Source organism: Sardina pilchardus, chromosome 13 (genome assembly GCF_963854185.1).
Source record: "Sardina pilchardus chromosome 13, fSarPil1.1, whole genome shotgun sequence".
Lineage (NCBI taxonomy): Eukaryota > Metazoa > Chordata > Actinopteri > Clupeiformes > Clupeidae > Sardina > Sardina pilchardus.
In genome coordinates, this window is record NC_085006.1 from 27,994,972 (window position 1) to 28,067,060 (window position 72,089).

General features: G+C 42.7%; 2 protein-coding genes across 2 annotated transcripts; one reads left to right on the plus strand and one right to left on the minus strand.

Annotated features, from left to right (window-relative positions):
- Nucleotides 1–21,164: 21,164 nt before the first annotated feature.
- gipr (gastric inhibitory polypeptide receptor) lies at nucleotides 21,165–47,596 on the plus strand. The gene is made up of 15 exons (XM_062552023.1): nucleotides 21,165–21,218; nucleotides 21,858–21,926; nucleotides 22,373–22,469; nucleotides 24,003–24,110; nucleotides 24,470–24,591; nucleotides 31,067–31,173; nucleotides 34,987–35,140; nucleotides 37,792–37,951; nucleotides 39,522–39,582; nucleotides 40,110–40,179; nucleotides 43,034–43,122; nucleotides 44,899–45,037; nucleotides 45,296–45,337; nucleotides 47,195–47,371; nucleotides 47,459–47,596. Exons 1-15 carry the CDS (start codon nucleotides 21,165–21,167, stop codon nucleotides 47,594–47,596), a joined length of 1,587 nt encoding a protein of 528 aa, XP_062408007.1.
- A 13,495-nt stretch (nucleotides 47,597–61,091) lies between these two features.
- On the minus strand, nucleotides 61,092–64,803 carry LOC134099104 (uncharacterized). Its single transcript, XM_062551845.1, has one exon. The coding sequence runs from the start codon at nucleotides 64,764–64,766 to the stop codon at nucleotides 61,107–61,109; it is 3,660 nt and encodes a 1,219-aa protein (XP_062407829.1). The 5' UTR covers nucleotides 64,767–64,803; the 3' UTR covers nucleotides 61,092–61,106.
- Between the last annotated feature and the right edge of the window lie 7,286 nt (nucleotides 64,804–72,089).

The window sequence follows — 72,089 nt, forward strand, 5'->3', positions numbered from 1 at the left end:
GGCTCGTGTCCTTTTCTGTTTCTGCTGTAAGTGTCAGGGCTGATGGTGTTTCTGTTACCCTGCATCAGCATGCCATTGAGCGGTAGTCTGGGATTTGCTAGCATCACTATGATAATTACATGTAGATCTATTCTCAGGGACCATGCACATGTACAGAATACAAAGCTGTGCTGTAGCGCCTTGGATTAAAGCATCTGTGTAATGAAAAAGAATTCAGAATTTAGCCAGAGGGGCTTGTACAAGGAACTCATGATGACATCATGAAGTTGAGTCCGTATGCATATTTAATATTTTATTTTTCCAAAGATGCATAAACATGCTGAATAGATTTATGTGCATAATCATGCTGGAATTTAGTGCTCACCGCCCAATAGTAAAATAAGATGAGAAATATATCCCTTTGGGAGTTACTATAGACTGACTGTATATATGGAAGAGTTTGGGGTTGATCCCCTTCAGCCTGACCTCGCCAAGAGACCCATGCAGTTGGCTTCATCAGAATTCACTGGTCCTCCATTATTTAAACATAAGAGTTTTGCCCAATACAAAGGTTCAGAGTTGAACCTCATGTTTCTGAAAGGGTGGATTTGCATTCGGTCCCTGTGAGCTGCAATATGCTGGTGCGTTATTCATCTTCTGTGCCGCACCGGTGACCTTTTGCAGGGGGCTAAATGAGGACATTTACAGTAATTAGCAGGAGAGGATGATTATGTGCACTACTTGAATTAATAGTAAACAGAGGGCACATAAAGTATAGCTTATGTAATGGATATTAGTCATAATATTTTAAACTGTGTGGATAATTATCCTCGTTTCAAAACTTTTGCATTCATTGAAAAGACATTGAACAAGTCGAGGAGGGCTGAGAACCAAAGGGGCGTAAGTGACATTTTGGTCAAAATTGAGTTATATATATCACCTGAAAGCTCTTTTCGAGAGCTCTCTTAGCTGACAAAATTATAGAAGTAAATATTTATAAATATATAGTTATTGAACAAAAACCAAAGGTCTTTAACTGTGTATATATAGAAGCAGTTGGATTTGTTTTGGCTCTCCTGTAGAGTTGGTGAAATGTCACTTACGCCCCTTTGGTTCTCAGCCCTCGAAGTAGTTTTAATCACTGAAGTGGACCCTGGCTATCTAACCTGTGAGCTCGACCCCCTAACTGTGTTGGTTTATAGAATTGCACTAGAAGAGAGCAGACTCTAGAGAGGAAAGCCCCATCAGATCATCTAGGCCAGATTCACACCAGAGCTGTCCATCAAACTGACAGGATATTTGAAGAGATCAGAGTTCATTAATCATTATCCTTAATTATCCACATGAAGATTCTCTGGCGATCCTCCAAGAGTTCCCTCGTGTTCTCTGATCTCTGCAGGGCAGGGCAGGCCAGGGCAGACTGAGGATCCCAGATAAATCAATCCAAGTTCTTTTGCACCTTTACTCTCTTTCCCTCATTCATGGTGCAGAGAATGTCTGCACAGCGGAGTAGCTTGCTCCAGAGATTCATCAAACGATAAAGCTGACATGCTCTTCTTCAGGCATCCTTCATTTGTCACGGATTTGGATTTACTGTCACAATCAGGCCGCTAGTTAAGTCTCCCGTCCTCTCAGTTAGCAGTAGGGATGTGATGTGCTCTGGCCATGCTGGCTTCATTAGCTGAGCTAGTTAAGTCTCCCGTCCTCTCAGTTAGCAGTAGGGATGTGATGTGCTCTGGCCATGCTGGCTTCTTTAGCTGAGCTAGTTAAGTCTCCCGTCCTCTCAGTTAGCAGTAGGGATGTGATGTGCTCTGGCCATGTATTAGCTGAGCTAGTTAAGTCTCCCGTCCTCTCAGTTAGCAGTAGGGATGTGACGTGATCTGGCCATGCTGGCCTCATTAGCTCAGGACACACAGCGGTGGGCGTGCAGGTCTCTCCCCTCACACACCGAATATAAATGTGAATTTCATTACTCGCATATGATGGCTTGTAGTGGTTTCTAATTAACCTGCTTGGCTACAGTACAGACATTAGTTAATGAGGGAGATACAGTATGACAGCTGTGTGTGGACATCAACAGAGGTGGCAGGGGGCAGAGCAGCAGCCCGTAGTTGGAGCACAAGTGCCTCTAAGTGGTTCCACCCACTCAGAAAGCTTTTACTGCCGCACAAATCAAAGTGAAGTGAAGTTCACTCTCTGTGTACTGATTAAATTATATCATACTTATTGACAGGTTAAGGTTTCATTTGAGAATCAATGAACGTATTCAGTAACATGATTACATTTAATGATGTATTTCGCAGTAGTGTTTTCATGATGTTTTTATGAAATGGTTGCATTTAATGATATTTTTTTAGTGCTTCATTTTCTTGATTTTAAATATGGTGGTTTTTTTAATGATGATCTATTATTTATATGTTTTCTTGACGTATTATGATATTAACATTGCATGATGCATCACATGCATTATAGTGAAGATATATCTGTGTTCGACCTCAACATAAGCTGTGGAATGCTCCTGGCTGCGGGGAACCCAGGCTTGCTGACCTGACCAGCAGCAGAGCCCCGCAGTACATGCTACCCAGCCATGCCCAGTGGGGGGGCTATCTGAGCACCGTATGCACCAGACTGATATGGCCAGTGTGCATATCAGACGTTAACGAGTGCTGGCTTTTTTGCCCCCTCCTACTGTGAATAATTGCCATCAAGCGCTCCAGACATCGGCACCAATACGTGTGCGGCGCACTTCGCTTTCAACATTTGATTATGTTAGATTCCATCATATTTATTTATTTTATTAGTATTTTATTAGTGTTCAGAATCTCACAAAATTGAAAATGTTCATATTCTATGACAGACAAATCAACTTATTCTCTTACTTATTCAAGTATATAAAACAATCAAACAAACAAGCATACAAATGGACTAACAAAACAATACCTTAGTAACAAAACGATAACTAAAACAGGGTCTACTTTATTGATCTTCAATAAAGTAAAGAAATACAGTCAGGAGGACATTTATCCCATTGTTTCAATAGAACTCCGCACACCAGTGTCACACTTTGCTGCTGCCGCCGTGTGCGTCTGTTTTTCTCAGCGCGGCTCCATAAAACCTGTTGTTTTTCCCAGGCTTGCCTGTTAAACAAGTTGCTGCTGATGTGCACGGTGAGTGATGACACTGTTGCCAGTGCCTGTTGCGTAGCGCTTCACTCTCTGTCTTGAGGAGGCCTTGATTATAAAGCATCACACGTCTCATCAAATCCAGCAAAACCTTCCTCCTAATCCTCAAGTTAGCTGACCCTTGTGTGGGCTCAGTGATCTTGCTCAGTGTTTTGCTAGGCAAGGCATGACAATTTTATATATGTGGTGCATTTCGTACACAGGGGTAATTCAATGTGCATCACATGAATAAAAGCAAAGAATGATAGAAAATAAAAGCTTTAAAAGGCCATAGTTTGACGAAAGTTAAAAAAGTGAAGTGCATGATATAGAATGATGAAAAACTTGAGGTAGAATAATTATGACAGATTCAAAACATGCTCTGTAAATGAAAGCCAAAAAGACAGAAAGTGACCCAGGCCAGATGTGCTGTATGTGTAACCATATGTATATCTAACTAAATATCTATAGTATATCTATATTCAAAGTATGGAAGGAAGGTGTGCTTGATTGGCTGCTGAGCTCAAATGCCGACAGCCTTTCTCTATGATAAAGGAGTACAGCTTTAAGGCCTCCCCGACCAAAACACACAGATATGTGTGTTGGCCTCAAAACCATAAACTGTGTGTGTCGTGTTTCTAGAAGCGATACGATGCTACCTCGGCTGCTCGTGTGGGTTTCTAGAAGCGATGCGATGCTACCTCGGCTGCTCGTGTGGGTTTCTAGAAGCGGTGCGATGCTACCTCGGCTGCTCGTGTGGGTTTCTAGAAGCGATGCGATGCTACCTCGGCTGCTCGTGTGGGTTGTTTGTGAGGCAGCATGTGTCCTAAGCTACACTGTAATCTCTTCGTCTGGCTTCCTGGAATGCTCCTGGCTGTGACGAACCCAGGCTTGCTTACCAGCAGGAGAGCCATACAGTACATGCTACCCAGCCATGCCCAGTGGGGGGGCTATCTGAGCACCGAATGCACCAGACTGATATGGTCAGTATGCATATCAGACATTAAGGGATGCTGGCTTTTTTGCCCAAAGCAACTTTCAGCATACAGTAGGTAGATAAGGGACTTTTAAGGCATGTTTTTCAGAGGATACGTGTGTGTGTGTGTGTGTGTGTGTGTGTGTGTGTGTGTGTGTGTGTGTGTGTGTGTGCGTGTGTGTGCAACGCCCTTGTGAGGGTGTGTCTTTCATGTAAAAGCAGAAGGAGCCATGCGACAGGCACTGCATTTCTGATACACGTGACAACACCTGAAGGAGCAGTGTGTAGGATTAAGGTGATTTCCCAGCAGATATGGAATATCGTGTTCAATAACCTGTGACTGAATCCTTGTTGTTTGTTGTTGGATTAGTATGAGTTGTTTGTGTCTGACACACAGCAAGTAAGTTCTCTTCCACAGGTATTTGCAAATTAGTAAAGCATTCGTCTGATGTCCTTGTATTTCTCTGAGGTGGTAGTTGTCTGTTTTCTGAAAATCATAGGCCCCACACACACACACACACACACACACACACACACACATATGCACACACACAAACAAACAGACAGACAGACAGACAGACACACACACACACACACACACACACACACACACACACACACACACACATACCTTTGAGTCATGTTTTTGCTTTTGATCTAGCCGTTGGCTTTTGATCTAGCCATTTTAATAAGCATACCAAATGCACTCTCTATGTCTTCAAAGCACATGATGCTTGATTTAGGCTACATTACTGAATTTGCTCCCCTGTGGGCTAGATTTGGAACACAATAATGTAGTAGTTATTGATTGCATGATATGATTAATACCTAAAGGGCATCTTATCTAGAAAGGGCATCTCTTGCGCTCCACCGTAGCCCCTAGCTAGGCTACCCACAGGATAGGGCAGCAGGCCCTGGGTCACTTCAAACGACTGACCCCGGGGAAGGCCTGGAGCTCACACAGATAACTTGTAAAAGTATTTACTAGGGAGACTCTGAGGAAGATGCTGTGTGTGTGTGTGTGTGTGTGTGTGTGTGTGTGTGTGTGTGTGTGTGTGTGTGTGTGTGTGTGTGTGTGTGTGTGTGTGTGTGTTTACCATTAGTCGTTTGCACCTACAGTAGAAGCTACTCCAAAAAGGCTATTATATGTGTGTGCTCCATAGTCCTTCTGTGAGCTCAGTCATTTGAAGTGGTCTGTTGTAATTGATTATTCTGTCATTTCTGTTTATGAAAAAGCAAATATGCCTCTTGCTGATTAGTCCCACTTGATCCATTTTTTTTTTAATAAAGTTTCAAGAATGCGTTGCACACTACAGAGAACAGACATTTGATGGTGGAAACATTATGGGATGTTTCTTGACATTTAGAAAGCCGTGACAGATCCGAGACGGGCACAACAGGTCAAACAACATGACAGCTGTCAGTCAACAACCTGTCTGACAAATAGCATGAGTGAGCAGCATTGCATTGTCAGAACATCTCAGTATCTGGTGAAAGCATGTAATGAACTACTTTCATTCTCCTTGAAATGACCTTGAAGTGGCTTGGGCCCTTCTGTAACAAATGAGCAACCATATGGGAAGACAATCAATATCATGCCTACGTGAGGAAGATGAAAGTAGACTAAGTGAGTATACTTATACTTACTTAACTTACTATACGTCTGCTGTCAGTCAGAAATAACTTAGTAGTTATTATAGTAGAGAGTAGTTATTTAAATAGACCATGATCAGCTGTCGCTGCAGAGTAGTCTCCTCCCTCGTTTGTCTGGATGGAGTGAGGCCTGCCCTACAGTACACATACATTTGATGTTTTGTTGCCTCCACCAACTGCCAAGTGCTGTGAGAGAGCAGTCAGTACGTCTAAATCAGGAATGATCGATGTAGGATCAGAGGGCTTAGCATTTGCGCTGTCTTCCATGTGGGAGGAAGTCCTTCTAAATGGAACCTCTCTTTTAAGACCGCTTCTTGTTGTTGGTGGAAGATTTTGTACTGAACACACACTAAGCTGCAAAGCGTAAGATGTCTGGTGCAGTGGCGTTGGGAACATTGAAGCTAGGTGGGAGCGCGCCCACTCATATAGTTTTGACATCTGAGTCTTTTGAAAACAACACACAGACACACACACACACACACACACACACACACACACACACACGTATCTCACTCGGACATAAAGCTCATGTGGGAACCGTCCATGTCGTGCCTCTACCCGGGTAAATATGTCCGGGTAACTTCTAGAAGTCATGTGGGAAAGGGGCTATAGACATGCAAACACATACATTGTAATTGTGCCCACTCAAAAGTTTGGCTTGCACAACGCCCCTGGTTTGCAGCGGAATTGTTGTTCCACAAACACCTCTCGTGTGCTCTCATAAAACATCTTTTCGTTCAGGCTTTAAGAAATTTGGTATGGGAGCACTTTAGCCAAACTGTCTCCATGTGATCGGAGCAGAGAATGGGGGGGGGGGGGCGGGGTGTAGGGGGGCTCGGAAGCACCTGGGCTCAGTAATCGGTGATAAAAGGTTCAACATGGTCTGGCTCTGTGTTGATATCAATAAATAAGGAAGCAGGCGCAGAGAAAGGTGAAGGGTATTTCTGCCTAATTACATCCCGAAAGCCTCTTAAATTCCTATGATAAATGTTCTTTTTATCACTTTAGAATGATTAGTTTTAAGAATACTTAGGGAGCTAAACTGTGTCTGATGATTTGACAGCTAAATATAGATCCCATAAAGAAACCGTTTCCTGGACTCTGAAGTGTCAATACTCTCTGGCTATAATACATCAAATGTCTAAACAGGATCACCACTCGGGCAATTATGTCCTGTCCTCATAGCCTAGAAAGAGAGAACTCTTGAAGTGGTCTAATGGTAGTCAGCAGGAAATATTATACATTTATATCAGGTGAGGGCTGGCAATCCAGTTCCTCACGTTTGAGAGCTTTTAGAGAGCTGTGTAAATACGCCAGGCTATTATGCTCTACAGCTGCTAATGGCCTTCTTATACGCACAGGCTGAGGGCTTGAATTTCACCTTCCTCACAGATATTGACTGGGAGGAGGCTCACTGACCTGGGTCAAGAGCCTGGATCGAGGCGCTATGCCTTTGGGTGTTATTGTCTTATCAAGGCAGAAATAATGCATTGATGCAGTGCCATTTAGACCTCAGCCTGTTGCTGTAGCATATCTCTCTCTACCAAACCTCCACACAGTCCTTTGTGAGTAAATATAGATCTCTGTTTTGACAGTTTCCTTTTCTGCTTCTGTCACTGAAAGGTTTTCATAGAAGTATTGGCAGCCTACCAGGAAGGTTGACACCAAAGTGTATGTTTTTTCCCCCTTTTCACAACACTTTCAGGGTTGAAAAGTAGGTCTCTGCTCGACATTTCTGAAACCCCTGGGGAAAGCAACTCCTCCTTAATCCTCCCTGGAAGCCTATTCCCCAGTTAAGGCCTGAGCTCTGCCACCAGCCCTCAGACATTCCTGCAGACACACGCACAGCATCAGTACACCGCTGTAGAAGATTCCGAGGTTGAATTGTTCCCAGCCTGTTAGAGGTATTGTGGCCACCCTTTGAAGTCCATCCCACCGCTTCTCAGGAGCTGCTCATCATTTTCAGCAGCCTCCCTGCCGTGGCCAGAGCTCAATATCCTGTGTGATCTCCAAACCGGCCAACATCAGGACCACTTTACACACCGGCTTTGTTAAAGCATCCCTAAACTTACCTTACTGAGTGATTGTGATAGGTAGGGGTGCAACGGATCATCATTGATCCGTGATCCGTTCGGATCAGTATCTTCGGTTCGGCACACACATGATCCGCGGATTGATTTATAATAATTATTAATAATAGTGTCCGTGTGTTCTTTTGAAGTAACATGCGTGTCCACAATGCATGCTTCTAGTCCCTCCCTGTTCTGCTCCCCTAGCCTGCCTGCGCGTCTTTTCTGCTCTCACACACGTTGTTAGCGGTCACGCCATAACCAGCAATATATGGCTGCTAGTTTAAGTGCTGATGTGGCTGCATAGCAGCAACACAATAATAGCCTAATATCAAGTTCGTTTGTGCACACTTACATCTCAAGTTTGTTGCGCCTATGCCTATGCGCCTATACCTATGCTATGATATTTAGGCTTAGCCTACTGTTGGGTTCAATGTCAGCAATAAGCTACGCAACATTGGCTAACTTGTACATCTGGAGATAGCTTGCTCACTAAAATCATAAAGGAGCATTGCAAGACACTCATCTCTTTTATGATCCCAGAAAGATTTTCTTCGACTTGTTAGTTTTATTAACATGTATTTTATCTAATGAAATATCCTTGTCATCATGCACTATATCCAACTTATTTTCTCAAGAATAAAATCGTGAGACTGAAGCCTAATTACCGTCACGTATTTCTTAAAGCGACAGGGACTCAATTACACACACACCTCCTATGCGCACTCCTCCACACCACATTAAAGATAGCTAAATCAGTAGGCCTACACAAATGACTAAACATTTGTAGCTACTAGGAATTATGCAGATTGTGTGTGGAGGGTCAAGCAGAATCTTGGATGGCCACTGGTGTGAATGATCACACAATATTCAATATAAGGTGATTAAACACCAAATCAACTAAAATTGTAAAAGCATCGAAAAAGTCATTATTGACTTAGTATCGGTATCGAAACAATCATTTTGGTATCGTGACAACACTAGCCTACTTTAAACACATGCTGAAAGTGCTTGAGCCACGTTACAACATCCCGTCAAAGACAAAACTATGTTTATTTGTCTTGTCTTGTCTTTTTTTTTTTTTTTTGCTGATCCGAAAAATGATCCGATCCGTCACTCTTGATCCGAGGAACGATCCGAACCGTGACTTTTTCGATCCGTTGCACCCCTAGTGATAGGCTAATAATAATAATAATAATAATAATAATAATAATCTTTATTTGTATAGCACCATTCATACACATAAAATGGCTCAAAGTGCTTTACGTAAGGGATAATCAACGACGCGCCGTGCGTTTCTAGGAAAATAATGCACATTCGAAGTGGTAATAAGGACCCGACGCCGCACTTTGATAAGTGCATTATTTTCCTAGAAATGCATGGCAGAGACGCAATAACAGAGAAGAAAATAATAATCATAGTAATAGTGCACTTTGAGGCTCACGTTGCAAGTTGCTGCAGTAGTATCCCGGGTTCAGAGAGTACAAGTCCTGCCTATATTTGATCCAACCAGCCAGGTAGATCAGATAATTAGTGATATCACCTGTGTTAAGTGCACAGATAGAAAGAATATATGTGACCTTTCAAAGCGAAATCAGTCGTTTTGCGCACAACGTTATTTTGAGAAAATCAACAATAGCAAACTTCCGGGTTGAAATGTTGAATTTCACGTTTTCGCATAATTAGACTGTATACAGTCTACCGTTTCATATCGGGAACGCATTTCACGGAAAAACATATGTTTTGACTGTTAAACCCGGCGAAGATTCAACACATTTGCTGTCATTCCCGTTGTGCACGCGCCACTTAAAAAGGTGATTTCTCCTCTTCTGGCATATCGTGACAGGAGAACCATGTCAACTTTGGATGCTGTTATCTTAGCGATAGTTTGTGTAATACCCTCAATATACATATCGTTGGAAAGCTTAGTTTATTGCCATTCACGTGAGCACAATAACTTAATTTAGTAAATTTTACCGAAACGATTGGTTCCGCTTTACAGGGTCACATATGGCAGGACTTTTACTCTGGAACCAGGAATGTCCGCCTCTGATGGTGTCGAATGCTGCACCTAAATCAAGAGGAATAAGGATTGAGACTTTGTTTAAGTCAGTAGCAAGTCTGAGACCATTGTTTGCTGCTCGAGAAGGTGTTGCACATCTGTTGTTCATTAGCCATAGCTTAACACCTCGTGAGGAGGATAAGCCAGCCTTGTGGCTAATTACAGGAGCCTGTATCCATCGAGGACGCCTTGTACTGTGCCAAGCTTGTCCTTGCCACAAGGTCAAATAAAATGTTTTTTAAACAAACCCATTGGGCAAAAATGAAATGGTTCAATTTCAACAAATATTTTTTTTTCCCATGAATTCCATTTTTATTTACTTTTCACAGCCCCTCAGTCCGTTCTTCGACGTCAGACTGCGGAGGCAGCCAAGCGTGCCTGGTGCCTGTCAGCCAGCGGGCTCAGAGCCAGGAGACGGGCTCCGAGCAGTAAGCACCTCGAGCTCGCCCAGGAATTATCACGCATCATTTCACTGCATTAATAATACAGGATTAGGGCTGGCAGCGCTGCCAGGGTGTGGCGTGTGTGAGGGTGATGAGACTGAGTGCCCAGTTGCATGCCCTGTGTGGGAAAAGGAGGTTTTTTTGATATTGTTACGGATACGGGTGGGTTCTAGACCCCGCCCTGTTGTGTGGCTTGCCTACGCTCTCTCCCTCTCTCTCCCCTTGTGCTCTTCTGGAGCAGGTGACGGTGATGAGGTGCACCTGATGGGCTCCTGTGTCTCCGACAGTCACTCTCTGCTTCCTCCTCCCGGCGTTTGGTTTCCTTTGTTAGAACCCCTAGACTGATTCTTGCATGACACCTTTGGTTACTTCCATCATACTGACTCACACTACATCACTTTATATATCTTTATATATCTTTATCTTTATCATGCCCGTGCTAGTTCTGTAGTGCTGGAAATACTGTCTCCACGGCTGTAGAATATTGTCTCCATGTCTTAGTTGATGTATTTTCACCGGAGTTCTACTTTAAAGACAGAGAGTTGTCGGGCATAGAAAAGTAAGAATCTCATTTAGCCACAGCTGAATGGTGCAAAGGTCAGATAGTTCAGTGTGAGTCTAACATGTAGACGGCAAAGAATGTGTGGCTCTCCACTCATCTGCAAAGCAATTGGATATACTATGATCAAGAATCTGTGTGCCCATGGCTTTAATTTATCAAACGCTTCAGTGAAGGCTGTGTAGATTGATAGGGAGCAGTCAAGGTTGAGTCTCGGGAATGGACAGCCTCAATCTGTATCGACACATCGCATCTTCACTACAAAGTGTCTTTTTAAAATGATCAGCTTGAATGTAGTTACATGCACTTCATCTTAACTTTACATGAAACATCCTTTCATTTGCGGTACAAAAGAGTCTCACTGTTGGACACTGGACTTGCACAGTCAAAGAGGTTACCAATGAAGGAACTTTGAGAGTGCAAATACATGATGTCATGAATACATAAAACATTCATCTATTCAACTAGAGCGTGAACACACACGCACACTCACACACACATACACACACACAAATGCTCTCTCTCTCACACACACACACACACACAAAAAGCAAGATTACTCAAATTCTTGTACTCACACGTAAGATCAAGCTCAAAGCAGCTGTGATTTATGTAATTTAGCAACATTAAGTCTGTTCACATGTTGTCCGAGGGTCAGATATCTCTTGTGTTACATAACTAGACATTTGCAGGGCTTTGGATGGACCTGTTACGGTCTCACGTGTTTAGAGGGCCAAATTGAACTGTTTGTTGTGACTGCTACACGTGAGAAAGAAAAACATACAATCCTTTAGTAAACATTTATCATGCAGGCGCAGGATCAAAGAAACCGCTTCCACAAGAGGCAAAGAAAAACACAACAAAATTGGCACACAGATACACACTGATTTGAGCAAATCTTTTGTTTTCCTTCAAAATTTGATGTGAATGGAAACGCCAAGTATTTACTTCCATCATCCATACATCATTGGGGCAGCCGTGGTGTACTGGTTAGGGCTTGGACTTGGGGGGGGGTATTCGGTTTAAAAAATACCCGGCTACGTGTGTACATAGCCTAAGATGGATGGAAGTCAGAGGCAGCTTTACTGCATCTTCCGTGTTTCTCGCCACATACCTACAGTACAGTAGACTCAGTGGGTTCAGAGGCCATTATGTATTCATCAATGTCATGCCAATGATGAAAAATTTACTGGTTCTGCTGAACGCTGCGGTCTTTGACTGGAAGAGACAAGATGTTCCTTTCAAGCCCAGCACCCCATGACTTGAGTCATGCTGAAGTGGGTCAACAGGCCTCCAGATCATCATCTTCCAATGAGAGGAAGTCAAGGCAATGTCATTGCTAATCCTACCCCCTACCCCCTACACACACACACACACACACACACACACACACACACACACACACACGTAAAGTAAAGTGCAGCTGTTTCTCGGCCCTCATTAGGCCGAGGGCTTCTGGTGTCCATGTGAAGTCTCTCTGTGAAGATATATGGAGCGCTCGCCTGTATTACAGACACATTTTCAAGGGGGCAATGGACTGGCTAATACAAAGTTGGGATCAGTTGGATGATCCTCTAAATAAATTCTGTAGGATGCAGTTGGAGAGTTTGGCTAATTGGCCAGGACTTTATTTGCTTCAGGCATCATTTACAAGATCAAAGTTACTTTGTCACCACTGGCTAATGGAAGTGAATTGGTTATTAGCAGTACAGAGAGGCTGTGACATCTTGCAGCGCTCAGTTCTTTACTCTCCTGTGTCCAATGTCTGTGGGTTTCCAGTGGACCAAACTCTAGAACTAGAGAAGCACTCAAGGGAGTGCAAACCTCCACGAAGCGAAAACATAACCGCCTCCTGGATCCAGACAGTCATACGGATCCGGATACGGATCCTTCCTTGGGTCATTTCAGACCTTCCCTGAAAATTTCATCAAAATCCATCCATAACTTGTATTATCTTGCGAACAGACAAACAAACAAACAAGCAAGCAAACAAACCCGACGAAAACATAACCTCCTTGGCTGAGGTAACAACAGTATTGGTTACCATAGCGGATGATATGTCTGTCTCTCACCATATGAGTGCCGTCCAGATGCACACTTTTTCGAGCAGATAATTAGCATCCAACTCATCCAACTCATTTGCATCTTAAACACATTCCTGGATATTCGACTAAACAAAATACAAATCATTGTACTTTTCTGTCAGTTGTCATGCAAATTAAAAATGGACACTCTCCTAATTAATGGATCAGGTGGAACCAGCCGTGGGTTTGAATGTATTATTGGCTGGCAGAGCAAAAACGTCTCATGAAAATGAATGAACAAAAGTATTTTTCCATTTTTTTACATGAATAAAAATGTATCTTTTAGGCGGTACAGTGGAGCGACTGGCTACAGATCCTGTACCCCAATAGAGGCTCGCCGGCCTTGCAGTCCACCCCGGGTCATTTCCTAATCCCACCCCATATCTCACCCACTCTCTCCTGTCCATCCTATGAAAAAATGCCCCAAAAATACTTTAAAGAAATGTATCTTTTAATTGAACAGTTTTACAAATATACATTTGGTATCTTTTTTATTTTCATTATATTGTGATTAGTCTGTTTAGTTCATCAGCAGTTTCCACAGTGGTTTTTGGTCCAAAGTGGCGTCATTCAATCCCTTAAGTTTCCTTAAGCAACCATGTGTTGAATCAAGATTTGCCAGACATTTCTCTGATCAAAGACTCATCTGGAGTGTGTTGTTTTTGTAGCCCGTCTTGGATCTTGAGACTGAGATAAAGGGCTTGTTTGATTGGCTGCTCGATAGAAGGATATCCTGTGGATATCCTGTGTCCCATTGAAAGGACGGTTGGAGAGTGAAGGAATTGAAATCAGATTGGAATCACTTTGTCCACAAATGATCAACATCTGCAGGAGTTAGACTTGATAAGAGCTGTGGATATACGTATGTAGAGTGTATTATCCACCAAAGATAAACTCACACACCCTCACATACAAACACACACATGCACACACCCACACACACTCATACATGCACACACATATACTGTACACACACTTATACACACGTGCACACACACCCTGGCATGCAAACACTCACACAAATGCACACAAACCATACACACACGTGCACACACACCCACACACATCCACACTCTCTCTCTCTCTCTCTCTCTCTTTCACACGCACACACACACACACCCAAACACATGCACACACTCCACTCTAACAGCCAAGTTATGTGACGCTGGATAAATTGGAAACCAAATGTCAACTTTGAAGGAGAGAACCCGTCACGCAGGACAAAGAACTCACAGCACTTTATTTCAGTTACCCTTCCGCACACACACACACACACACACACACACACACACACACACACACACACACACACACACACACACACACACACACACACACACACACACACACACATACACCACACACACACACACACACCACACACAAACACACATACACAGATCTGTCTCTGTCTTTTTCTCACTCTCTCTCTCTCTCACACACACACTCAGAGATCTCTCTCTCTCTCTCTCTCCCTCACACACACACACACAGATCTCTTTCTCTCTCTCTCTCTCTCTCTCTCTCTCTCACACACACACACACGCACTCTCCAAAACACACACACTTCACTAATCACTCTAACAACCAATTGCAACTTTAGTAATGTAGGGGTTATACACCAATTCCACTCACCTTGTACTGTAAGTTTAGAGTTTACATGGTGGGAATGTGGTGTAGTTGGGTTGGGTTGGCAGTAACCTGAGGGCCCATTACACAACACTGATTTTTTTGCAACTGATGAATTTATGTTATCGGTTTTGCCTTGCGTTTGCATAATGCCGAAGTGGTATTTTTTTAAAACCGCCGGTTATCTTTGCCAATTTTATGATGACATAGCCCTACCCCCCCCAACTCAGCCACCGCACACTACCTGACACTCTCCTTGTGAAGTGGTGAGTTTGATTTCCAGCTGCCACCATTAGCCTATTATGCCTCTGAGCAAGGTATTTACAGTAACCCTGAGTTGCTCTAGAGTCTGGCCCTGGAATTCATTGGGAATAAATCACCAATCTGTAAGCTCTGGGTAGAAGTGTCATCCAAATGAATCAATAAAATCAAGAGTATTTGTTTGGTTCTGGTTGAGAATTGCGTTACAGTCACTGGCCTCTCATGGCTGGAGAGTCATGACTTTATGCAGTGGAACAGCACATCCACAAGCACAGAGAAGCTCCATGTCATCTGAACGTCCCTGCTGACGAGCGCAGAAACACCATCTTTTACTCCACCACATGGTTTAGCGAGACACTTTAGATGAAATCCCTCTTTAATAATAGAACAGGAACTCCTGCATACATAATTTATCAGAAAAAGTTGCTGACCAAATGTACTTTTTCTTTATTTGGAAGACCCCAAAGATGCCAGTGTTATTCAGTCTGTGCTGAGAGATTTCTGCAAGAGGCTGCTGAGTTGACCTCCATTTAACCTGTGTGACTGAGCTTTGAGCCTCCAGCCAGAGAATATTAAAAACTGATCTAATTAAGCACCAGAAGTCTGGCTGGTTTAATTCAACATGTGCAGTTATTCATTAAAGAAACACGCCAACATTTTGGGGGAAATTATCTTATTTGAGTTAGAGTCAGATAACAGGACACATACTGTTCTGCTTTCTGTACACACAACCCAGTGTGGCATCAGCACTGTTAGCCTAGCTTAGCATAATTCACTGTAAGCACTAAGTGGGTTACACAAGTTAGCCTATAGCTCCCAATGACTCCAAAATGAGTCTTGTGAACTTGTGTATTTGCCCTGTGTCTAAATGATGTAGAATGAGACACAGCATATTTCTAAGTAAGCAGATACATACTGTACTTGGAACCAAATATCATAGAGCGCTAGACAGTGTCAGTGCGAGCGTTTCCTGGGAAACAGTGCTGCTTGGTGTAATAATCATGTCACCGTAGCGGCGCGGTCGCCATCATGAGAATGTACTGTACTGTTCCGAGTATTGTATGGACTAGAGTTAGAGGATGGAAAGAAATTGAGAAGCATGATTTATTTTGCTGTACATCTAGTTTAACGAGTGCCTATGTGAAGCAGCTTTCAGTGCAGGAATAGTATGCAGTCTATCAGTTAGTGCACTCTGCAGACCTTTATAATGTATGAAGCAGTTTTTATTCTGTTAGCACTGATTATTGTGGTGTTTAAAACCTCCTCTGCATTGCAGCTTGAGTGTTACTCCTCATTTTGTTAGTCACTTTGGATAAAGCATATGCTAAATTGATACATGTACATTTACAAAGGACATATTACAGCAATATAGGCTACACTTCACCACCAACACCAACCAGGTCAAACGTCTTTGACCTGAGACCCGGTCATGGCAGAGAGCCAAATGGCAGACACCATGCTCAATGAATGGCCCACATCTCACCCCTCTTCCTAGATAGTCTTTATTGTCCTATAAGGATATTCTTCTTCACACATCAATATTCCATAAAAGAGACAGCAGCATTTCATGTTCACATCACATACACACATCACAGATTGCACATTACACATTACATATTACATATTACACATCACACATAACATCTAGCATATAGCATACATTCCTCATGAAATAGTCTGTCAGTGTTGTGCACATACAGTACAGTAGTAGACATTCCACGTTCCGCATCTTTATTCTCACAGTCACAGCAGGATGCACGGAAAGTAGCCATCTGGCTCAGACTTCCACTTGTGTTTTGTTTAGCTGTTTGTTGTCATTGTTGTTGTTTGTTTGTTTGTTTGGGTGAAAGCGCATAATTTCCACTGCTCTTTGTTGGACTTCTCTCATAGAATAGCTCATCGCTCATGCAGTCAGAACATGTTCTGTAATAGAGTCATTGTATGTCCTTCAGACGCCCTTCAGTGACTGCTCATTGGTCGAGCCGCAGTGTGCCTCTGTGGATGCCATACTGATGGGGAATCTCCAGGGTGCTGTAAATCAATGTGCGTGAGTCGCATGTTGTTGGCTAACAAGAGGGAAGACGTCCCTGAGCTTAGCTCTCATTAATGTAATGACTTCAATACATTACACAATACAGTAATACACTTCAGACCACATTAGGAGTTGCTGCCGAGCGCCAATGAGCCGGAGTTGATCGATTGGACTGAACAGAATTCCAGTGTGTTGAATTGAAATGTGTAACAGCATTCCAGAGTCTTTGTGTGGGAGACAGTTTCCATGCAGGCAGATAAATGGACGCCTCTGGGTCTCCCTGATGCATGGCCACTTTCTGTAGTCTAGCCTAGCCGCCTGCCATATACCGTATGTGCTGCCGTAGCTTTGAGCCATTGTACATGCGTGACTGCTTGACTCAATTTATTATCAGTCCAGTCCAGATTTTTGGTGAAATGTCATGTGTGACAGGATCGCTCTTCTGATCTGCTTTCTAGATCAAAGATGTGTCCCCAAGCAGTCATCATAGAGGCAGGTGCTGCCCGGTGGGGAGGAATATTGGGCATCTCATTTTAATAGAAATGTTTTGTTATCTGCACATTCTGTATAGCCACTGGCGCATCAGTAAATGACATGCAACAACTTGCAGTCAGTATGCAAGCGATACTTTTGCAATGTGATGCTTGGAGGCATTGTAATCTGAGGATGCTTTTTGATATGTTTCAATTTACATGATGTTTGCTCTGAAGATGTATTTCTCCCAGGCATATGACTGGCGTTGTTGTGGGTACCTTGAAAGCACTTGATGATCTTGCCTGATGATTGATGTCAGGGATATGTGGAGTGGGATGGTGGGTGGATATTTCAGAGATATGAGCACAAATGAAAAGATCTAAAGTGAAAACGATTTTTACATATTCATATATATTCTAATCTCCATAATTATTCAGCAGTTTATTTCACCTTTGCCATGCGGCCTTTAGAGTGGTAGCGTTTAAGGAATGCGTAATAGCAGTGTGTTTGGATAGGCCGCCCACTGAGACTTACTGTAGCAGATCGTTCAACTGTATGTGAAATTATTGGTGAATAATTACTACCCATGGCCATAACCAAATTCAACCCTGACCATGATCATCATTTCAAGGGCATATAACCCCCCCCACACACACACACACACACACACACACACCACCACCAACAACAACAACAACAGCAACAACAACAACAACAGCGACAACAACGACACCAACAACAACAACATCAACAACAACATTTAGTAATAAATAGTAAAAAGTACATTACTCTTCAGGTCATTTCAGTAACAGGCTTGCATAAACCTAACATTCCATAATTAAAATAAGTGAAAATAGCACGAAAAGGAGAAGGCAGTGTTACAAAAGTAGACAAAAGGCCGACATCCACGGCTGAAGTGCCCTTGAGCAAGGCACCTAACCCCTCACTGCTCCCTGAGCGCCGCTGTTGAGCTCCGGGTTAGTGTGTTTTTCACTAATTCAAAAGAGTATACTGTAATTACTTACTCATACAACATATGCTACAATGTAAACAGGAGGATAAAATAACGAATCCACATGACTAATAAGAACAGTAAAATGTACTAAAGATGCTAAAGCAAAGGATCGAGGATATAAGCATGAGGCGCTTGCAGTGATGGGGCAGGCACTGACCCTGTGATTCAGGATGAGGTGTGTGTCAAGATGGGGCAGGCACTGACCCTGTGATTCAGGATGAGGTGTGTGTCAAGATGGTGGGTCTATCCAAGAATCCTTGTTTGTAGCAGGAGCCTGTGAGTCACGGCTCACAACTGGCGGTCACTCCTTCCCTGGCCATGTTGCTTCTGTTCGATGGCCTTTGCACTGCGGCAGCAGGTGGACCAGACCCTCTCTGGTCACCTCTGATCCTTGCACATGCTCTGATGGTGCCCCTCCCCAGCCTACCGCAGTGCTGTTCTAATGGCTACCGCAGTGCTGTTCTAATGGCTACCGCAGTGCTGTTCTAATGGCTACAGCAGAATGCCGGATGGTGAAGCACCCACACATGGCCCACAGCATCGTCCAGAGCATGGACCTGAATGAGCACCCGGTGTTCGGTCAGCCTCAACAAGGCACTGGTCAGTCTGCTGTTTGCTGCTGCCCCTTTATGGCTTTCGGATGCGTAGCAGCTTGCCTTGCATTCAGTTCTACTCATTAGTGGCTCCAAGAGACCATCATATTGTATGGACAGACACCAAGGTACCTGAATCTCAGGTTTAAGCCTCAACTCAGATCGTAGCGGGTGTTCGTTTGGAGAGCGAGATGTCTGCCATTGTTGTTACTTTGCCACACTGTAGCCTTTCACATTACATTCCCATTCTTTCTAAAAAATCCAGTGACAGTGGGTGGGTGTCTTGTCTTCTTCTGACACAGCATTTAGGTTGTTCACTTTTTCTTGTACACGTTGCCTCTATTCAGATAGGACAGTGACAGGAAGTCAGTCGGAGAGAGAGACGGAAAGTAAAAAACTGCACACAATGTGGAGACGTTTTGACACCCCGCATCTGTTGTGTTTGCCTCCTTTGCCTCCTTTTTGGTTTAGGTATTAATAAATGATTGTTGACATTTGTTTGCATTATTGCCTAACTCCTTTGTGCTGTTGGCTGCTTGTACATATAATGGAGAATAAGTGTGTGTGTGTGTGTGTGTGTGTGTGTGTGTGTGTGTGTGTATACACTGTATGTGTGATATGTATACATACTGTACATATGATGTTTAGATAGGCATTTGGCACAGGTTGGTTCTATATATACATTCCACTGATACGTTGAATTGATTAAGTGAAGTCGACTTCATTTTAAGAATAGATTGGAGTTATTCAACAGTCCTTTCCAGTTGAGATAAATGGATTCCTAATAAAGTTCGAAAATAATTAAACATCATAGGAAATAAATACAATTTTAAATAAAAAATAAAATTGAAAGCAAGATTACGCAATATATAAAATGCTAAAAGGTTTACTAGAATAACCAAATGAAATGTGGTTTCAAATGAGGTCCCTCAGCAGGAGGGTAGACGACCATAAGGCCCTCTTGAGTCTTGATTAGCTACACACACTTATGTGTGTCAGTGTGGGCATACTGTACTGTACGTTGAGACTACCCAGGAAAATGACATAGAAATAACAGCTACAGGGTTTACAGCTCCATCATATCAGTAGAGATTATTATAATCACAAGACATAATTATGTACTTCACATTGAAGATGCATCCATCAATAATGCCATTCTTCCAGAGATATCTTTTTAAAACTACTCAACGATAGGGTAATTGTGCCAACACAAGGCTTATACATATTTTTACTATGATTTAAAAAACGACATGCTGCGACGTGTTTTACTGCATCTAAAAAAGGCACCCTGAGTTTTTTCACCTCCAGGCTTTCAAATTCAGTTGTCCCCTATCGAACAACGCAACTGACCGACTCACAATCAATTTCCACCTACCATGGTTTTAGAACTCGCTACTTTGGAATACTCAACGCTGAGGGGGTGAAAAAAAGCTTGTCAGTGGAAAGTTGCCTAAAGCGTTTTTTTGTTGTTGTTGTTGTTGGGGTTTTTTTCCCAGTTCTGTGTGTTTGCGGCTGTATAAATATTCCACTTGAGCTCACCAGGTTTCATCCTGCTCAATATTGTTTCTGATATTGTTGACACAGTATGTTTAATATAATCTCTGATCTTCTTGTATATATGATTTACCCGAGCCTCTGCATCTCAGACAGCTTTGATGCTATATTTACAGATTAGCCATCATGGACCTCTGAAGTTCGCCTACAAAAAAGCTGCCATCTTTGAGATCCAATATCTTGTGATTTTTCCTATGAGAAAATAACATGTTGTTTTTGAATTATACACCTGTTAAACTGACGACGTGGATGAAGAAGTCTGAAATGCAGACGTTTTGCTCTACACGCTATTGCCCTCTGCCTTCAAGTGGTTCTTGTGGATCTTCGGTGCGTTAAGGCGGCTGCCGCGGCACACTTAGATTTGTGCTAACCCAGAGCCAACTTGCAATGCTACTTGCCATAGGTAGTTAGCTTCAATTAACACCCGGATCTCCTTATATGGACAAAGACGGCAGATATTGTTGTGTGTAATGCTCCAGTCATACAGCAGTCGTGCTGTAGTCGATGTTTTTAGTGTGTTTGTAATGTTTTTTGTGACTGTGTGTCGTGTTTCCCTTCAGCGTGATGGGGTCGCTGGTGTGGGCGTCTGAGGGGAGCCCAACCCTGATTGGCCAGGCCCGATGACGGACACTGGGATCTTTGAGATGACCGTCCCCACTCCGACGTCGGCACTGGTCTGAGTGATGAAGATCACGACCAACACTGACCTCTTCGTCTTCCTCACTCTGTCTGTGCTCTGCAGAATTAAGGTGGGCGCGATCACCACTCATGCCACGGTCACTTGGGCTCACTGTGACTGCTCCGGATGTCTGAGTCTAATCCACTAAGATGACATGAGTTTTCCACCTCTCTGTGCTCTGGTGGTGAAGCTGGGTTGTTTTGTTGGCTGACAGAGTTTTGTTGTGTGAGCTGTTTCAAAGGTTATTTGGCTCACTTCCCCGACGGTTTTGACACTTCACTGAACCGTAAACACTAAGATCACAGTGCCTGAAATAGCAGTGTGTGTGTGTGCGTGCGCGCGCACACATGAGAGTGTGTGTGTGTGTGTGTGTGTGTGTGTGCATGTGGATACAAAAACAATGTGTGTGTGTTTGTGTGTGTGTGTGTGTGTGCATGAGTTTGTGTATGAGTGCACATAAGTGTGTGTGTGAATGTGGATGCAAAAACAGTGTGTGTGTGTGTGTGTGTGTGTGTGTGTGTGTGTGTGTGTGTGTGTGTGTGCGCATGGGCACTGGTCGTTTCTTCACCCTGCTGTAATTATACTCCTTCTGAGTTTATAGATTCCAATTAAATTGTGTCCTAATTTGCTGCAGCATCACCTCATCACTGCCCAGGTCCTGATCGGGTTTAACGTGCCCATAAAGGCCTTCAGAGGTGACTGTGTGATTCATTACGCCCGAGCTCACCGGGTCACATCTGAAACAATGTGCTCGTAGTGCAGTGACCCAGCCAGGGCCACGTCTGAGCCAAATGCAGCCCGGATACGGTCGCCACAGCATCGTTTGTGGGCTTGTGGTCATAAACGTGTATGTGTATCTGTATCTGTATGTGTGTGTGCGTGTGTGGTTGTGGGCTTGTGGTCCTACATGTGTATGTGTGTGTTTGTACTGTATGTAGTGTGTGTGTGTGTGTCTGTGTGTGGGCTTGTGGTCATAAAAATGTGTGTGTCTATGTGTTTATGTGTGTGTGTGTGTGTGTGTGTGTGTGTGTGTGTACATTTGTGTGTGTGGGGGCTTGTGGACATAAATGTGTATGTGTGTGTGTGTGTGTGTGTGTGTGTGTGTGGGCCTGTGGTCATGTCTTGTGGTTTGTGGTCTGTGGTTTGCAGTCAGCGTGTGGGAAGACTGTGAAGGACACAGTGCATGAATGGAACCTCTACAGGAACGAATGCCTGCTCAAGATCAGCACCGACCCCAAGCCATCAGGTAACACCTGCGTACACACACACACACACACACACACACACACACACACACTCACACACATGTGCGCACGCACATACACACATGCACACACACACAAACACACACACACCCACACACACATGCGTGCGCACATACACACACATACACACACACACACACACACACACACACACACACACATACAGTACACACACACACACACACAAATTCAAGATATTAGAAAAATAATACAGAATATAAATCAAAATGTTAAGAATAATCTATTTTTAACACTGTCACACAATCAAAAAAGGATTCCAAAGGAATGGCTCATTGTATAAATGTTGTGCACAGATGTGGAGAGAAGGGAACATGACAGGGAGGTGTTGACAGCCAACTTTTCCCGCGTAATGCAGTGATCCAAAGTGATGTAATACGTCTGTAGCACGCTCCGAGCTTATTTCCCACATCCCGCTCACTAATCCCCTTCATCGCACCTTATCCCCCAGCCTTCAGGCTCTTACTAACACATTAATAAAAGCCTAATCTGCCCACACATGGAAGAATGTAACCCTTGGGCCAGCCTTTGGTTCGGCTTAGCGCGTGTGCTAGCTACATGCAAATGTCCGACTGTCGTGTAGCATTGAACACTCTCTCTGCCCGCAATGAATCCGTTAATTATGCCGTTATATTGTATGATATTTCTCTTTCAGTATAGCTCATTCAAAATAGGAAAACCAGAAAGAAAATACATCTGCTTAAAACGTTGTGCCGCACAATGCATTGCCCAGCACTGTGTCCTGTTACAGTACATCCAGTGATGACATTCCAATCGAAAATACAAGTCAACAAACAGATTTTGTTGCTAAGGCTCGCTCACTGTCACAAGCAGTTAGTGACACGGTGATAGATGGTGGCGACATCTATTCACATTCTGCTCACATTTCTGTCTGTGCGGAAATAGAATATGGCATTACGTTTTGAGATGTATTGCTTTAAAATTGTTGGCTGGGTGAACCCTGCCTGAACTTCCGGGGAATTTGAATTTCGCCCGGCAGCTCAGGCTGGAAACCAGCAGATCTATCTCCTCTGTTTACTGCCAGAACCTTTGGCTCCAATCAGAAACAGCCATACTTTAGTCCTCGCACGCTATTGGCCGGTGACGTGACGATAGCAAAACTTAAGCGACGTGAGTCATTTGAACGATGCCCATTGATCACGCCTCTTGTGCAGTAGAAACAAAGCGCAGCCTCCCCAGACTAATGTTCAATCTTAAAAGATTGAGCTTAGTATGAGTCTAGTGAAAACTACACTATTAAAGTTGTCTAGCATATCTAGTATCTCATGAATGCAAAGGAGAATATATCATTACGTTTTGACTTGAGATGAATTGCTTCAAAGTTGTCTTGTATATCTAGTAGCTCATGAATGCAAAGGAGATCATTTCTCTCAGTGTGGATGTGTTGCTGTTTCCACATTCTTACTCTTACTTATTCGTTCTTACTTTCTCCCTCTCTCCCCTCTATGCTCTCGTCTGCGTCTCTGCTCGGACAGGTCTGGTGTGTGGCCGGATGTTCGACATGTACGCGTGCTGGGCAGATGGTCTGCCCAACACCACCGTCAAAGTGCCCTGCCCCTGGTACCTCCCCTGGCATGACCAAGGTACGTTGTTTGTTACCTAGGTATACCTACAGTAGGTAACAAACAGGAATAGTCAGGAAGCTCACATATTCTCACAAGAAAATGAATATGTCACTTGTCTGTGCCGTGTGTGGTTTTTTGTAGGAAAAGCATCTCTTTGCTTGTCTAGGTTATCATTTGTGCATATTCCATCCTTTCAATCACTAATTTCTTGCCTAGGCTATTATTTATGCATCTTCCATCACCAATCTTTCTATTATTTCCATTTTCTGTTCTTCTCTCTCTCTCTCTCTCTCTCTCTCTCTCTCTCTCTCTCTCTCTCTCTCTCTCTCTCTCTCTCTCCATTCGGTCACTGTGTTCCATGTGTTCTTCTGTCCCAGTGCGGAACGGCTATGTGTTGAGGGAGTGTGGTGCAGATGGACAGTGGGCCACCAATAACACCAGCCGCACCTGGAGGGACCACTCCCAGTGCAATGACGACGGCAGCCAACAGAGGGCGCAGGTACGGAACAAAAATGGGAGAAATACAGTATCTACTGTATCTATAAAATACAGGAACGTATAGTTGGTGTGTTTGTGTGTTAGCCGCAGATCTGTTGAACTGTCTGTCCCGTTGATTTCACACTTGACAGGTGTCTTGCTACGGGCATGACTAAGTGCAGTGCCAAGTTTGACATTGTTTGGATGTAGCCTAATGCCAAAGATACTGTTAAATATATTGGTAATAGCATGCACGTTGGCTTTCTCCGTTCTACTGTAGCCACTCCCCCGTCGGTGTGTATGTGTGTTATTTGCATATCTGTCGAAACTGTAAGTTCGATTGTTTTCAAACTTGCCAGGTGTCTTGCTATGGGCACGAGTAAGTTTGACATTGTTTGGATAAGAAATGCAAAATATATTGTTAGATATATCGGTAAAAGAAGGCTTTCACAGGTCACTCACACAGCACTAGAGGATAGAGGATAGAGGATAAGCCAGGCTTTGGCAGACCTGAAACTGTGGGTGAAAAGTTAAGCGAGTGCAAGATGTATGAATGTTTACTATATCTGACCTCAACAATAAAGACTCCCTGGATAGAATGCGGTTTGTTTGCTTAAAGGAGTCATAGAACGCATTTTTTGACCATTACAAATTGATCTTTGAGCCTAAATAATGTCATATGTAAATTTGTGGGGCTGAAAACGCCCCAGGAGCACTGCTAGATCGCCTAATACAAGGTCATAAATAAGCCTTGCAATGAAACAGTTTGTTTTTCCCGCCCACTCAGCAAGTTCATGAATATTCAAATGAGATGCGCGCTGATTGGTCTATTGGCCGATATGTCCTGAAAGTTGATTGGCTCAATCCACCGGTCTGAAGCTAGAGCAAAGTGAAACTACGTTTACTGCTGGTAAATAAAGCCAAAGTCTTTGATAAAGCTATCAACAATGGATTTAATAAGGAATACAGCCGTACATGTATAAACCGAGTCAGAAGAAGGTTCTGACGAAGATGAAGTGCAGCAGATTCCCCAACAGAATGAATGTGTTAGATTGGTAAGTTTTATCAGTACATTTCTTAGTATTAACTCTCCAAAGTTAGCTGTAATAACGCTAGCATTACAACGTCTCTGCCATAGACCACATATCTAGATACTAGCATCGTAAGAGCAGTTTAACAAGAATTATTAATCGAAGGTATGCAAATGAGAGGGGGTGTATCTAAAGGGGGATGGGCGCCTATTACGTGTTATCTGAGCTCTGTTCAGATTGGAGCATTTCAACACGGCTGTTTCTATTTCCCAATTTGCATACGAAAGCAGGCGGGGGACGCGGTAAAGTCTTTGGTGTTGTCCTTTGGACACTGCTCGCAACCTAAATTCAACAGGAACAAGGTGAATGTGGTTTTGAATTCTAGGACTCCTTTAAAATGATTCTGCAGATTTTGCATTCTGCAGAGTGCTGTGCTTCAGTGAGATCCACTTATCTCTCCGCGACAGTCAGCCCATGGTTCAGCACATGAAAGCATGGCTTCCTCAGCCTTTTCTCTGGTTAAAAGGGGGGGCATTCTGCACAGTTTGGACAACAAATAGGAGATATTGTTTAGAAATAGATCGATCTTTAAAGAGAAAGTGACAAAGAGAGGAAGAAAGAGAAAGTTAGAGAAAGGGAGAGAGAGAGAATTGATGCTCAAGGGGACATTTTTGAAAGCAATTCAGCAGTGTTCCATAAAGTAAATGTAACTCTTCAATTTCACATCAATTTCAGCTGTTTGGGATCCACATGATTTGATTTTTCTTTTCCTTTTTCTTTTTCTTTTTCCGTCTGAAAACAGACCAGCAGCTTATTCATCACAAAACTGTTTAGGCCTACTCACCTTGGAGAGGGAGGGGAGGATAATAGAAGCATGTCAAAATAGTGCAGTAAAAGAAAGGCTTTCAGAAGCCAATAACACACGTTAAAAGCACCACCAATCACTGGTGGCACGGAGATGTAGCTGGTGATTATAATAATATAAAAAATGTGTCTCTAAGTTGAACTCTTTCATCTTGAATGAAAGAAATACAGGTAGATAGATAGATAGATAGATAGATAGATAGATAGATAGACTGCTTTTATTCATTTCCAAAGGGACAAAAGAGCTCATGTTGAAGGAGAAAAATCACCATCACATTGGCCAATCATGTGACCTCTGCGTCCATGTGTCAGTCAGACTGTGCTTGGTATTTAGAGGGTGTAGAGTCAGGGGTGCAGCCCCTCTGGTGGAGAGATGTTCGATCTCTGTCACTGGATTAAGGCTCAGGGGGCCGGGGGGTCAGGAAGTCCATATCTCCATGGCCAGAGGCAAGGAAGTCATTTCGTCCTTGAGTGAGAGGCTTTTCAGTCAGTGTTTTTTTCCCTTTCATCTTTTAGATATGTTATTCATGAATAATGATTTAAGGTTTTGTTTATTTTTGTATTGAATATCCTTAACACAGCATGCTGTGTTTCATGTATACTTTTTCAAGCTGTTTTTTCAAGCTCATTTGTTGATATATTCATAGTCAAGTGAACTACAAGGTTTGTGTACTTTTAGACCAAAACACCTTACTGCTGTTTTAAGTAATAATCATTTAAAGGGAAACTATTGCCGGTTTCGCTTTCGTTTTTCTTTTTCGTCGTTTTACGCTTGCAGATTTCTCTAAAGTATTAGCGTGTATATTTTACAACACTCCTCAATCAGTCAGTCTGTCTTTTCATGAGCATGATCATGAGGCTGGAGACTTTCTCTTTTTCAGTGCCACCGTCCCATGCGTGGTTTTTCCGCTCAGAAGCGCAAGGGGGAAGCGAGACAGCCGTCATGCAACCCAAAATAAGTCAAATAACCATTCCAATGACTCCGAAGCTGATTAGTTAAGGCAAATTAAGCTTAAGAAACGTGCACAATTCACCTTTAATGCCACATCATCAGCACATCAGGGTCGGTTCTAGCCTACTACATTTGGGTCGGCTGGTAGAAATTTTGGGTGGGCAACAGAGCAAAGCGGTCAGATTTGATCAAAACTGACAAGTTAACCACAAAACACAAACATAAACAAATGGTGCTAAAGAGCAGCTGCAGCCAACAGCAAGAGACGGGCAGTATTTCTGTTTTGTCATTTGAAGAAAATTATGCTTCGCATTTGTATCAAATATGTGTATTTTTGTAGTAGCTGCTTTAGCTGGTGGCTGCTCAGGACAGGAGGTAGAGGAGTCGTCCAGCGACTGGGAGGTTGCCAGTTCCAGCCCAACTCCTCCTGGTGCTGTTGAGGTGGCCCTGAGCAAGACCCCAGTGCTCCCGATGAGCATGGTTGCGTTGCTTTGCAATCTCCATTACGTCATTACATTTGGCTGACGCTTTTTAACCAAAGCGACTGACAACATGGTAAAAACATTTAGGCTTCTAAATGCACTACTAACAACAAATAAATACCACAATAAGTGCATCCATCAATGAGTGTAATAAGTGCATCAATGAGTGTAATAAGTGCATCGATGAGTGCAATTGGCTGTAGAAGTGCTATGAGAGGAGATGTTCTCTCAAGAGCTGGGTTTTCAGACATTTTTTGAAGATGACGAGGGATGTCCCTACTCTAGTAGGAACAGATAGTGCATTCCACTTTCCTCCACCATCAGTGTACAGGTGAATGGGAGGTGTGACTTTGTAAAGTGCTTTGGGTGCTCAGAGGAGATTATTATTATTATTATTATTATTTTAAAAGCGCTATAAATGCAGTCCATTTGCCATTTCCATCACTATAGGGCTTTCTGAGCATAGGTCTAAAATACCTCCATTTCAAAGGCTCTATGGCTGTTGACGTGGCTTTTACAAAGTAATTGCCCAATACCCACTAAACAGCCACTGTTTGTGAGGAAATTGAATTTGATTGCAAATTCAGGTTGATTGATTCATACATTAAAACGACCCGTGTGAGCAGGCATACGAGTATACAGGTGCGCACATTCACTTCCATAAGGACCTGTTTCCATTGGAAGTCCTCACGAGACACACTTGTCATTGCAGTGTGTAGCAGCATAGTGTGTCTCTGACAGGAAGCAGCTGTGACTTAAGTGTCCACAGTAGCGGTGCAATCTCCTGTTATTGCTCGAGCTCCAGAGACAAGCGAGAATCATCGAGCCCTTCATGTATGGAGAAGTAAAGGTGATAAGTGGTTATGAGGGATTTCATGAATATAGATGCAGTCATTACTGGGGCATTTTCAGCTTTTCCTTATAGCTCTTGATCATCTCTCTCTCTCTCTCTCTGTCTCTCTTTCTCTCTCTCTCTCTCTCCTCTCTCTCTGTCTCTCTCTCTGTGTGCATGTGTGTGTCTGTTTTAAAATCATTTGTCATGCTGTGCCATTTCCTGTCTCTCATTCCGCTGCCGTTAAGTCTTTCCACTCTTGTCCTCCCTTATTTCCTTATTTCATCCATCCATTGTTCTTCTCATTTCTTCTGTCTTTTCTTCTGCACTTCTCTCTCTCTCTCATCTCTCCATTCTCTTTCTTCCCCTCTGTCTCTCTCTTTAATCTTTCTTCTCTTTCTTTCAATGAGTCATCAAAGATCCTTGATTAAACTCTCTGGTGTGTGTCCCCCCCCTCTCTCTCTCTCTCTCTCTCTCCCTCTCTCTCTCTTTCTCTCTCTCTCTCTCTCTCTCTCTCTCTATCTGTCTCCTTCCACCTGCTAATGCATGTCTTTGTGAGCAGAGGCAGTGTTGTGAGCGTGGGTTTAATGGACTATGAGAGATATGGCCCGCTGGCTTTACACAGACAGAGAGCCCATTCACACCAGCTCCAGTCGCTCCTAACCGCTTTTGTTCCAGCCCACAGATCAATGGTCTTCTTTTGATCGGAGGGTTGATGTCAAGCGTTGGGGGAACTGTAATACAGAGTGCAAACTGAACCCTCCCAGGCCTCCAACAGAGAGTGCCCTGGGCTGTGAAACATGTGTTACTGCATTTTGGATCATTAAAATGATAATAAGTGCATGTCAATTGTGTGTAGTGTTAGTGCACTGATGAGTCATCTCAATGCTAGCCACCCATTAGATTTGTTGTTTTAGCAATTATATTATGATGACCATTAACCTCTCATTATCTTTGTTAGAATTCTACCAAAAATCTCGATACAAGTACCGTTGGCTGCTTTTCCACTGCATACAGTACTGTGCAAAAGTGCTAGCCACCCATTTAGATTTGTTGTTTTAGCAATATTATGATGGCCATGTTTTTATTTTTCATTGTCTTTGTTAGAATTCTACCAAAAAGATTGAAATGTGTATTTCTGGCTCAGGTTCTACTCTTGCGCATCCATTCATTCCACCTGAGAATATAACGAAGAGGGTCACTGAATGATGTTCAGTACTTTTCAAGTGTCTCCTCCACTGTGTACCCTGCCAAAATGCTCTTGACACCGCAGTGTCAGTTTTGGGATGAGTCACTGTCACGTCAGCGGCTGATCTCGAGATCCCCATCGTAGCTGTATCTGCCAGCAGCTTCTGGCAGCCTATAGGTACATGTACAGTGTGCCCATTGGTGGAGAAAAACAGCTCCATCAAGAGCCCCTTGGGTGATTGGTCATCATCATTTTGTTGTTTTCATACATATTTATCTATTTTCTATCGGCTAATACAAGCTCTCAAGGCTGCTCACTTATTTCTATTGTGTATCCTACTATGTACTTGTTATCTTACTGTATGTTACTTTACTATCCCATTTAACACGTTTATCTTTGGGAACTTGGGGATTTGAGTGTGGCCAGGTATAGGAGAGCTTTTGTGTGTGTGAGTGTATGTGTGATTTGTTTCTCTGTATTGTGTTTAGTATGTTTAAGGACCCCCTCGAAAATGAGATGAATCATCTCAAGGGGCTTATCCTTACAAATAAACATAAACATAAACATCCACTGCTAATGAATCAAATGGTAGCTGGAGACTGAATTGGACTGGTATCAGAACAAAAACTGCATTTCATGTGTATTTAAATAGATTACTTTGAAGATATGTTCTGTGCTCTCTGGCCATATTCTAATTTAGAAAGCGAGAAATAAACAATATGGTCCTAATAGCATTGCTTAATCTACAACACTGTATGTAAGGCGCCTGAGACTTTTGATGTTTAGATCAACTGAAATATCATTAAATGGTTTTTCAAAGAAGGCTATTTTGGACCATGTAGAAAAAACGTTATGTTTGTATGTTTATTTCCCTTGCTGTTCTGTAGTGGTAGCTCAGGAGGTAGAGGAGTCGTTCAGTAATTGGAAGGTTGCTGGTTTGAGCCTGTCTCTTCCTGACCTTGTCAAACTGTCCTTACAGTAAGCGAGACACTGAACCCCAAACTACTCCCGATGTGCTGGTTAGCTGTCGTGCAATGACAGCCTCCATGGGCAGAGTGTGAGTCATTCCTCTGTGACGTGATTTGTGTGGTCAGGGGAGTGGAGGAACGTTTTGTAAATGCTGTCCATTTCCTGTGTGTGTCCACAGGAGAACCAGATGATGGTGCTGGCCTACTTCAGGGTGATGTACACGGTGGGCTACTCCCTCTCTCTGGCCAGCCTCTCGCTCGCTCTCATCATCCTCCTCATCTTCAGGTGAGCTCTGCCACCCACTGGACTGTGAGTCTAGAGTACTTCCGATCACAGTCAATAACATCTAACTGATACTATTTACTGATAGAGAGGGTTTTTTTTCCCTAGGACAAGCAGAATGACCCAATTGGCAATGTTCAAAAGTATATAAATTGACAAATGATGGCATATGACCAAGATATAACGTATACAAATATTTTTTTCAACATTTGTATTATTTCAGAAGTGCAGAGGTGGAAAAATCTAGCTTCAGAAAGTAAAAGTCCAACCACGTACTGGATATACCTGTACACTTAACACAGGTGATCTCACCAATTAGCTGCTCTCCCTGGCTGAAGAGAGTGCTAATTAGAATAAGCTGGTGGAAGTGAATGGTTGGCACAGATATGTGCTAGGACTTTTACTTTCTGAAACTGGACTTTTTCCACCTCCACAGAAGTGTGTTTTCTTGTAGTTGAAAATTAACTGACATAATTAGCTGAGTCAGGTCAGGTGTTAGGTGACTGCAGAAGGCCCTATAATTGCACACAAAGTAAGTGACAAAACAGTCATGCATCCGGATCCTGCTCTGGATTGTTACTAGAGGACTGAAATATACAGGAGGACTGAGGACTGAAATTGAAGTAAATTGGACTAGCACTTTTTTAAAGTTGGAGTGGACACACACACACACACACACACACACACACACACACACACACACACACACACACACACACACAAAATAAATGAACGAGCAGATGCACCCTGGTTCTCCTTCAGCGAGGGGTGAAAACACTTTGTCTCCTGATGGATTGGCGAAAACTTGTTGATGTATTTTCTGGGAACTGTTTGCACAATCTGTTGATTGACACCCGGGGCGTCCAGCGAGAGAAGAGTGTCACTAATGGAATTCCACTGCATTGTGACCCTGAGAGTGTTAGGCTGCATTAGGCAGTCAGCACCACTCCTGTGGGTGGGACCTCTGAGTTTTTCAGTTGATAACTCCCATTGGTCTTGCCTGGGTGTGAGTGTCACACAGCCTGGAGTATCCACGGCAGAGACAAGCTATCGCCTCAGAAGACCATTACTATTGTACTGCGAAAAGAAAAAGCCTGAGTGATGACAAGAGGCAGTCAACTGAGACTGATGGGGATGGAGAGAGAGAGAGCAGAGATGGGAGGAAAGAGTGAAAAAGGGATGCGGAGAGGAATTGTTTAGATGACAAAACACTAAGACGGTGTCAAGAGCTCGGTGAAAATAGAAGTGTGTGTGACGTTTCTGCTTCATCAACGTGAGAAATGAGGAACTGTGTCAACCAGATTAAACGCAGCGTCATCCAGCTAGGACATATTCTCAGTCAACCAGATTAAGCACAGCTTCATCCAGATAAGACATATTGTCAGAGGCAGTCCTGTGAGCTATTCTCTCTGTAAACTAAGACTCTCAAAAACCTCTACAAAACAAACCCAGTAAAAAGAGCCTACAAAGACATTAACATGCCTTTTTGATATGATTAATAGGCTACTGTTCTGCCACACATTGAAATCCACGTCAAATGAACAGGACCAATTCCAGAGTCCCACTGACCATCACACCATGTGCTTTTTTTTGGGGGGGGGGGGGGGGGGGGGGCTTTTTTGCCTTTATTTGTATAGGACAGTGAAGGGTGAGACAGGAAGTAAGTGGGAGAGAGAGATGGGGTGGGATCGGGAAATGACCGCAGGCCGGACTTGAACCTGGGTCCCCGCGGCATTTGGACCCGTATGTGGTATGAGCGCTGTAGCCTGCTGCGCCACAGCGCTCCCACCATGTGCTTTTTTACCAAGTGCAGTACAGTGTGTCCATGTGGGGAAATGCTGGGTCCTACTGATTACTGGAGACACCTACAGAAGTGCTGCTAAGGTCACAGGTTACAGGCACCCTACTAAGGTTACAGGTCGCAGGCCCACTGCTGAGGTTACAGGACACAGCACTGTATCACATCTGATGTTGTGAGTCCTTTGTGTTTGATGTCCAGCATGATGGTTAATAATGACCGTTAGCCGTTTATAAGATTAGCCTTCCCTAATGAATGTGTTCCCTATGGCAGCCCTTCAACGCATCCACTAATTCAGACCGACTCAAGGAGGAGTTCAGCTCTCCACACGGTTCCAGTGTCATTAGTTCTCTCCAGATACCCAGGGGGCAAAACACCCATTTGTTAGGAAATCAGACATGGGCTGCTGTTAAATGTTAAAATCATAACATCATATAAAAATGAAATCTATGATGTCTGAGGAGCACAACCTAGCCAACCCGGTCAACAAGCTGCTGGAAACTTCTAAGCAATGCTACCTCAAATGAATAAGAAGAGAGTCAAAAGGAGTTTGGAGAAAATGCCTTGACTGTACAAGATGTCCACAGCTATGGACATAATGGGTGCAATGGAGGTCAATAGCCTAGTAATAGTGTGCTGCGGAGCGAGAGTGGCCCTGTTTTTCATTATTGTTGGTACACTGTGACTCCTGACTCCTGATGGCAATCAATAAGAACAGACAGTTCAGAAGACCATTATCTTCCAAGTGCACATGTGTGTGTGTGTGTGTGTGAGTGTAATTACATAGCTGTAGCTGTGTTTAAAGCTCTCCTCCGACCTGTTGCTCCTCTGAAGCCCCTCATGGTGGCTGAGAACCAGCAGGTTTCATTAACTCGATAGCGAAGATGTCAGCGCTACTCTCAAGACCAGGCGTGCGCAGGCAATCAGATGGTCAATTATCTCACTGGACAGAAGCACGGCTGAAGTCAATGAAAGGGAATTTTCAACCATCCCTCTGGAGGTATTGAGGAGCATTCCTCGAGTGGCGCAGCGATGTGCTCACGATATCAAGAGTCAAGGGAGAGAGCTCTTATCTACAGTAGCTCTCAGCTAACTCAGGAAGATGGAATCTCATGGAAAACACTGATTGCAGCTCTTTGAGGGGAAAGTACTGTAGCACACAGGATTTCCATCCATATTTGTCCTGTGAGGTGGGCAAGTAAAGTTAAATGTCTGATATTTATGATATTTATATTATTTATCTGACATTTTACTTTTAAAGTATCTTTTTGGGGCGTTAAATGACTTTATTGATAGTTACAGTGGAGAGTCACAGGAAGCGAATGGGAGAGAGAGCGGGGATGGGATGCAGAAAGGACCACGGGGCGGGAATCGAACCCGGGTCGCCGGCGTGCAGTGCAGGTGCCCTAACCCTAACCCTAACCTTAACCCATGCCTAACCATAACGCCTTCCAGGCAGCACTGCCTTGAAGACAACGTTTGGGGGCTCAAAACAACAGCAAATGCTTTTTTAGACGGTGTATTGAAGGGTATGTACTGTAGATAGATAGATAGATAGATCGATAGATAGATACTTTATTGATCCCCAAGGGGAAATTCAAGAAGCATCTGTAGCATCTGATGAAAGATGGATGGCTCTCTCGCATGAGTAGAGGCTGTTTGTGGCTCAGCAGCATGTTGTGAGTAAAAGTAAAAGTGAGCAAACAAAAAAATAAATATGACTTACTTCTTGTGGCCTCCATGTTGGCCAGAGCGAGTACAAAAGTCCACATCAGTACTTTATCACTCGCCACAGCAAGGATGATCTCTGCGCCCAAGTAGCAGTGATTTGCCTGTGCTTCATGAAACTGTGTCGTGCTCCTTTAACAGCTTTTACTAAGTGACACGGACTCAGACACAATGGCCGATGTGACGTTTGAATTCAAGCCGACCAGTTGTAGGCAAAACTAGTAAGAATGTGTGTGTGTGTGTGTGTGTGTGTGTGTGTGTGTGCGTGCATGTGTGTGTGTGTGTCACAGGAGACTGCGCTGCACCCGTAACTTCATCCACACCAACCTGTTTGCGTCGTTCATCCTGCGGGCCGTGTCCATCCTCACGCGGGACGCGCTGCTCACCAGAGACGCTCCGCAGTTCAGGGACAACAGGGACGTGTCCAACATGCTGAGCGACAAGGTGAGGACACACACACACACACACACACACACTACACACACACACACACATATACTACACACACACACACACACACACACACACATATACACACACACACACACATATTCATTCACACACACACACACACACACACACACACACACACACACACACACACACACACATATACACACACACACACACACACACACACACAGAGTGAGGTGTGTTTGCAGAGGGAACAGCTCAATGGTGGACACTGCTTTAGCTCGATAGTGTTTTGAGCCCCCAACGTCGTCTTCCAGGCAGTGCTGCCACTGTTGAATTAAAGGCACTTAATCCTACTTCTAACCCTAACCCTAACCCTAACCCATGCCTAACCATAACGCCTTCCAGCCAGCACTGCCTTGAAGACAACGTTGGGGGCTCAAAACAACAAGAAACGCTTTGGTAGACGGTGTATTGCATGAGTAGAGGCTGTTTGTGGCTCAGCAGGCGTCAGTACAAACATCAGACACACACATGCAAACACACACACACACACATGCACACACACACACACACACACACACACATACACACACACAAGAGTCCCAATGCAATAAACCTGGTCATAGTGGTATCCAGTGTGATCTACTATGAGCCCAAAAAAAACCTGATTCCCTCATCCAGTGTGGTTGCATGTCATCACTCCCTCAACACCCGGAGTGGTCTAACAACAGCTGCTCTCACACCTCCGAGGAGAGACCACACTCTATCAGTCTCTCTCTCTCTCTTTCTCTCCCTCCCTCTCTCTCTCCCTCTGTGTGTGTGTGTGTGTGTGTGTGTGTGCATGTGAGTCAGCCAGCCAGGCTACTTGTGTAGCTTCAATATCACCCATTCAAACAGAAGATACCTTGACATGACTGCACTCTGTTAGGGGTGAGCATGTGAGATGGAGAGGTAGTGAGTGGGATGAATGTTGAGTCCTCGGGGAGATCTCAGCCCACCGCTCACATGGATGTGAAGGATCTGCTTGTAAATGGCAAAAAGACTTGTCAGTGACATGTGAAGAATGTCAGTGGTTTTGATTTCATGACAGACAAGCGAACATGAATAAACCCCTCAGATGAAGTCACTGTAAAATGAAATGTCACAGATGTCAGTCAGAGGCAACAGCTTCATGTGAACAAACTGAATAAAATGAGACACTTACAGGAGTAGATATCAGGCTCTATTGTAGCCTACACATGGGGCAAAGCTCCATGTAAGGCTTATTCTTTTTTTTCAGTATATTTTTACTTTATTTCTAGGACAATGAAGAGTGTGACAGGAATATGTCTCACTCCTACCCCCGCAAGGCTTATTCTTATCTTGCACCCAATAAAGTCATCTATTGTTTGCCATGGGCTTCACTTTAATCAAACCTTGAGGCCAGATACGTGTTAAATAAGAACATAATGTGTGCTCTGGCGTATGATCCAAAATTTGCTATCTTGCACCATCTTAAAATAAATACACCGTTGACCATACCTGGTCTAAAGCGACAGATGCATATTTATATATAAGCAGAATTGAAGACACTGTCACAAGATGTTAACAGCCCAAAACAACCAGTCCCAAACAACTCCTCTGCAGGATAAATATCCTTTGGATGTTTTGTTCATTCGAACATTATTGGGGTAAGCTTTCCTTTTTTCAGGCTATGTTTTTTTTCGAGCCCACTGTCAGTCAACAGTGAAAGTGACTTAGATGTACAGTAAACCCAGTCCTGCACATTCTCTCCACAAAAATAAATCATGCTTGCCAATTTCTCTCCATCTCCTACTCCATCCCTGACATCCGTGAATATGAATGAGTGTGTGCATAGTGTGTGTCTGTTGTTGTATATGTGTGTGTGTGTGTGTCTGTGTGTGTGTGTGTGTGCGTGTGTGTGTGTGTGTGTGTGTGTGTGTGTGTGTGTGTGTGTGTGTGTGTGTGCGCGCACGTGTGTTTATCTCTGTGTGTACGTGTGTGTGTGTGTGTGTGCGTGTGTGTGTGTGTGTGTGTGTGTGTGTGTGTGCTTGCTTGCCTGCATGTGTTTGTGTTTTTATGTATGTGTGCGTGTGGGTGTGTTTATGTGTGATAGGTAGAAACACACGGTCTGTGATCATAAAATCACGCCCTTACACACGCGTAAACTTTGCAACTCTGACCATGTGTTTCAGATGGCTAAAATACAGCCCATACTGTACAGTGTGTTGTTCTTCCTGATTTCAAAATGGTGTGTTAGAAGTCATATCACATACAGGTCATTCAGGTTACCAGGTTTGTACTGTATGGCTGAATATGTCAAGTCCCCCTTCCCCCCACACACGGACACACACACACACACACACACACACACACACACACACACACACACACACACATACACACATACTGTACACATCCCAAGTGAGTTTTTTTTGCACCTCCCCTTGCACACAGCAGCCTGCTACACACACACACACACACACATTCACATGCACGCGTGCACACACACACACACACACACACACACCTACTGTATGCATGCACACACACACAAACACACACACACACACACACCAAGTGAGTTATTTTTTACATAAACAGTATCATGGGATTTCACATGCATAATTCTTTGTCTTGACCCTTGACCCTTGACCCTTGACCTCTGACCTCCCTAGGCTCTGTCGGGGTGTCGCGTGGCCCAGGTGCTGATGCAGTACTGCGTGGGGGCCAATTACTGTTGGCTGCTGGTGGAGGGGCTTTACCTGCACAACCTGCTGGTGCTCATGGTCTTCTCCGAGAACAGCTACTTCTGTGGCTACCTCGTCATTGGCTGGGGTGAGTACACACACACACACACACACACACACACGCACACACACGCACACACACCATCATCATCGGTGGACACTCGGGGTCGAGTATGTCTGTCCTCCTTCTTGGTCCTTATGGGTCTTCAGATGGGCAAAGAGGCCAATCCTAGACCCACATACTTTGGTGCAATGTGGGCATGGATGAACCACGGTGATTGGGTTTTGGTGGAGCCTTCTTAGTGGAGGTGGTCTCTTTTTTTCGTCTGCGCTTCTGCTCTGCAGCACTGTGGAGATCGTTGTTATACTGTGCAGTCCCATCTTGGACAGCTTGCCTCCAGGCAGCCCTGTTTCTTGCTGTAGCCTCCCAGGTCTTAAGGCATATGTGGCACTTCTTGAGGTTGTCTTTGATGTTATCTTTGTACCTTCCCTTTTGGCCTCCTGGGGCGTGTTTTCCTTGGACAAGCTGTGAGTAGAGGACTTGTTTGGGGAGGCGGGAGTCAGGCATCCGGATCACATGTCCAGTCCATCTGAGTTGGAGTTGGGCAACGATGGCGGTGATGGTAGAGACGCCAGCCTCCTCCAGGACACTGGTGTTTGTCCGTCGATCCTCCCAGGTTATCCTGAGGATTCTCCTGAGGTACCTCTGGTGGAAGGCCTCACATGCTCTCAGGTGCCTACTGTATGTGGTCCAGGCTTCTGACCCATACAGGAGAGTGGGGAGCAGTACTGCTTTATAGACCAGGATTTTGGTCTTTGACTGGAGATCGCGGTTCTCAAAGACCCAGTCTCGAATATGCCCCGCTGGCACAGCTAATGCGATGGTGTACCTCCTCATCAATGGTGGCTTTAGATGACAGAAGGCTACCTAGGTATGGGAAGTGGTCCACATTTTCCAACCTGATGTTTTCAATGGAGATGTTTGGGGGAGTATTGCTGTTTGGTGATGGCTGATGGAGGATTTGTCTTTTTGATGTTTATGGCCAGACCAAGCTGTTTGTACGCTTTCGCGAAGGCAGTCAGGGTGCTCTGTAGGTCCTCTTCTGAGAGGGCTACAGTTGCATTATCGTCTGCATACTGCAGCTCTGTGATGGATACAGTGGTGGTTTGATCTTTAGCACTCTCGCTCTTTCTTTCATGTCAGCTTTCAGTCTTCTTTCAGAAGAAACCGGTATAACTCCCTTAACGAAGTCAGACTGACAGGCATACTGTACTACCATTCAGTATGGCAAAGATTATAGTACATAGTGTCCTTTGTCATTTCCATTATTTCTTGAGAGCGGATTTCATTCAGAACATTTTCTATACAGTCGTGCAGTGCAGAGGGCTGAGTATTCTATTACAGTGGCATGCTCGTCAGCATCAAGGCCACAGGCTCCATACTGGGAGCACACGCATTATGGGATGCGCAAACGCATATAAACGCATGAAATACAAATGGAAGCTTTTTTCAAGTCAACACGACCCACATGTGACATGTATAAGTTAAGAGGGATTTTGTAAGTAGCAGTAATGGAAGGAGTAAAACCATTACTGATTAGCGTTGGAATACATTTTCTGGCAACATTTTGATGTTTAATTTCCTTCTCCATATGCAGGCACTCCTGTGTTGTTTGTGGCGCCCTGGATTGCTATGAGATATTATTATGAAAACACCAGGTGAGACCTCCACTGTCTAAATTGGACGTATAGTATCTGTATTAGGCTAATTTGATTTCCTGTAATCCAATTATCAACACAGTACTGTGTGTGTGTGTGTGTGTGTGTGTGTGTGTGTGTGTGTGGCATGTTGTTCATGTGTGTGTGTGTGTGTGTGTGTGTGTGTGTATGTGTGTGTGTGTGTGTGTGTGTGTGTGTGTGTGTGTGTGTGTGTGTGTGTGTGTGTGTGTGGCATGTTGTTCATGTGTGTGTGTGTGTGTGTGTGTGTGTGTGTGTGTGTGTGTGTGTGTATGTGTGTGTGTGTGTGTGTGTGTGTGTGTGTGTGTGTGTGTGTGTATATGTGTGTGTGTGTGTGTGTGTGTGTGTGTGTGTGTGTGTGTGTGTGTGTGTGTGTGTGTGTGTGTGTGTGTGTGTGTGTGTGTGTGTGGCATGTTGTTCATGTGTGTGTGTGTGTGTGTGTGTGTGTGTGTGTGTGTGTGTGGCATGTTGTTCATGTAACCCACATTAACTTCAGTAATTTGCTCCAGGTGCTGGGAGATCAATGAGAACATGGCGTACTGGTGGATCATCAGGACCCCTATTATGCTGGCTATACTGGTGAGTGTGTGTGTGTGTGTGTGTGTGTGTGTGTGTGTGAGAGAGAGAGAGAGAGAGATTCTGTTCCTCATGGCTATACTGGTGAGTGTGTGTGTGTGTGTGTGTGTGTGTGTGTGTGTGTGTGAGAGAGAGAGAGAGAGAGATTCTGTTCCTCATGGCTATACTGGTGAGTGTGTGTGTGTGTGTGTGTGTGTGTGTGTGAGAGAGAGAGAGAGAGAGAGATTCTGTTCCTCATGGCTATACTGGTGAGTGTATGTGTGTGTGTGTGTGTGTGTGTGTGTGTGTGTGAGAGAGAGAGAGAGAGAGATTCTGTTCCTCATGGCTATACTGGTGAGTGTGTGTGTGTGTGTGTGTGTGTGTGTGTGTGTGTGTGTGTGTGTGTGTGTGTGTGTGTGTGTGTGTGTGTGTGTTTGTGCGTGTGAGAGAGAGAGAGAGAGAGAGAGAGAGAGAGAGATTCTGTTCCTCATGGCTATACTGGTGAGTGTGTGAGAGAGAGAGAGAGAGAGAGAGAGTGAGAGAGAGAGAGGGACGGACGGACATCAGAGTTGATCAAAAATATAATCTTTTATTGCAATAATTAAATATTCATTCTAAAATCTAGGGGTTTCATGTAGTAAAAGACACACACACCCAAGAGCATGGCTGACAAATGCCAGCCCAACTCAGGAGCTTCTTATGCTCACCTTCAGGTGTACACAATCAGGTTGATTATGGCCCAAACACCACCCAAAGGCTGGTGCACTGTCACTGCAGGGCCAGTGGGGGTGCAGAGGGGCGTAACAATGTTAGAGAGGCATGCTATTCCTCCTGGCTATTATACTGGTGTGTGTGTGAGAGAGGAAGTATAATACCGTTTTTTACAATCACTTTGCTACTATTTTCAGAACCTTGGTGTCATTTTTCACAGCTCTAGACACAAAACTCACAACCAATGATCAAAATACATATTTTTCAAAACTCTAACCCTTTTCTCAATTGCTTGGATACAATACACATACAACTTAGATCATTTGTTCATTCAACAAAACTCACCTGTTCAATATGATACAACTTAACCTCAAAGTACTACTATTTCAAAAGGCAATTCACACATTACATTTCAAATGAGCGTCTATTCATTTCCTTACAATGATCTAACTATCAATTGATACAACTGCTCAAAATGATAAGTAACTGTTGCATTACTCTTATGCAGTTGTATGGAAACACGAAACAGACACACAATCTTCCATGTTTACTGCAAATCATGAAAGTTTCAAGATGTAACGAGATTCACTGTCACCAATTAGCGTGGAGCATGAACCAATTAGACTACAATATCTTTATATATATATAAAAAATATTTTTTCTATTTTCTATTTTCATCAGGCTGTCTTTTCTTTTCTATTTCATAGCTAATTATTTTTTACTTTAATTCAAATAAACCTATGTTGTGATTTTACTGTAGTGTTTTGCATCAATATATTACAAACTTTGATCAATGATTCCACTGTGTCTGTAGTATTCCCTCTACTACTGCAGTACTTTTACAGAGATGTGTTTACTGTACTGTTCCTGTAGTACCATAATGAAACCTGTATCACCTATTTTGTTCTACAATATCTAATGATTGTACGAACAATGACCCAATGAAACTATCGGTTGCTTGTGTGCGGGTGATCTATAGTCAGTGGTATTTCACAGTAAATTTGTTTTTTGAACCAATGATTGTGCAATTGCAAGATTTCTTTGAAGATGTGAATGTACAATCCAATGTTTTGAACATTAGAGGGCCTGTGTTACAAGTGATAACCGTTTTGAGTTTTGTGTCTAGAGTTTTGTAAAATGACATCAAGGTTCTAGTAGCAAAGTGATTGTAAAAAACTGTAACGGAACAGCTTTGAAGAGCATCAGAGATGCCATGCCAATGTGTCCTTTGTGTGACAAGTCATGTCTACATTTTTGTTGTCATTGTTGAACAGAGACTGCATACGTGTTTGTGTGTGCATGTACAGTTGTTTGCAACTACAGATAGGGGGACAATTATTCATACTCCTGGAAAATATTGATTAGAAATGGATGATTTTCTCACAGAGAGGCGTGGTACTGTACAGTAGGTATTATAGGAACACTTTTCAGATCTGTGAATGCAAATAAAGATGTTTCCATTGATTATTTAAAAATGATTTGAATCATTTTGGACAAGCTATTTTTCTGAACTGTATGTGTGGGTGTGTTGGAGAAAGAGCAGGCAGGTGTAAGTATGTGTATGTGTGTGTGTGCGTGTCTGTGTGTGTGTGTGTGTGTGTGTGTGTGTGTGTGTGTGTGTGTGAGTGCGTGTGTGTGTATATGTGTGCGTGCGCGTGTGTGTGTGTGTATGTGTGTGCGTGTGTGTGTGCCTGTGTGTGTGTGTGTGTGTGTGACGTGACATGCCCTGTTCTCTGCCGCACTCTTCACCGTTGACTGCCGCAACTGAAGGCATGACTCACACTGTCATGGCGCCGTGGCTCGTGGCCTTTATTAAACTCCTGAAGCAGCTCCACATGGAGAGGCGAGGCTGGGCGCTATAAACCAGTAGACACGAGCATCAGAGCAGCAACATGAACATGAACTTTACCAGCCCACCAGCCATGTATTAGATGAGTCAGTTCTCAAATGTCACTCTCTCCCTCTCTTTCTCTTTCTCTCTTTCTCTCTCTCTCTCTTTTATCTGTTCTCTCCTTCATCCTCCTTCATCCTCCTTTTGTTTTGCTGTTGTTTCTTTTTTATGTCTGATAACCCCCGCCACCCTTGCTCTCTCTCTCTTCTCTCTCTCTCTCTCTCTCTCTCTCTCTCTCTCTCTCTCTCTCTCTCTCTTTTTCTCTCTCTGATACAGGTCAATTTTTTCATATTCATTAGGATTATCCTAATCCTCATCTCCAAGCTGAAAGCACACCAAATGAGGTACACCGATTACAAGTTCAGGTAAGAGCACGTCTCTTAGTGCTGTCTCTGTCTCTGTGTCTTTTCTCTTTGCCACATCAAAGGACCTCATGGTTCCTTCTTGCAGGAAGTTCACCTCCCGGATTACAGTTAGACAAATCCACACAATTAACCTAACCAGGCTTGTTCCTGCCTCAAAGGAGACTCTTCTCCTCTCTCCCCATTTAGACCCGCTGCGCTGCTTCACTCAAGGCCATAATAATGATTAATGCATTTGCCCAGATGTAGTATAAATGCATTTCACCCACGTGCCATGGAACTCCCACGGAGCACACTTGGTTTTTGTGCAAATATAAACATTTGAATGAATATGTGGCGGCGTGTGTGCTCAGGGAGCCTTTGATGTTTCAGCTGGAGTTTCAGCTGGAATTTTTATACTCTTTGACTTCAAATCCCATGAGCCTCCAGGCCATAGGAGGAGTTTTAGGAAGTCGTCTTCCTACCCCTGCGGAGGGGGGGGGGAAAGTGTTTAATCTTCAGACGCAAGGCAAGTTGCGACCCTGATCCAATTCCTACTACACTGGGCTCGGATAAGAGGGAGACTCCAGAAGCTCTAAAAATGGAACAAGACAGACTGACAAAGAACGAGGAAGAGAGATAGACAGAGAAAGAGGGAGAGAGAGATAGAGAAAGAGGGTGAGAGAGATAGACAGTAAAATAAAAAGAGAGATACTTCAAGAAGGAAGAGAGAGAAATAGAAATTACTTAATAGAAATAAGCAATGGAGAAACTGGAAAAAGAAGAGACGTCAGAAAAGAAATGAAGTTAGATATAAAAACTGAGTATGAATGGGTCTTTGAAATGCCACTGGGCATGAATGGTCTACTAAATGCACTGGCGCCAGACGAAGCTTTATCAGAGGAAATTAGATTTTCCATGAATCTGAAATGGAAGATTATAGCTAACAATGTCTCAAATTACTTTATTTGATTGATTATATGATAAATTCTCTATTCTTCAAATGATACATTCATTTCAGATAGATATAGGCCTAATTCAGATGTATATCATCGGGTGCCATCTGGAATAGCTTAAGCTTTAAAAAAAAAACATCTCTCTCTCTCTCTCTCTATATATATATATATATATATATATATATAAATTCCTGAATGAAGTCTGACTTACAGGCATATCTTTAACATTCAGGCTCACAAAGATTACATACTGACGTGTATAATTTCCATAATCTTCTGCGAATGGAATTCATTGATAACAGTTGTGCAGTGCAGAGGAATCAATATTTAATCATAATACAGATCTGGTGCTCTTTTCCGCGAGTGCTGTTATCTACTGTCTATATACTGTATTTCATTCAAGGTATTTCTCCACGGTTTGGTTGGCCGTGTGTGTATTGGCTTGATGGCCAGAGGAACATTGAAGTTGAAGTTGAATTTGTTGTATTTTTCGTGAAGCACACAGTAGCGTACGTAACTCAACTCTTTCAGTAATCTGGTTTTATGTAAGATCACATTTCCTCATGTGCACATGCAGTAAGATGGCTACGGCAAAGCTACTCTGGAGACGGCTATGGGGACATTGGGTGCCTCTCATGTAGTTTATACGTCCTCCCTCGCTCCTCGGGCCTCGATCCTCACTGATCTACAAAAAGAAAGATAGACAAAGGGATAGACTATCGTTGTTGCCGCCCCATCATTCTTTATGTAGATCAGTGAGGATTATAATTGTTGGTTTGGCGTAAGTTCCTTGTATGTTTTTGGTGAGTCTCTGTGTGATGCGACGCGTCTGGTGGTCCTGCAGGTTGGCCAAGTCCACTCTGACCCTCATCCCACTGCTGGGGATCCATGAGGTGGTGTTCGCCATCATGACGGAGGAGCAGACCGAAGGGACACTAAGGAACATCAACCTGTTCTTCGAGCTCTTCTTCAACTCCTTTCAGGTAGGCTACGGGGAGTAAGGGCGAAATGAATTAGTCTATGTTTGTATGTATGTGTGTGTGTGTGTGTGTGTGTGTGTGTGTGTGTGTGTGTGTGTGTGTGTGCACGCATGTGCGGGTGGGTGCTTGCACGTGTGTGTATCTGTGTGTGTGTGTGTGTGTGTATGCCTTTGTTGTGAGGGGTCTATTTGCTGTGCAATCTCCACAGAAATGAAGGTATAAAAATAACATATTCTTCTCTTTTTGTGTATCTCTTGAAAGGGTTTCCTTGTGGCCATCCTGTACTGTTTTGTGAACAAAGAGGTTGGTGATCCATGCAATGAATGACCTTCTGTCTTATATACTGTAGGCCTACATGCACACTCATGATGAACACACACACACACACACACACACACACACATGCTGACAGACACACACACACAGACACACAGACACACACACACACATACACACACACACACACGACCTGGGACACCAATTTGTGTTACACAAATTGGCTGTCCCAGGTCCTGTCTTCTATTGTCTTCCTCCTCTCCTCCACCCTGTCACCACTGCTGCCTTGCGCTGCGCTACGCTACGCCATGGTACTTATCACAAGGTCACGCCAATATCAGAAATAACCACGGGGCTGGGAGTGAACCGCCCGCCCGCACCCCATCCACCCACCCGCTTGTCTGTTTACCTGCCTGGTGGGGAGAGCACTGGCCTGCAGCAGCAGAGATCCACAGTTAGCGCTCAGGCTCCTACAGATCTCTCTGCTGCTGATAAGACTGCTGTGATTAGCACTACCGTTAGCACTCTGGCCCTACAGCTCTCTCTGCTGCTGATAAGACTGCTGTGATTAGCACTAACGTTAGCATTGAGGTTCCTACAGATCTCTCTGCTGCTGATAAGACTGCTGTGATTAGCACTAACGTTAGCATTTAGGTTCCTACAGATCTCTCTGCTGCTGATAAGACTGCTGTGATTAGCATTGAGCTCCCAAGACCTGATGTGTATCTCTCATTAAGAACAGAAGTGCAGATGGGCACGTTTGCATGTGGTGAGGTGGTGATTGATTGATTTGGATGTCTTGATGTTATTTAGCCTGACTCTCACCAGATCCTTGTAGTTCCACCATGCTCCACCAGAGGCGTTTCGCTGAGCTCCACACAAGGGTTTGGGATCGAAGGCAATGCAAACTCCTTCAAGGGAGAAAAAAATAATGAACCAATCAGGATCACCGGGCAGGATTTCATAGATGTCACGTAGCGCCGAAGCGCTGTCTGAATCAAACAACAATAGCGGCAAGCAGCGAGGAGGCGTGTGCTGACATTGATTCTGCTATTTCAACTGTTTTGTCGAATCTATCGAGTATTCATTCTTTAAAAGATGAACAGAGAATGGTTTTGAAGGCATTTATTGGTGGCAAGGATGTTTTCACTCTTCTTCCGACCGGGTTTGGCAAGAGCTTAAAGTAGCCTAGCACGTCATTCAAGATAACAGACGTGGAAACAGAAAGTGGTTTATCCAATCACATTAAAGGATTTTTTTACAAGACCCCGCCTTCTGAAATACATCTCCTATCGAGAAGTCCCAGATCCTTGTGTGAAGCTCAGCGAACTACAAGGATCTGGCGAGAGTCAGGGTAGATGTTGTTGGGATTAGTGGGAAAAATAACAACTCAATACAGGTATCCACAGTGTGCTGGCTGTAATCTGGTTATGGTTTATATTGGGGTGAATAAACTTAAGTACATTCATTGTATCATGATGTTTTTTTGACCTATTAACCCATACAGAAATAAAGCATGTTTTAAAGTGTAAAAAATGTGGGCCAATTTTGAATATTTACATATATTTCGAAAATATATTGTAAAAATACATGTCAAATATGTTTTGCTGTGTATGGGCCTGTATGGGCATTATATTTTGAAAATATTTTTTATTTTAAATACATTTTTTGTGTATGGGAAGAAGAGCAATTATTTTCTGATAAAAGATTCAACAGAATGCAACATTGAAGAACATACAGGAATATAGGAATTCACATAATTTCTTAGAAGGGCAGCCATGGCACATTGAAATACACATAAAAGAAATGTACATAGTCTATATAATAATCCAAGAATCTACAGAATGCTCCTCAGGTTTTTGACTCCTCCCCTTTTCCGTGCAGGTCCAATCGGAGATCAAGAAGAAGTGGCAGCGATGGCGGCTAGGCATCAGCGTGCTGGATGACCAACGCAACACTGGCAGCCACACGCCCCAGGGCAATGCCATCGTCGGGCACGTGTGCCACCACAACCCCCCGTGCCAGCCAGAGTGCCCCCAGGACTGCGTCTCAGACCCCCAGGCCCTCGCCGCCCAACCTGCCCAGCTCAACCACCACCACCACCACCACCACCACCACAACCACCACCACAACCACCCCGGGGCCAAGAAAGGGAAGGCGTACTGCTACATCTCTGCCCGCAAGCAGGCCATGAACGGCCTGGATGGGCAGGGAACGGGCCCCGAAAACGGAGGCGGAGGAGATGGGGGGGACGGGGTGATCAAGTACTCGGAGAGCTACTGCTGACAGCACACCTGGCCCAACCCTCACCTGGACAGTAGGACAGCATCAGGCCTGGTGAAGCAGCAGTCTGACTCAGTCCCCTGAACTCGCTTGTTGTGAGTCTGTGTGATTTTGGATAAAAGTGGCTGCTAAATACCTGTCACGATAATTGACTTTAGGTGACCTTGGAACAAATCCCATCCAGCTCTGATACACGAACGTGGAATCAGCTCATTTGCAACAATAAGTATGTGTATGTGAAAATGAATGGGAAAGCCACACACACAGACAAACACATGTACACACACACGTACACGTACACACACACACGTACACACACACACACACACAGTATCTGTGAGCTCAGTTCATTGTTCAGATAGGTGATTGTGTCCTATACGAGACGCAGCATTACAGTAGGTCATTGTGATGATGACTTTGGATCATTCCGCATCATGAACTCTCAGACACCTGGAGGAGGTCGGAGCTACAGTATCTCTTGCCCTCCGTTCACAAGGAGACATCCGTTGGATGACCAGGAAGTTGGAGATAACATGAGTGATACAAGGAGATTTCTGATGAAAAAAAAGAGGAATAATTTTATCTTGTAAAAAGTGAAGCTGGTGTGGTAAGGGATGATATCTGGTCAGTAGAGGAATAATCTACTGATTTTCTGGACTCAGGGTCACCGGATGCCTGAGCGAGTTGTCAAAAGCACAGTTCAGCACCTGTGACCTTTGACCTTGTCGATTGCATCCAAATAGAGGACTAGTTGTCCCACTTTGGATAGCTGTTGTTGGAATTTCTACCTCTGTGGCTGTTTGTGGACTACAGTAAATGGGCCATCTATGCCAGCTGTACAACACGTGTCAGATACTGTACATTTCAGTGGTGTGTGCTCACATGATGAAGACTGATGGAACTGATGTGTATTTTTATATATATATATATATATATATATATATTTGTAGACTACACATAAACAAGACAGTGAAGTATGTTGTGTACGGGCCTCTGCAAATAGACCTCTCGCAACAAAGGCATACACCCACACACACCCACCCATACACACACACACACACACACACACACACACACACACACACACACACACACACACACACCCTCACAGCCCAGAATGTAAAGGTACTTTATATAGCAATGTAAATAACCAATTCCACCTCCTCAATCTCAGCATTTATATGACCCTTTTCAGGAAGCTGTGTAGGCTGCATCTTTCAACAGTGTCCTTCAACTACAGAGCTGCACAGATTTGCAGCAATACTGACATGACACAGTCTTGTCAAAAGCATAGGAAGTGCTTCAACACAGACCACTGTCATAACAGTACATCAACTTTGAGATTGTGGCTGCTTCAAGAGGGCAAGAGGGTCCATTCCATGAATAGCTGTCTCTCAAGATGCCTGATTAAATCTGTAGTCAGGGGGCCAAAACTGATATTAAAACTTTTTCGGACACTTTTTGGTACAAGCATACAACCTATCCAGTATTGATATTTAACCCCTCAACATGAGTTCTAGACAGGTTGTCAGCTTAGAAAATGTTATTTTGTCCATTTTAACACTATATTCTTAAAAATGGAAAAAGCGGATTTTTCCCCCAAAGTGCTTCCTTTTTCTTCCATGTTACCTACTGTAATCTTGGGCAAATGTGCAATATAATCCAACTTGTGTGCAAGCATGATCATTAAAAAATAATGATCGATAAATGCCACAAGAGTATCACACCACAAGGGCCACTGTTGTGTCAGGGGTCCAATTCTGAAAAGGGCTTCCGTTAAGACTTTTGCAGACATGTTTTGGTTCAAGCTGGCAGTGTCACCCTATTTTTTTTTTGTTAGAAGACACAAATAGGTAAGATATCAGGGTGGTTGTGAAGACGAAGTTAAAAGCTTGTAGGGAGAGACATGCAATGCTGCACAAGTTATAATATTTAAATGTTACAGTGAAAATGTAGAACTGTAGATGGTGGTGTACAGTGCTATTTAACTTCATTAATATACCAGGTTGTGACACAAATTATATTTAATGGACATATTACTATAGTTATTCATTCAATCCAAACATAACTGCTCTCTCACTTCTTTAGGGTTAGGGGATAGTAACTAGTTAGCAATAACAACTTTGTTAGTCGTATGGCAAAGGTACTGTATGTTTTTCCCCTGTAAAACCCCGGAAGTTAACTGAACTCAAATTATTTGAGTACTGTAAAGCCTGGGAAGCTAACTTATCTGAAATTATTTGAGTAAACCGGATGCTTTGACATTTGAGTTTGGCAACTCATTTAATTTGAGTGTAAATAAGTCATTCAACTGGAGTTATTAGTATATTGTAGTATGTATTGCATTTTGTGTTGGGATAACTTAAAGGAGTCAAGTTAACTACACTAATTTTATTCACCTAATAACAACTTGAGTGATTTATCATGACAAGTAAGAATTATGTAGGCCTACACACGAAAAAATGCAATCAATGTGTGAGCTATCATTTTCTATGGATTATGGGTAAATGCTTCTTTGATTTTCTAATAAGGATTTGTTCTCTTAGCTGTTAATTGTGGCTTCTTACTGTTTATGGGCTTCTCCTTACTGTTTACTGTAAGGAGAAGCCCATTTTCAAAATATAAAGAACATAATGAAGTTCACTTTTACTTGGCCTAATGCAAAGTTGATTGCGTTTCCCAATTTGACTTCGACCTATAGTCACTTGAAAGTGTCACAAAGTTGAGTATCCCAATGGTGTGATTGAGCCTCCTATTGTCTGTCTGTATTGTCTCTTGGGGAGATACAGACACATTATGCATGTTTACATTGAGTAACTATATTACCCCTCTTATGGGCAGGATATGAGCTTCAGGAGTAAAGATTTCAGGATTTTTTTTATAGGTTTAAATTTCTATTAAATGAATAGGATTACTGCAGAATGAGGGTAATTGTGAAACATAATATTTATCACCATGGCAGTACTGGCCATCATGATATACTGTATCTTCAGATTATCATTACGTCTGTCAGAAGCATTACACATGATCTAAGATTTTAAAATCAGCCCACAGGCCAAGTCTGTTGTGGATAGTCATCTGCTTGATGGTGTGTGGTGTCAATGTAAATAACACAATAACATAACAGCTATAGTATAGCCGTAAATATAGTTTAACTATTGCATTTAAGATTCAACTTCAGATTAATATGTGATAATGTGTTAAGAATACTATGGACAGTGACATTCTGGGAAATGTAATGTGTGGTCAGCCATTTCTTATTGTGAATATACTTCTTGCCATGATTACTTAATTCATCATCATCATCATCAACCGTTTTTTATTCAGGGAAAATTGACTGAGCATCAAGCTCTTTTACAGCAATGCCCTGTCACAAAACATATAACAACAATAATCAAAATAATAAAACGAGAAAAAGAAAAAGATACAAAAAGCAAATAATTAAACTGACACAAAATAGCCAGGTGCCAGACAGAGCGGCGTATTCGCACAGCGTTCCTGTACAGACATAAAGACACATTAGACAACCACTACAAACATAGCGCATTTCACGTGCACAGAACCCATACACAGACAGTGCCGAACGGAGTGGCGTAATCGCCAGCGTACCCGTGGCAACAAAGAACAAACAAATTTACAAAATAACAAGACACAAGACAAAAGATGCCGGACGGAGCGGCGTAATCGCCTGCGTACCCGACAGACACCAAGACATACATACAAAGACATACAAAGACAGACACCAAACAACAATTAACATAATAATAAAATAACATAGATTAAGATATAAGACAGACAAACAAACACAAATCAAATAAATAAATAATAAAAGCAAACAAAATGAGAAAAGTCCACGCCAACTTAGTCCAAATCGACTGCATCAGTAGACGGCCGAGAAAAGTCCCAGGGCACAGTCCCGTAGCTGATGAGACCAACCCGGCGGAATTCGCTAGGCAGAGCGCAGGCAGGCCGTCTGGAGAACACCAGCTGAGGCACAAGCAGCAGAAGCACCGAGCAGCCTGAAGTCGAGAGCGACCCTGCAGGTCAGCAGCATTTTGTCCCTGGCCTCCAACGTTTGCGCTGCTCGATCCAGACAGGCAGCAGCTCGATCGGCAGTCGCGGCAGCAACGCCCGCAGTTGGTATCGATCGCCCGCGGTTGGTAGCCATATGGTCCTCAGCTCAGCTGTCCTGATCAGACGGTGAGGTGCAGCGCACGGATGGAGGATGTGAGAGGCCCAGGGCAAAAATCGTCAGCGGTCTTCGAGCCATAGGACTTTCACTGGTGGCAACAGCCAACTTGAAACAGCAAAATAAGGACTAAGGAAAGCGCAAAACTATCGAAAATACTTATTAGCTTATTAGCCTGTTTGATGCTCATTGAGCTCAATGCAAATCAAACCAGCTAATAGGCCAACTGAACAAAACACCATGCCAATCTCTAGTTATGGTGAAGGGTGTGTGATGATGTGGGGCTATTTTAGTTCCAAAGGTCAAGGGAACTTTATCAGGATGCATAGTATCCTGGATCCATGAAATAAGTGGCCTTTAAAAATCTGCCTGCCCCTATGTTAACCCTTTGTGTTAAATTCCCATAGGGTTACATAGGGGTGCCAATACATTTTTTTGTTTATGATACATTATTCATTCACATAGAAAGTTGGTGTCCTTAAAGGTTGGATATTTTCTACTTTTATTACTTAAGGCATTACGATCAATATTTCCAAAAGATGATTTTATATTCCTCTTTTTAGTCAACTTTAACATGGGTGCCAACACTTTCAGCCATGACTGAATTTTACTCAAGTTGAAATTAGGTGAATAAAATGAGTATACAGTAGTTTACTTGACTCCTTAAAGTTATCCCAACACAAACTACACACATAGAAATAACTCAGCTGAATGACTTATTTACACTTAAGTTAACTTCCCGGGTTTTACAGTGCAGCCAAGCAGTGGTGCTCAGGTAGGCAGCCAACAGAAGGTACCCAGGGACCATGTCCATGTGCTCAGTCTGAGTCCTGGTCAGGGACATCGACACTGCCTGGTACTGCACTGACTTCCACTTTCCTCACATCCACATATCGTCAGCTCCAAGCACCTGACCTGTTCTCACCAAGCTCCAAGCACCTGACCTCTGTGGTTAAAAGTTGGGGGGAAAGCATGCCATCCTTCATGTCCCTTCTTCTGGTGGCTGCCTATACCCGAGCACCACTGCTTGGATGGGGAAAAATACCTTTGCCATACGACTATTACAAAGTTATTACTACTAACTAGTTACTAACCTCTAATCCTAAAGAACTGAGAGAGCAGTTATGTTTGGGTAGAATTGATAACTATAGTGATATGTCCATTAAACATAATTTGTCACAACCTGGTACATTAATGAAGTGAAATAGCACCATAGACCACCATCTACAGTTCTACATTTTCGCCATAACATTAAAGTATTACAACATGTGCAGCAGTGCACTGTTTCTCCCTACATGCTTTAAACTTGGCTTGACTCATTCCCATAGATAGGGGTACTGATTGATAGAGGTTTTGGAATGCTATGTTATGTTTCCAATCTGATATTCACTTTGAAAACTGGTTCTCTTTAGGCGGAGATTGTTTTTTTCATGTTCTAGGTCTGTTGTCTCTTATACTGTACAATAAATGTTAATTCTGACACTTCAGCAGACATCCCACGAGTGTTAGCTTTCATTCCATACCATTTTTATCTATATGGTCCTTGTGGTTGTGGAGATATTCAACATTTATCGTTGGCATGTCATGTTGAGCAAGAAACCAAAAAATTGGCCTGAAATTGCTTGCACCAGTCAAAAAATGTTGCTTGACAACCACCATAATATCTTACCTATGGGTGTCTTCTAACTAAAAAAATAGGTTGACCGCTTGTACCAAAACATGTCCGCAAAAGTCTTAACGGAAGCCCTTTTCAGAATTGGCCCCCTGACAACTGCCATAAATTTTTTTCCCAAAACACACACACACACACACACACACACACACACACACACACACACACACGAGGTCTGTGATCTATCAGACGGGAGAGTGTATCAGTCATCTATGGCGTCGTTCAACCATCAGGATGTAGATTACAGTAGTCATGTAAAGAGATATCATTAGCTATGATCTTGGATCAGTTATATCAGCCTAAATGCTTTGGATCCCAACAATGACAATCCTGGCATCGATGTAGTCTAGTCTGGGAGAGAAATGATCAGTGGTCAAGGCCAAGGCCACAGTGTTTTGAATTGACTCGGACAGTTTGCCCTCTGAATGACCTCTACGTAAGACACTGCATGAGGAGCCCGCACTTTTGTTTACCATCACAGAGAAGACGGGAAAATGCAAATTCCTGCTCCAGAACATGCCAGTCTTTTACGTAATGGGTTTCCCTCCAGGAATTTGCATTGAAGCTGCACTTCCTACGGTGCCATGTTTGGTGTTATTGTTAAGATTTTGAGAGTAGATAATAGCAGTTGTGTTGAGGACACATCAAAGAGCTTGTGTATGCCATGCATCCTGCCGCTAAGTTGCTCTGACAAATAGCATACAACCTCCAGTGACATTTTAAAAAAAGTGAACTTCAGAGTTCCATCAGAGACAGATGGCTCTGTCTTTTCAGTGTGTGTGTGTATGTGTGTGTGTTTGTGTTTGTCTGTATGTGTGTGTGTGTGTGTGTGCGCGCGCGCGTGCATGCGTGTGTGTGTGTGTGCTTTAAGATTAAGTTTAAAATAAAATGATGTAACAGGCCAGTGTATGCAAAAGATGTAGTATTGGAATGTTTATGTTAGGTCTGCACTTTCATTGATCATCACCATTTCTGTTGTTCACAGTTCAGTCTCTGTAAGGTCGATGCAGCAGATTCTGAAGGATTTTATTTTTTATTTTTTTTTAATGGGAGATAATGAATTATCGAGGTCAAAAAAACACTTCCATAGTCTTTGTTTCCCCATGACAACTAATCTCCAATATACTGCAGCCTAATCTGCTAAATAACCATAGCCATAGCCATAATCAACCTGTCAGCACAGGAGATGAGGAAATCATTGATTCACTCAATGTAACTAGATCAGTCTAATCAATAGCGTAAAGAATATTTGAGCCAATCCAGTCAATTCCATTCCATCAGCTCCCAATATCTCCCGGCAAGAGGTGAAATGTAGCGCCCCTTAGAGTAAGAGCAGGGGACTGCATCAACTCCGAGATTGCACAGAAAATTCCAACAACAACCAGCAACTCTTTCACTATTAGTTATCCATGTCCCAAATTAAAAATCACAAATTATAACTTCTTATTGTATTAAGTAAAGGTCTGATCCTTTGAATTACAAAGTAAGACTCCTTTAGGATTGTCAAGGTTTTACACAATTCCAAGCTGAGAAGGTAAAAAGACTCCTTCATTAGTGTGCTGTAATAGAATGAGTCACACTCACTTTTACGTATTAACAAATAGCACAAACACAACGCCTCCTGTTATGTGAAAAGTGACTCTGTGTTTATTTTACTCTGTGTTCATCAAGCTTCTCAGTTCAGTCCACCACTATACCCCGTAAATTAGGCTACTATATAGGATGCAGTAGTCCACCACTATTCCCCATAAATTACTATAGGATGCAGAAGTCCACCACTATTCCCCCGTAAATTACTATTGGATGCAGTAATCTAATGAATTTGTGTCCCAGTGAAATAGGCTGAGAAATGACTTCAAATGAAACCCAGGTCCGTGTTTCAATCAAATGGCTATTACAATACAATAGCCTGGAGGAAAAAAAGATGAACAATGGCTGCCTAATAGGTGTACGCCAGTAATGTGGATCCGGATGTATTATCATTTAGCCACGGTGCCCTGGGTGGGTGGTAGTACTCGTCCTTTCTACTGGGGATAACTACATGCTATGCTAAAAGCCTTGCACAAAGGTTCAGCGATGGAAACATCACTGACGACCTCCATAATGCATTTCACTCCACTGGTTGTTATTTACAGTAACATGCATTAGTGTGGGCTGAAGAGATGCACATGTTACAGTATGTTAATAGAAGCAGCAACATGGTTGGTCTTTTATCTCTTGTCCTTATTTTACCATGGGGTTGCCTTTGTTTTCTAATGGCCATCTGAATAACATGCTTAAAAGCGTTACACAAATGTTCAGTAGAGGATACATCACTGAATGAGTTCATTATAGACCTCATGCCATGGCTTGTTGTTGGTATTTGCATTAGTGTGGTCATGTTTTGTACAGTATGAACTCTTTAAAAAGAGGGTAGTGTGTGCCGTTGTGGAGCAGCATGTGGTTCTGACCCGGGCGACGTGGGCAAGATATTTGTTTTCTCTGTGTTTGTTGCCTCTTACAACTTTGTTGTATAAAATTGTCAAAATTGTATTGTTTCACATTATTTTGAAATTTCAGTTGTTATTAAATTATTTTGCTAAGTTAATTCCTTTCTTGTGTCTCACTATTCCACATATTTTAGAATAACGATCAATACCTCTAGCACGCGTAAACTTGCGCGCGCGCACACACACACACACACACACACACACACACACGCCCACACAGACCGACACATTCACTCTCTCTTTCTCACACACACACACACACACACACACACACACACACACACTGGTATTCACCCACCCACACTGCGAGAGAGAGAGAGACTGACTGATCTTGACCTTTCCTGATTGCAGTGTGTCTGTGGGCGTTGCTTGTGTATGGGCACTGTAGTGTATGGCTATAAGACGCATCCTACTATATATCTTTTTAGACACATCTTGGGTGCTAGCTCACTGGTGCTGGCTCTAATCCCTCTTAAAAGGCAGTACTGTATGTGAATAAATGTAGAGAGAATGTCAAGCAGGCTGTTGGGGGGGGCTGTTCCAGGGCAGATCTTTGGCCCGTAGGCGGTGGGAGCATGTTCCGGGTCTGAGGACATTTCTGCCACTTCAAAAGGTCGGTTGGTGGGCAGGTGGAGGTGAGGGGTCGATGACCTCTGACCTTTGTCTGCTAGGTTACACCACTTCCCTGTGTCAGGGCCGGTCAAAGTTCATGCATCTTTCCCTCCAAGTTATAGAATATTTCCCAGTGATCATCCACATCATACAGCGTAGGACGAGACTTGACAAGATTTCTGTTTCCAGAGATGAGTGTTTTTATGAAGCAGGCATACACGCACAAAGGGTACCAAAGTTACAGTGTAAGGAAAAGCCTGCAAGTTATGGCTATGGTTATGGTCATGGGATTTGGCAGACACTTTTGTCCAAAGCGACTCACAAATGAAACAATACAATAGTTTAAAAAGTTGGTAAGACTACATTAAAGAGAATAGCAATGATAAACAATCATTTCAATGCAATCAATAGCCTAATGAAAACAAAGAATGGAAAAATACAAATACTATAAGACACTATAATATAACGTGCCAACCATAACTCATAATAAACACTTAATTAACAGATAGGCCTTTGGACCTCTCTTAAAACACCCAAAACTATCACAGGAAGGGAGAGCACTGGGCAACTCACTCCACCAACAAGGAACCACTGAGGAAAATAGTCTTGAATTTGACCTACAGCGTTTATGGCTGTTGACACAACAGATACTCATCAGAAGACCGCTTGATCATAGAATTGAGGTGGCAGGGAGCAGATCCTGTAGGCCCTCTGGCCACAACGGGAAGCCAAGGGAGAGGAACTCGGAGAGGAGTTACTGTACATGTGTGATTGAAGAATTCACAATCCACTGTAACCATGGTGTTGGATGCTTGGTGTGTTTTTCTTTTAATTGTTTATTATTGTTATTTATTATTGTCTGCGCTTAAATGTTCAATGTGGCCCCCTTGAGTGCAAAACATTCATTCATTAATTCATTCATTCATTCAATGATCTTACTACACAAGCAGGCAGGCTAGCTAACAATGAATTACAATCGTTTGTCTAGTTCGGAGATAACCATGGCTTGCATCAGATAAGGTCTGATCTTCCTAATGTTGTAAAGGACAAAACAACATGATTTTACAATTAAGGCTACATGCTCAGAAAAGTGAAGTCGGTCATCAATTACAGTACGACCCCCAAGTAATGTGCCTGTCCAGTTGGCATCAATGAAGATGAGTCAAGCCTGATATTAACCTGTTGGGGAATAGCTGTCTTAGCGGGAAACACCAAGTTCTGTTTTTGAGAGCGCAGGAGTGGACCACACTGTTACCTCAAGCATGAGTGAATGATCCCCTTCCCTCACCCCACTGAGGAGGAGGCTTGTGCCTGGAGTGAGTTCAATTCCCTCCTAAATGATTTCTTTCTTTCTTTTATTCACCACATTGTGACGTTTCGGGCCAACAGCCCTTCCTCAGACATAAGACAGGTATCTAGCAGCCCATACTTATATACTAATTATACTGATTGAACACCTGACATCACATGATGCAGGTGATTAAAGTGACGAGTGCAAAGTGCTTAAAGTGCTAGTGTGCAAAGCAGTAGCGTAGCGTAGTTGCGCAAGGCCCCGGTGCAAGTCTGGCGCTGGACATGCTATACATGCTGACATAATGTAATTGCAAAGCCTAATTTGTTGGTGTCGATACATTGTTATACATAGTGTGCTGCGGCAGTCAACAGATCAATGTGTGGGTGCGTGATGATCACTGATGTGCATCTAAGAGGTGCTCTGATCCTGCTTGTTCCACCTCCGTGAAGTCAGCATGGAACAGTAGCTTGTCTTTTTTATCTCAAAATGAAAACAACAACACAGCCACAACACAACACAACAAGGCTTTTTCATGAAGAACATCGGGGACATTGAAATCATGTATTTACTCTCCATGACCTCAAGACACAACATCAAAAGCCCTGATGATAGGGCTGACTGACAGGGCACTGACGTGTCCAGGTGGGGCTGCATATGTACTGATGTGTCCAGGTGTCCAGGTGGGATTGCATATGCACTGGAATAGCTTCATACCTCACACTTCCCTTTTACTGCAGGAAATAACATTGTTTATTAGCCTGACGAGCCAGACCCACATCAAGATAGGGTCTGGACACTCACCGTAGACAGGGCTCAATCGGAGGGGTGGGATAAACAGTTGTCTTTCAAATTCCCTCCCCGCAATAGGATAACGCTAAACGAATCATCTTCTTGTTTTCAAGTAGCAGCAGGATGCGTAACCTTCCCTCTCCACGCAATAGGATAATGCTAAACGAATCATCTTCTTGTTTTCAAATAACAGGATGCGTTACCGTCGCAACTTCTGGTCGCATGTTAGTCACCATTATGTTAAGCCCTGTGATTGGCCCGCTGGTGCTGGGGGTTCTCAGCTCCCTGCCTCAATGGATCGTGCCTAGACTGCCCCGCCAGCCAAATTACATTTGCTGCCGCTAGGGGCGTCTAGATTTCTAGGCTAATTGTTTATAGTCTTGTAGAGTGATTTTACTTCTGTGTGTGTGTGTGTGGGGGGGGGGTGCTGACTCCTTTTAGCCAAAGCGACTAACAACATGGAATTTAATCTTCAATGTGATAGCACAGGGTTGGATCCCCTCTTTTGTTGAGTTCAGCTGAAGTGTTTCTTTGTCCTTATCACTGCCACCTGGGCAAACCCAGCCAGATCTGCCGGGGATTTGATTTCGCCCTGCAACCAATCGCAAACTGCCTTATCCACCTGAATCATTGGTCTGATTGGTTGAAGGACTATCAAAATGCGAAGAGTCATTTGAACTATAAGACTGAGCTTGGTCTGGTGATAGTCAGGCTCACTGCCACCTCACCTGACTTCTTGTACTGTAGTAAGTGATAGTGCTGTTTGTTCATGTAAAAAAACATCTGCTGAGAACCAGAACCATAAATAAAATGGAACTGAATTTAGTTCTGAGTTTAGTTCTGCTTCTTGTGGTCTTTAATCTAACACTGCTATGACATGCTAAATCTGAATGTACCAGTGGTGTCTCGCTGGGACTGTGGGGAAGGAAAAGGTGCTTGTATGGATGCAGCGGTTAGAGTCAAATGTGTGCTTTCATGGATTTACACATTAACATTTCCCCGTTTTGTATAAATATCTGTGACAAATAAATAACTCGTTTTAAAATGTATGCCCACACTGTTCCTGAAGCTAAACATGCACTGAATGGCCCCAAGTGCATGCAGTTCAGATCATTTATCCTTTAATTGTGTGAGTCACAGCGGTGATGACCTACTAAATAGCCTTGATTTCTTTGATTTGCCATCAGCATCAAAATGGTCTCATACGGTGTGTAGGTGTTGCAGGTGTAGGCTCCAATTATTTTTTTCTTTACACTAATCATAGCCAAGAGTATAAATCAGACGAGATCTCTGAATCTAGAAGTGCCATCGCCTCACTGTGTAGGCTACATAATATTTACCTGACACTAGTTTGGATCAGTTCAGTTTAGATCAGATTCTTTATTTTACCCAAAGAGCATAGTGCAGTATGGATACATATCTTGATCAGTGTGTAATGCCTACAGTATTCAAAACCATATCCAAGATATTACAGTAAGCCTAAGCCCATACTTATTCATACTGTGCTGCCCCCTACTGGTATCATGTATTTTTACCAAACTGATCATTCATTCATGGTATTGAGCAGAGAGGAACTAAATAACAGACAGTAATGAAATAATGAACATCCAACAGCCATTTGTTGCCATTAGCCATCATTTACTGTTACATCTTAACACAAAATATTAAGGCACACAGGAAAACATGATAATCTCTACCACATTCAGGAACACAGAGAAACATTACATTCTCTCCCACAACAGTTACCAACATCTTAATAAACAATTTAAACATAATTATTAAGGGATTTTCTAGCATCTGCATTTCTTCCCTCCAGAATTAACATAAAACTATTCGATTGCAACAACTATATCTTATGCTTTAGTTTATGTTTAACATCATAGACATTATAGACAGTATTTAGATAGATACTTTATTGATCCCCATGGGGAAATTAAATTTCAATTCGATTAAAATTCAAAGTATTTCACAGCTTTAATCTGTAAAATACAAATAAAATGCAATTCAATGATGTCAAATTATTATCAGCAATTGTGTTTTCATCTTTATTACTAAGAAAGATCTTCGCAAATCGAAGAGACTGAACAATTAATTTATCAAAAAACATATTATAAGAAAATGACTAAACAGTTTATTGATAAAGAAGTGAGATGTAGATTAATAATAGGTAACAATGAATGACACCAACAATAGCTCCAAATAGCCTGACGAGCCAGACCCACATCAAGATGTAGGTTATGGGAACTCACCATAGGCAGGGCTCAATCGAAGGGGTGGGAAAAAGGGTGCGTCTAGATTTCTGGGCTAGTCTCCAAATGTTTCAGACAAGCAATTTTCCTTGATAATAATAACAATTAAAAAAAAAACACTCGTGACATACAGGTAAGTATACCATATAGAGCTCTGTTGCCACTATTCACAGTGCAGCTAACAAGTCTGTTGACCTGAGGATCAAATAATGCCTTTCCCTACAATCCAAAGAAATCAAGAAATTTCTTGGCCAAGCCTTGCTTTTCTTTCTTCTCCTTTCTTTCCACAGACAATTCCTCATCTGTTTTTTTGAGTTTGTCTTTTCTTGCTACCTTGGAGATGAGTTTTGCCCTCTCTTTCATTGCCTCCAAAGACTTAATTCGAGCCTCGTAGCCCGGTTTGGCCTCTGATTTCTCTCCTTCAATCAGCAGATCAATGTACTCAGGAGTGGTCAGAGGGTTGGGCCTCAGGGCGATCTCTTGCAGACGAGTTATGCAGTGGGCTGACTGATTCATTAGGGACACCATCATGTCCTGAAGGTTAGCAATCTCTTCTTCTTGTCTCTCAATCAGGCCCTGAACAGTCAACTTTTCTTTTGTAGCTTGTTCATACTTCTGTTTCAGCTCTTGCAGTGTCTGCTTCTGTTTCATAGGAACATATTCCCATTTGTATGTCTGGTTGAAATGCACACTCCAGATGCATTTGCCAGGACAGACATTGCACATTCCTCTTGCATCCATTGCTGCACAACCACGTTTCTCACTATCATTTGCAATACCACATGGGTGGTGGCATGTTATTTGACATTTCTGACAATTGGTTATGTACTCTCCTTTCTGTGTGAGCTGTTTCTTCACTGGCTTAATAATATCCACCTCAATCTCAAACTTTTCATTTGAAGTCATGATGGTTTCGTGCTCTTTGATCTTTTCTTTGATTGTCTTAATTTCTTCCAGCTTTGCTAATCCTACTTTAACTTGTGGCTGCAATCCTTCAATGGCTGTTTCTAGCTGCTTACGTTCTTTTAAGACCTCTTGGGTCATAAGCAAGCTTTTGGTTGTCATCTTGCCCAAAGCAGTGAAGAATTTCTCCATACTTTTGGATCCCATCTTCCAAAACATCTCAGTGAAGCCGTCATTGTCCTCATCAACATCTTCATCACAGGTACTGTTTTTTGCAAACAATGCTGAGTTGTTGAACTTGAAGTGAATGGGAAGTCCTAACTCATTTTTTGGACACGGTACTTCAGAGACATTTATTGCCTCAAGAACCGGTGGCTGCTGACCATCAGCAAATGTCACCAACATCGCAATGTTTTCTGCCACATCTTTGCCAAAAATGCAGAGCACAGAGTCAAACACGTATCGCTGTGTTGCTGTGAGCCGTGCAAGAGAGGCCTGAGTAACAAAACACACGGCATCAATCTCACTGACTCCATTGGCAGAGATGAAGAGCCTCCGGATCTGTTCTGTGATCTGCTTGTCTCTTGTTACTCCTCTTGTATCTCCAAACCCTGGTGTGTCTACAACAGTCAGAGAGAAAGGGATTTTAAACCCCTCCTGGTGGTTAATTTTGTACACAATGACCTCAGAGGTCTGGCTGTGAGCTTGTGATGTTGACTGATCCTCATTAATTACTTTAAATCTAAAATTGTCTTTCCACTCAACCCCAACAATGTAGTTGATCATGCCATTGATGAGGGTGGATTTCCCAGCTCCGGTTGCTCCAAGAACCATAATAGTCCGATTTTGCCTCATGCTTTCTTTACCAAGCATATACTTCTGGCAGCCATCTATGTCTATATCTTCTTCTTCCAGAGGCAGTTGATAAACTGAGTTTGGGTTTGAGGTGCTAATTTGTTTGAGGAATTCAGCAAGACGAGCAAATTTACGCTTAGCTGTGAAGACATCAACTGTGATGCTTTCCTTGCTTCTGCCAGCTATACCACAATCACATATGACCCTGACAACATATTGTGTCTCTGGCAGAAGACTTTCAATTACTGCTTTTTCACCTCTTGCCATCATTTGATTCCACTCTGAACCTTTTTTCGCATACTCCACAGTGTAGCTCAATATCTGGACATCCTGCCCAAGTTCTGTAGGTTTCTCCCAGCTGACTAATATCTCACTAGAGTTTGATTCAACTTCCAGTTTGCCAGGTGGACTGCAAGGTAAAGTTTTAATTGCATCTCTGACAGCATTGGTTGGCCCAACTCCCGCTGAGGTCACTGCTCTGCATCTGAACTCGTACTCTGTGTCTAGGTTCAGATCACTCAATGTAACTTCATCAGCCTTTGGTACTGTTTGTTTTTCCCATCCATCCTCTCCATTGACACAATACTCAACAGAGTAAGAGGTGATGTTGTCTGTGCCAAATCTGGGAGGGGAGATCTTCAGTGTTACACTGTTGTGGTTTATGTCACTTGCTGTCACACATTCAGGCTTTGAAGGCGGCTCAAAGTTTTTACTGACCTCAAAGCTGTCTTTATAAAGGTAGATGCTTGAACCTCTCTGTGTTTCATTTGTTATACCCACTGTAAAGAACTTAATGTTCTCATTCTCTTTGTTGGCATCTGCAAAATCACTGAAGAGCTTTGCTTTCTTCCTCATTTCATCTGCTACTTCATTTGAAAGGTACCATTGTTCCCTCTCAACATCACGAGTATGTGCATCTTGGGGGTCGTCAGATTTTGTCGCTCCTTTTAAGTAGTTTGATAAAGCAGAGAGATAGAGTTCAGGATTTCCCAATGAGGTGAAAACAAAACAGACAGTATGCTCTGCACTTTCTTCATACAACTGATTTTGTGATGAGAGGATCTGGGTGTTTTTCATCATTTTAGTGAAAGATTTTAAGAAGCTGATTTCCCTCTCTTTACAGTCCATCCATTCATTCAGGCATTTGTTGTTGAAAGGAGAAGAATGTATTTTCTTCAGGATCTCTATGAGCTCAGCCTCCTCTTCTCCACCTCCTCTGATTGATGGAAGTTTCTTTGCTAAGTTTCTTTGAAATTCCAGCTTGAACTCAGAGCACATTTCTTTGAAAGCTTTAAGTTTTTTGCCAATCTCTGGGAACTGCTGTGCCGTAGTGGATGTCACTGCATCATTGCACCTCATTTCCAGATCACTGAAGTCTTCCAGGACAGTTTGTGCTTCTTGAACAAGTCTTATACTTATCTCACGGACAAGTTTAGCTGCGGAAGAATCTAAACTTGTCAGTGGCAACAGCCAGACCTTCACTGGTATGGCATTTTCTCCATTGGTTCCCAGTAATGTTGGCAGGCTTTGGTATACTTCAACTGCATCTTGAAAGGAAACTGGATTTTTCGGAAGACTAAAGTCTCCATGGAATTTGCAAGAAAACTTTTCAACATGTGTTGTGTCCTTGTCTTCAATTTTCAGGGCACCTTTACCCTCTACAGAACAGAAGGGAATCTTCTTGATCATCACCTTCAGACTGCCTTGAATGTCTTGATGATTTTCTTTTTCAGACACCTCACGATCAAAGACGAAAAAGGCTTGCGCGCCATAAAGTATACCTGTGACTACATGTGTTGCTATTCCTTTATCAAACACATATTGATGTTTTATGTTACCTCTTCCAAGATGATTCATTGACAGTTCATGGAACCTTGTGGTAGTTTTGTATGTCAAAGTTACTCTGGCCTGTTTTTTGGATGTCTTCTGATCATTTAGGTATTTGGCTGACCCCTCAACCTGTACCAGTCCACCCAAGAAACTTGCTTTCAGAGAGGCTTCCACATTTAGCGCTGAAGATTTATCCTCGATTGAATCAGATGCTACTATTTCAAAATTACTGTTGGGTTGTGGTCTTTCCCTTGTATCCTTTTCCAGGTCATTGGGGTCCCACAGGGTCATTCCTGCCAAAACAAAGATTTATTGCATGACAGCAGCCATGGAACATTTTAAAAACAAATATCAAAAGTTCTCTAAATACCAGATATGGTGCATATCATGACTGGTGAATGTTGTTCTCACCTACACACTCACCTGTGTGTGTGTGTGTGTGTGTGTGTGTGTGTGTGTGTGTGTGTGTGTGTGTGTGTGTGCGCGCGCGCATGTGTGTATGTGTGTGTGCGCATGTGTGTGTGTGTGTGTGTGTGTGTGTGCAGGGCCGGCCCTAGCCCATTGGCTGCCCTAGGCGATACTGAGATTTTTATCGGGGGTTCCGGGGTGTCTCTGCCGAGAACATTTTAGAAAATTAACACTAGAAGCGCCGGGCCGTTCTGACCCACTTATACCTAGAAGCGCCGCGCCCCGGTCATTTGACCGCTTTGACGACCTACTAGAAGCGCCGTGCTGGTGTGAACTACTTAAAGCGCGGTGAGGCGGTCAAATGACCGCTGAGTCCTTAGACTGGGACGCTGTCACTTACACATAATGATAGCTAGATGGCGCTTCGAGCACGAATCCAATCGTTTGGTCATAGATTCAGTTTGCACTAAGCCATGTCTCATTCGTGTCAAACCGTGTTGATAGTCTGTGGTCGTTTCATTATGACATACAGCACGTTTGAGGTAGGCTATCTGTTCATTTATTTGTGTTGTTTGAGGTAAAAACTCTGGAGGAGTTCTTGAACAAACCTTAAGCAAACTTGACTTTCAACTTTTTCGTAGTATTTTTTTTAGCCTATTTCGTTTTTAATAAATATGAATAGGCTATTCGTTTTTAATATTTTGGAGATTGTTATAAAGGTCAATATCACACACGGTAGTTTGAGTGCAGTTAATCTACGAATAGGCTATAACATTCAGTTATCGGCTGAAAATAATCAAGTCGTTGCACCTAGTCATAAAGGTAGGCTACCGTCAGAACGATCCAAAAAAAGTGCTGAAACGTTGACCATTGTGATTCAAAATCGACTTGCCTATTGCTGTGACAGATAACAGTTTTGTTTTGGAGTCGTGGAAGAGAGAAGTAGCGGGCTTCTGCAATGTTTTCCGAAGGAAGAGTGCTTTGGAAGGCTAATAATAAGGTTAATAATTCCTCCCAATAATATCAAGCTTTACACATGCAGTTTAATAAAGACAACTATCTAATCGTAAATTGTTTTTGAACGACAGTTGTAACTGGCAGCTTTAGACCTTTAGACACTTTTAGGGGAGTCTACAACAAAGTCTACCTCCCTGCCCCCACTGAAGTTACGTTAGCCGTGAATGTTTTGGCCAAAACTTCGAATTTCAGCTGAAAATATTTTTTACACATGTAGGCTGTGTAAAAATCTTGTAGGGATCTTGTAGGGTCTAGCTACCTCGGAGGGGGGGAGATCTATGCTGAGCAGGCATAGGCGCGAGAATTAAAAATGATGAGTGAAAGATATTATCCGTTTGGGAATGTGTAGGCTATGTTTCGATGTCTGCTGAAAAAAAGCTACAGGCCTATTGTTTCTACAATGTAGGCCTACACTACTTCTATGTGAATTCGGGATTCGGGATTGAGACACACATTTTAACAATTTGAGAAGGCAAAGCAGTAGCCCACTGGTTAGAGTTACAGCCCCTACACCCAAGAGTTGCTGGTTCGCCCGACCTGTATATGGCAGAAGTCCTTTTGAGCAAGGCATCAATAAAGTATTCTATTATTTTCTATTCACACAACTACACGCACGCTGGCGTTTTCGAACATTCTGAAACGCGCATATGCGATGAAACATGATTGCGCATTCTTCCACGAGTTGCATGTAAACAACAAACCAGCCTACAGCTGCAGGGGGCAGAGAGAGGGGGTGGGGGTGGGGAGGCAGTTGTCTATGCCACAGTGGTGTATCCAGTGGGAATCGTTTATAGGCTATCGTTTATTTTTCGCGTGTGTCTCTATGATATTGTAACGTTCTGTGTTAATGATGAGACAGTTTATCACAAACCAGTACTTTTAATAATGACTGTTGTCGGGCACAGCCACGCCACAAGAACTTCTTTGCATACACCAGGGGTATTCAATTAAAATTTGAGCAGCCTGAACTTATGGCCTATATTTCAAGTAGCCTAGGCCTAATGTAAAACATTCCGAATCTTTTAAATAAAATAAAAGTGGATCTTTAAGAAAAAAAAATACCTTTGCATGCTGCGTTCTACATCCTCTGCTAATAGTTCAGATTTTCTTGTTGTTGAAGCTGACAATGGGATCTTTAACGTTTCTGCAGCCGCATTCAGCACTCATTCACAGCTGTCCCATCGCTAAATGCTCTCTTGTGTTGCACCAAAATCCACGCAATCTTTAACGAATACTAATTTGCCTGTAAATGCATGCGTGATCACACGAGTAGACCTGTCATAGTGTGCTTTCAATTTGATAATTATTAGCCTACTCCGCCGAGGAGAGTATGTTTTCATCGGGGGTTGCGTTTGTTTGTCTGTTTGTCTGTTTGTCTGTTCGGAATGCTTTTCAAGTGTTACTTGCCCTCACGGACTTCTGCGCGTACCTTTCCTCAAAAGACCGTGTTTGATCTCATAGTGACGCTAACGTCGCTACAGTTTCACAGCACATATTCACAGCAGAACGAACGTATTGGTCCGTCCATTCATCTTTAACAGTTCGTTTTGTTTTCTAATTTTTGAGCAAGCCATTTTCTCTCATCTCCTCTCTCTACCACCAGGCCTATTCTCTGTTGCTGAAAGGTAAACACTCGAGTTGATTGGCTTGGCTACGGACGATGCTCTTTGATGATATTAGGCTGACAATTTCAATGGGTCCGGACAGAACCGTCACTGGGTCCGGACCCGGACCGCGGTCCGCCATTTGGTGATGCCTGGCCATACACAGAGAGTAGGAGCCCAACTCACACACGTCTCCTCGTAATCTTCCCACTGATTTTTCCCTAAAACACACATATCACCCCCACCCCAACCATTGGCCCAGGTAACAGAGCCTATCAGAAACAACACTTTTACGAACTTAGACACGCTACATTACAATTATTTTTAGATGCAAAAAGTCTAACTGGCTTAGCCAAAGTTTGTCAGATGGCGGCTCAATTTGGATTAGAAAATGATTGGCTGGCGAAATTATTTGTTGTTAATGGTAAACAGTATTGTGATTCATCCGTTTATTTCAGATAGTTTGTTATTAAAAACCATTAACAAAAAATAATTGTTCGTCGACATTGAAAAACGGTCAATGAATTCAGTCAAAATGAGCTACTATATTTCGCTCCTGCCTAGTTGTGAACCCGGGCCTCTTGGCGTAGGAGACAGGGGTGTTATCGCTGCGCCACTTGACATTTTATATATTTTGAGTAGGTGTACGTAACTTAGTCAGTCCAGCAAATATGTAAGAAAATGCTTAGGCCTATACATTAGTCTGAGCTTTAAAAGATAGCCTACAAATAGAAGATAAGATATACAACTATGAATGTACGTAGGCATACGCGCCCTACGTACATAAATAGGCTACGACGAAAATATTTTTTACACATGTAGGCCTGCCTAATAGAACAACGTCGCAGCGTTTTCAAAACAAACTCGCATTTTACCACTGTAAATCGCCTCCATAGACTAGGCTATGCCATGTAAATGAAAAATAGTTATTAAAATAAATCACATATATAATACATATTGCACATATATAAACTATATGTTTTATGGTAAAATATTATTCTCATGCCCGACTGACAGGAAACCCTTGCGACATCTGCTGTGAGAAAAGAGAATAGCAGCCTGGACAAACATGGCCGAACGCGAGACAACATAGTGTTGTCACATACTGTAAGTGAGCGCAAAATAGCTCTAAACTAGCTTGTACCGGTGTGCTTTTGATCACGTACAAATTCTGGGTGACCAAACACGCTTATTTAGGAAAAGTCGTGAACGTAGGGTCCTGGAATTTAATCGAGTGAAAAGATTTTTTTTTTGTAATCACTGCGGTCAAATGACCGCAGCCCGGCAGTTCTAGGTATATCTAGGTCAAACCTACACGGCGCTTCTAGTAATACGCGTCAGCGGTCAAATGACCGGCGCTTGGCGCTTCTAGTGTTAAATACTGTTATGTAAATGCATAAATTCTGCGCACTTTCAGTCAAAGATTAGGGCCAGCACTATGCCTAAAACACATGTATGTCTCCAAAACATTCCTCACCTGTTATCCAGACATGCATGAAAACTATTAAAACTCACAGCCATAGGTTATTTAGAATGATGACTGTAACCGTCAGATAGGCCTCTGTTATTAGAGTGCTCTACTGTTATCCGGTTTCTTCTTATTAGAGTGCATGAAAATGCACTCTACTGTTATCCCAAGTATTCTTATTATAGGTTATTTTTCTTCAACGCTTGTTGTGCGTCGAATTCAGCTTCAACCGTTTAACGTAGAAATTTCATTCAAACTGCGCTGCGTAGGTCTTACTTAGGTGACTTCAGCTATGTTTTTTTCAACTTTGTGACTTTTATACTTTTTGAACTATTAAATAAAAACTATTAAAATTTCCCCATAGACTTAACATTGCGATGATGACATCATAGAATCTCTATGCAAATGTGAACCACTCAGAGCAAATCAGAAGCCTGCGTTGTACACAGAGGCAGGAGTAACAAAAAAATCATAAAACAATGGCGGCGGCCCTGGGGGTCATAACTGGAAATATTAAATGTGAATTAAGGTTTCTTGACCACTTTTAATGGTTTATTTTTGATACGGTTTATTGTTTATATGCGACATAAATGTGTTCAGGACACACAGATCATTGTAGGTTAACGTAAGCTCTCTTATGGTAGAGTTAGCTTGTTAGCTTGTTGACCCATTATAGATAAACCACTGGGTATAATCTGAAGCACCAGACTGTCTCGCTAACTAGCAGGCTATGTAGGCAACAAACGACTGGTCCGAGCTTGCTTCTGCTATTATTAGTCCACATCTGGCAGCACATCTGGCAAATACGCACAAAGTGCGGTTAAGGTAACAAACCAAACTATTTCCGACTAAAACAAATAGCCTAACGTTATCAAGCCAGGCAAAATTGCTAGCCTAGGCTACTTGAATTAAAATAACGCAGACCACGAGAGTCCTAGATAGTTCAGCTGTAAATAAAGCTAACTTCACTGAATCAATGTCAACTCCCGGTGTTGATCCCCGTCTTTTGGCAGGCGATTAGGCATAACATTTAAATGTTTACCACCGTTAATAGCCTATTGTACAGCCAGGATGAATATTGTAATACTCCAGACACTTTGTCACACTTGAGGGAAACTTCCCGTGCTTTATTTATCAACCAAGTAGCTTATCACAACCGAGTTGCTGTTTTAGCCACAACTGACGCTTTTAACAGAGCATTATTTAACAGACCTCTCTGTCCAACTCCTTCACTCTCCGACTCCGACGACCTGCTCAAACAAACACACGTACCTACAACTCCACCCCTAAGTTCCCCTTAAAGGGACACAACTATTTCAGGACGTTACCCATTCATATATCATCTGGCTGCATAGCTACAGTGATTACTTTGTTAAAGATTAGCGATTTTGTTTTAAAACCGCTAAAACGAAGGTGGTGATGACAAAGTTTACAAGTAGCAAAACCCGTCTGGCTGCGCTAATAAACGTCTTTTCACAAAATAGCTGCTGGGTCCGTGACGTCGGACTTAACAACCGAATAAAGAGGATATCACAATATGATATCAATGTAATTCGGCTACACAGCCTGCCGAAATGACCGTTGAATATTTTATCAATTTGAAAAATATAGACCTAATCATTCAGCCAATAACGTCGGCGTCGCCTAACTGTGATTTTTGTGTGCAATGCACACCCTAGCTCTTCTACAGTTACGATAATGCAATACAATTATGATGCTTAACGTAGGCAATGTGAGCCTGCATGATAGACGGTAAAAGAATGACCTCTGAAGATTTCACCATTTCTAAAAAAGTAAATTTATCCACGCATATTGTCTACTCAAATTATCTCTTGCTGTGATCCCTCGTGCCCTCATGCTAAATTGCAGAGTTTATTGTAGCAAAAAAAAAAACAACCATTCATGGTTTAACCATAAATGCATGACTTCATATCACAACATAATATCGATGTTACAGTAGCCTAGGTTATAAAATAAACTAAGCCTAGTTTGCCTTTGGACTGTTCAAGAGCTCCATGCTGGTGTGTTATCTATATATGATCAGTTTGGAAATTGTCCTTCTGTTTATCAACACTCATGTCTGATTCAATTACCACCTAGGAATCTCCACCTAATTTAGCAACCTACATAGCAGAGTAACCACTATGAATACCCTATGATAAACCTAACAGCTATCTCAATTACCCTTGCAACAATATAGAAATCATCGCAATCACCCTAGTAATGTTAACTTTCTCTCCATCCATTTACTTCCAACTATTTATTCCTTCATTAAACTGTCCTCCTATCAACATCCATTAATCTACCTATACATCCATTAAACTATTTGTCTATCAACATTCATTAAACTATCTGTCTTATCAACATCCATGAAACTGTCTACCTCTACACAGCCCTTAAACTATGTCTATTAAACTATTTGTCTATCAACATTCATTAAACTATCTGTCTTATCAACATCCATGAAACTGTCTACCTCTACACAGCCCTTAAACTATGTCTATTAAACTATCTGCCTATGAACATTTATTAAGCCACGTCAACCTAGCAACCATATATGTCTTAGCAACACCTAACTATCTCAATTACCTATTTATAGATCAGTGGTAAATCCTCATTCGCTCAGTTTTACCCCATCTCATTTCAACTTTGAAAACTTTATCGTTTAATTTATATGAATTTTTTAAAACATTTTTTCTCCCATAGACTTAACATTGGATTATGACATCACAATAAAGTCGTTAAGCAATTAGAATCTTAAGCCAGGAGTTCAAAGCCACCTGGCAGCAACTCTCTGTCTCAGGCTTTCTGGCTCTCTTAAGACTACATATCCTGTTCAACTGTTTCCTCTACCCACAACTGTTTCAAAATAAAAGTCCTCATCATTTTTGCATTTTCATGCACTCGTAATTTCCTTGGAATTACATCTCTAGTTCTTCTTCAGACACTTTTTGTGCGTTCAATTCAGCTTCAACCGTTCGACGTAGAAACTTCATTCAAACTGCACTGTGTAGGTCTTACTTAGGTGACTTCAACTATGTAAATTTCATATTTGAAAACTTTATCGTTTAATTTATATGAATTTTTAAAAACATTTTTTCTCCCATAGACTTAACA

Coding starts and splice junctions, on each gene's coding strand:
- gipr (XM_062552023.1), top strand. CDS start 21,165: ATGACGGACACTGGGATCTTTGAGATGACCGTCCCCACTCCGACGTCG. Junction 39,583..40,109: donor TATTATTATGAAAACACCAG/GTGAGACCTCCA, acceptor AATTTGCTCCAG/GTGCTGGGAGATCAATGAGA. Junction 43,123..44,898: donor TACACCGATTACAAGTTCAG/GTAAGAGCACGT, acceptor GTGGTCCTGCAG/GTTGGCCAAGTCCACTCTGA.
- LOC134099104 (XM_062551845.1), bottom strand. CDS start 64,766: ATGACCCTGTGGGACCCCAATGACCTGGAAAAGGATACAAGGGAAAGA.